The sequence below is a fragment of the Aristolochia californica genome, unplaced genomic scaffold (genome assembly GCF_029961685.1).
Source record: "Aristolochia californica isolate CCGP_79_NKW_82.1479 unplaced genomic scaffold, dmAriCali1.0.hap1 SCAF_3, whole genome shotgun sequence".
NCBI lineage: Eukaryota > Viridiplantae > Streptophyta > Magnoliopsida > Piperales > Aristolochiaceae > Aristolochia > Aristolochia californica.
In genome coordinates, this window is record NW_027181992.1 from 811,021 (window position 1) to 878,130 (window position 67,110).

The 67,110-nt window shown below is 38.8% G+C and overlaps 9 protein-coding genes and 1 long non-coding RNA gene across 13 annotated transcripts; 6 read left to right on the forward strand and 4 right to left on the reverse strand.

Annotated features, from left to right (window-relative positions):
• Nucleotides 1-4,423: 4,423 nt before the first annotated feature.
• Nucleotides 4,424-7,781, forward strand: LOC137960343 (uncharacterized). The gene is made up of 3 exons (XR_011114143.1): nt 4,424-4,455; nt 4,757-4,932; nt 7,486-7,781. It is a non-coding gene; the product is annotated as an uncharacterized lncRNA (long non-coding RNA).
• Nucleotides 7,782-11,930: 4,149 nt separating this feature from the next.
• Nucleotides 11,931-13,786, forward strand: LOC137958734 (transcription factor MYB60). The gene is made up of 3 exons (XM_068805832.1): nt 11,931-12,142; nt 12,491-12,620; nt 12,879-13,786. The coding sequence occupies exons 1-3, from the start codon at nt 12,010-12,012 to the stop codon at nt 13,531-13,533; spliced, it is 918 nt and encodes a 305-aa protein (XP_068661933.1). The 5' UTR covers nt 11,931-12,009; the 3' UTR covers nt 13,534-13,786.
• A 9,388-nt stretch (nt 13,787-23,174) lies between these two features.
• LOC137959697 (uncharacterized) lies at nt 23,175-25,535 on the reverse strand. Its single transcript, XM_068807025.1, has one exon. The coding sequence runs from the start codon at nt 25,098-25,100 to the stop codon at nt 23,322-23,324; it is 1,779 nt and encodes a 592-aa protein (XP_068663126.1). The 5' UTR covers nt 25,101-25,535; the 3' UTR covers nt 23,175-23,321.
• Nucleotides 25,536-26,416: 881 nt separating this feature from the next.
• LOC137958727 (S-sulfo-L-cysteine synthase (O-acetyl-L-serine-dependent), chloroplastic) lies at nt 26,417-30,465 on the reverse strand. 2 transcript variants are annotated; one of them, XM_068805823.1, is made up of 10 exons: nt 30,273-30,465; nt 28,679-28,788; nt 28,529-28,586; nt 28,133-28,396; nt 27,892-28,029; nt 27,419-27,470; nt 27,299-27,348; nt 27,124-27,183; nt 26,846-26,926; nt 26,417-26,747 (listed from the first exon to the last, which is right to left on the reverse strand). In XM_068805823.1, exons 2-10 carry the CDS (start codon nt 28,768-28,770, stop codon nt 26,667-26,669), a joined length of 876 nt encoding a protein of 291 aa, XP_068661924.1. In that variant the 5' UTR covers nt 28,771-28,788; nt 30,273-30,465; the 3' UTR covers nt 26,417-26,666. The 2 variants fall into 2 exon arrangements, with proteins under 2 accessions (XP_068661924.1, XP_068661923.1); XM_068805822.1 differs by lacking the exon at nt 27,124-27,183 and having other exon boundaries at nt 30,273-30,352.
• A 700-nt stretch (nt 30,466-31,165) lies between these two features.
• On the reverse strand, nt 31,166-34,948 carry LOC137958885 (NADH--cytochrome b5 reductase 1). Its single transcript, XM_068806080.1, has 9 exons — nt 34,406-34,948; nt 33,418-33,559; nt 33,190-33,280; nt 33,025-33,102; nt 32,404-32,484; nt 32,047-32,136; nt 31,819-31,884; nt 31,595-31,681; nt 31,166-31,501 (listed from the first exon to the last, which is right to left on the reverse strand). The coding sequence occupies exons 1-9, from the start codon at nt 34,509-34,511 to the stop codon at nt 31,409-31,411; spliced, it is 834 nt and encodes a 277-aa protein (XP_068662181.1). The 5' UTR covers nt 34,512-34,948; the 3' UTR covers nt 31,166-31,408.
• A 2,962-nt stretch (nt 34,949-37,910) lies between these two features.
• On the reverse strand, nt 37,911-38,315 carry LOC137958517 (mini zinc finger protein 2-like). Its single transcript, XM_068805574.1, has one exon. It carries the CDS (start codon nt 38,313-38,315, stop codon nt 37,911-37,913), a length of 405 nt encoding a protein of 134 aa, XP_068661675.1.
• Nucleotides 38,316-44,919: 6,604 nt separating this feature from the next.
• On the forward strand, nt 44,920-48,924 carry LOC137959254 (probable arabinosyltransferase ARAD1). Of its 2 annotated transcripts, XM_068806638.1 has the most exons (3): nt 44,920-45,061; nt 45,767-46,713; nt 48,100-48,924. In XM_068806638.1, the coding sequence occupies exons 2-3, from the start codon at nt 45,784-45,786 to the stop codon at nt 48,646-48,648; spliced, it is 1,479 nt and encodes a 492-aa protein (XP_068662739.1). In that variant the 5' UTR covers nt 44,920-45,061; nt 45,767-45,783; the 3' UTR covers nt 48,649-48,924. The 2 variants fall into 2 exon arrangements, with proteins under 2 accessions (XP_068662739.1, XP_068662738.1); XM_068806637.1 differs by having other exon boundaries at nt 44,920-46,713.
• Nucleotides 48,925-51,211: 2,287 nt separating this feature from the next.
• Nucleotides 51,212-54,034, forward strand: LOC137959275 (DNA repair protein XRCC4). Its single transcript, XM_068806665.1, has 5 exons — nt 51,212-51,433; nt 51,540-51,682; nt 51,936-52,064; nt 53,147-53,269; nt 53,668-54,034. Exons 1-5 carry the CDS (start codon nt 51,289-51,291, stop codon nt 53,911-53,913), a joined length of 786 nt encoding a protein of 261 aa, XP_068662766.1. The 5' UTR covers nt 51,212-51,288; the 3' UTR covers nt 53,914-54,034.
• A 216-nt stretch (nt 54,035-54,250) lies between these two features.
• Nucleotides 54,251-60,544, forward strand: LOC137959274 (flowering locus K homology domain-like). 2 transcript variants are annotated; one of them, XM_068806663.1, is made up of 7 exons: nt 54,251-54,469; nt 55,571-55,863; nt 58,598-58,844; nt 59,193-59,341; nt 59,444-59,731; nt 59,823-60,017; nt 60,168-60,544. In XM_068806663.1, exons 2-7 carry the CDS (start codon nt 55,582-55,584, stop codon nt 60,345-60,347), a joined length of 1,341 nt encoding a protein of 446 aa, XP_068662764.1. In that variant the 5' UTR covers nt 54,251-54,469; nt 55,571-55,581; the 3' UTR covers nt 60,348-60,544. The 2 variants fall into 2 exon arrangements, with proteins under 2 accessions (XP_068662764.1, XP_068662765.1); XM_068806664.1 differs by lacking the exon at nt 54,251-54,469 and adding an exon at nt 57,346-57,505 and having other exon boundaries at nt 55,793-55,863.
• Nucleotides 60,545-62,172: 1,628 nt separating this feature from the next.
• Nucleotides 62,173-63,878, forward strand: LOC137959828 (presenilin-like protein At1g08700). The gene has a single exon (XM_068807204.1). It carries the CDS (start codon nt 62,249-62,251, stop codon nt 63,536-63,538), a length of 1,290 nt encoding a protein of 429 aa, XP_068663305.1. The 5' UTR covers nt 62,173-62,248; the 3' UTR covers nt 63,539-63,878.
• The last annotated feature ends 3,232 nt before the right edge of the window (nt 63,879-67,110 follow it).

A 67,110-nucleotide genomic window follows, 5' to 3' on the forward strand; every position in this document is an offset into this window, starting at 1 on the left:
TAGTTGAAAGACCAATATGAACATCTTTTTCAGTATAGGGTCTGAAAGATCAAAGAGTGCTGAGATTGGATCTTGATGCAGGTCAAGAAGAAGGAATATATGCTTGGGTTACTGCAAATTATGCTCGTGGAACATTAGGAGGTGATCCTTGTGACACCACAGGGATAATTGAACTTGATGGGGCTTCTGCACAGGTTCTATTCATTCTTTGTACCTTTCATTTGTGAAGGTGCTGTTTAAAAACCTACCTGTATTTGAGTTACTTTTTGCCTCCAGTTTGGTTCTAGATAGTACTATTTTCAGAATTATGATTGAGACCAGGTGCTAGGTTTATTTATTAGGAATGATAAATATTTACGACAAACAGAGAAAAAATCAACAATAAGCGATTAAGAGGAGCACTGTTCGGTATAACAACTCTCTTTCCCTGCAGGTTGTTATGGTTAGAATATGAATGTACATATGGTGTTTCTAGTAGGAGGTCTTGTGTTTGAGCCTCACTAAGCCTGGTTGAAACCCAGTGTAATAGAATAATCCAAAAACAAAACAAAATTTTTGAGATGAGCGAAAATGTCTCCTAATTTATCTTTAGACCAAAATTTTTCATAAATATCATTGTAACTTTGCAATATATTCACACCTTATTTAAAAAAAAAACATTTAATAATGTGGCAGTCAACTTTTGCATGTTTATGTGCTATAAGTTGCAGCTATTGAGAAAAATACTTTGTCAATGTCCCGGTTGAATGTGCTTAGTTGATGGTGTGCCTTTTGTTGTGGATATCCACATTACCAATGGTTGGTTACTATGGTGAACAACTTCTCTCGGGCACATCCATGCAAAGTTCTGAAATGTCCATGTTCACTACAGGAGATAGGGAGTTTCAATGTGTTTTGTGGGTTAAGGATCCAAGTACAAAATGGCCTCTTTCAAAAAATTGGGTTGCTTTGGTTGGAATATGTTTTGGACTGATTTTTAGGTCTGTTGGTGGGTAAGAAAGTTCACCAGTATATAGTTGTAGATGTGTTCCACTTCTCAACTTGTTCTTTAAGAGTGAGAGTTGTTGTTTGTGGGAGAATAGTCCTATATAGTTTGAATTTGAAACTTCAGCTAGTCATTTTGGGAGAAACTGGCTGAACTTTAACATTATATCAAAGCCTACCGAAGCCCATGATGTTTTTTATGTGGCCTTTGTGTTCATTCCTTAGTCAGTAGCTGTACATGTGCTCCATATTCTGAGTTGGTTGTTTGAGAGTGACAATTATTGTGCATGGGATAGTGGTCTCATATTGATTTGGGCTTGAAAAGGTTCTATACTTATTATTTGGGAAGAGGTCTCCTAACTCCACCTTGTCATTTTGGGAGGAACCAGCCCAGCTCTACCAAGGTTGATCCCATATGTTGGTTTGGTTGTGTCAAGGGTTAGACTTGAGCCTTTACACCCTCAGGCATGGGCTTGGTTTGACCATTGACCTGGTCAACTTCAAAGCATTGGTTCCACTCCTGATATCCATAGAACCCACACTATTAAAGTGAGCCATATGGTGCAATAGAACTATGCGTTTTGCTTCCAGAGTCTTATCATTTCTAGTTTTTGTGTGTTTCGTAATCCCCATCCTTATATATTCTCAGGAAACTTCTGAAACAATAGGACATATAGTTAGCTCTAAAAAATTTGAGACCATGTAATTCTTGCTTGATAAGAGTGTCACTTAATATATGACTAAGCTATTACTTGTATATGCTGGTTACATTGGTTCCAAAAGAGCCATCTCCAATCGTTCTCGATCGGTCAAACTGGCTGGAATTTCATACAATTTATACAGTCAAAGCATCCTAAACTTTGGTCAGGTGATCCTGCCGTTCTCTGTGTTTCTTTCATATATTTTGATATGCGAAATTGTTGTTTCTCTATATTTAATAGGTGGCTTGTTGGTGGATATAAAGATCTTTCATTTTGTGGTTGGGCATGTTGTCTTATGGTAGAGGAGAAAGTTGTTGTGGGAACATGGTCTTACATTAGTTTAGATTTGAAAATTCTCTATAATAGTTAGTAGGGAAGAGGTCACCTAACTTTGGACTAACTATGCTGGAAGGAACAGAACCAACTTCAACTTGGGATCAGAGTGAATCTAAGCTTGTTTATTTTTCTGTACCGTCCATATTTGTATGTTCTCCCCATATAAGTCAGGTTACTTGTTTAGGTCTAGATGTGAGGGAGAGTGTGTCGGTAAAAGGTCCCACTTTTTTTTTTTTTTTTTGTGGCTGTACATGTTTACCATGTCTCAGGGTAGTTGTCTGAGAATTAGAGAAATTATGGGAAAATTTCTATTATTAGTTTGAGCTTGGAAAATGCCTGTACTTGTTTGTTGGAAAGAAGCTTGCTTGTTCCAGTTAGTCATTGTGAAAGAACCAACTTTAACGACGATGTAGTTCTTACTATTTTTGTTTCAGTACCCATTGTTCTGATTAAATAGTAGAGGCATTCTTGTTTATCTTTATACGTATAGTAATTAGTGTCTTCTGAACACACTATCTAGTAGGTTCAGCTTCTCCAAAGGAAGTTGAAGTGGATTCCAAACCCAGCTGCTTGAGCAAACTTTGTTGTAAGTCTCTGTCAGCCTCTCTTCACCAGCAGAGAGAGGACAAGAATCTGAGGAATACGAATGCATTGTTAAAACCTTCTAGCTGCAAATAATTTTTTCCTGAATGAGTTGGGCATCGATTTTGTGTTTTTGGTCAATCTTTTCACTAGCTTTTTGTGTAGATGAACTAGCAAAAAATTTACTGTGGAATATATTGTGCTTGGATGATTAGCATGTGCTAACTATATTAAATAGGCTTGGATTATGTAGCCATTTTTTAATATTGTTTCCTCCACTCTTCTTTTGTATCCTTCTTTCTTCTCCTACCAGCTGATGTTCTTCTTGCAAATTATCTGGTCTTCCTAATATGCTTAAAAGAATGAATCTCTAAATCACCTCATTTCTGTCTGATCATCCGAGAAGTTAAGTTTACTAGCATGGATTCAATAGAAAGTGAACCTTGGTGGATCTTATCTCCTGGCCTGTTGTAAGGTTGTGTAGTTTAAGACTTCAATAAATAGCTTCTATATTTGTGGGACGCTTGTTGTGCTAGTTGTGTGTTGGTTTTTGTCTTGATGTTTTTCTTTTATTTTATTTGAAAAGATATTTGCTAGTGGAATTTACAACATATCACCTATTTCATTGGGTTGTAAAGGATGCTGTATGGAAAGCATTGCATAAGAAACATAATGCCAGATTGTTGACATCATGTAAGGTTTAATTTTAATATTTTATTTGTTCATATTTTATACTTTCTGATGTTCACTGTGCCAACGTGAACTAGAGCTTTGTTATATTTGCTCCTTGGTTTCGATTTAATTTATCTTGTAACATTCACTGAAGTTTCTCTAAAGGTGATATTTTATTTACTTGATGATGGTGACAGAATGTTCCCTTGTCAACATCTTTTTCCCCTTAATATGTTTTTTTTTTGTGGAATATGATGTATACGAAGGTGTTGATGGTGACAAATGTGTATGCACAAAAGACTTTCGACCGCTGTTGGTCCAGTCTCTATTGACGGTGATCTTGAGGACAAAACAGAGGCTAAATGCTGGTATACATGGAGATGATGGTTTTACATATGATGTTGTTACCAATCCGATACCAAATTCAGCATTCAAATTAGCAAGTCTAGTGAAAAGGGATTGGGCAATGAAAAACATGTAGATGAATCATATTCTTGGGCCATCTGATTGCATTAAGTCACTCTAGTGATTAAGGAGGGGAAGAAGGTCTTGAACCCGGTAGGTAAAGAAAGAAGTATCAGCTTCTGGTCAGTCTTTTACACTTAAAGCCCTAGAGAACTTGCAAATGTTTATGGCTAGATTGCTCTGCATTATCTGCAACACATGTCCCGGTAACCATGTGATTGCCATCCAGGTTGATCTCTTTGACCATATGAGCATGCCATTACTGTGAAGGGGAAAGGCGCTTGCATGTGGGAGTTGTGAAATTACGAACTTGGGGATATCCATAAGTGTTCCTTGAAAGGGCAAAAGAAGAGGATCCAGTTATGTTCGAGCAATGAATTTCTGAAGATTGCTGGTGCTGAGTTCATTTTTAGCAATCTTACCAGAGGCAGGGGTTATCATTTGCCACTTGGCTATAGGAGTAGGGATTGAAGTTTAACCCACAAACATAGCTTTACTCTTGTACATGAAAAAATTCATAGAAATTATGATCACATTTGGGAAGAGAAAGTATGGTGAAGCCAGTAATGGTTATTGGGTTGTTAGTTGCGGCAATTTTACACTGATATTCTTGGATGTGGAAGTGAACCTTGGTTCTGGCAATTGCATGATTTTGGTCTTTTAATTAATGGAGTATTGGAAATGCGTTGCTAATGTTGAAACTTTGACATTTAAGGTGTGTATGGTTATTTGTAGTTTGGACTTTTAGAGTATTCTGCTTAGATTTTGATGTGTTGCCACTCCAAACAAAGGAGGCACTTTTTCTTTTTCATAGTTTATCTCTAAAGATACTAATGAGAGTAGCTGTTCAAGTATATATTTGATACCATTGTGAAATCCTTTGCAGGAATCAGTTCCATTTATTTATTTAAGTTAATATGTTTACAAGTGATATGCATTTGATTTAAAGTAGAACATTCGCCTGTCTGACTTCATATCATAATTGAGCATTAAATTCATCTTTGCTAAATATGCAGCGACAACTTCTATCCAGGATATCAGAACGAATCCTTGCATCCCTAAAGGATATTATCAAGTATCAAATGCAGCAATCTCACTAAATGCAAGTGAGGGGAAACTCCAGGAGTTCTATGTGGGGGGAAATTTTTCTGCATGCAGAGCTGAAGCTTTAGTTTCCCTGCAAAAAGAGGAGGTAATCATGTGGTCTCTAGGGAGCCCATTTTGGTTTTTTTTTATCCTTTTGATGGCTGTCAATTCAAGAAGTGCATTTACAATCTTTGGGTTTCTATTTCTTCTTCAACCTTCCAAAATGAAGTTGAATTTTGTGAACCATGTTTTCATATGCTTCAATCATATTTTCCAAGTACTATCTAGGAAAGTTTTGACATTACAGTTCTTTAGATATCTCATTCTAAATATCCTTGGTAAGGCATATTCAATCCTGTTTATGATAACATATTATATATAATTGGTGTCTTATGTTTTGATAAAAGCTTTAAATCACAAAATTATTCTAGTATTATGGAAGCATTTCCATATTTTGGCAGTGGTGCTGCACATAGGTACAATTGGTGGGACCTAAATTGGTAATGGAGGTTACGAAATTTGTTTGCCTGAAGGTTGAAACACAGGTAGAGATGTCTGACTCTTTTGTATGATAGATACTATTTGGTGTAGGCTTACTTCAAGTTGTTGCTGGAATGAATAAGTTGTCTATTTCTATCTGGCACAACTTTCTGTGAAGGGCTTAGAAAGAGAAAAACACGCAAGGATTTCATTTATTGAAAGAGAACAAAAGGAATAACAAAGACCCAGGCCCAGCTCTCTGCGACTCTTAACTAGAGAAAATTGATGGTCTGTTTCTGCAATGACTATCTAGGAGCCAAAGCCAAAAGTGAGTTGGCTCCCCCCCTCCCTCTCGCCATCTAAAATTAAATTTTGATAGCAGCTCCCTAGACAGCATCCGCCATGAGGGACCACTATGGGGCTACTCTTTTATCCTTCTATGGCCATTTGCGCATCGCTAGCTCAAATAAAGCAGAAGTCCATGCCCTCCCAGGTACTTCTCTCTCCTGGTGATTGTCAAGGGTGACTCCAAGTTGGGTGATTTCTTGGGCGAAAGGTGACAAGCAGGTGCTTTGATCATGAATTTTTTCAAATTGAGGCCTTAGGCTCTGGTTATCTATCATCTGGTCTCATGTCCCCATGAAGCGAGCTGGGTTGGTGACCATTTCTCAAGGATGGGTTACCCAACAAATCTTAGTGACCATTACTAATCTCCCCTGTATTTTATAATTTTGCTTTTCATGTTGGAATGTTTGGCTGTGCTGGTCTCTTGCCAGCCCCCTTTGTTCTTTTGCTCTTTTAATAAAATTTGCCCTTTCTAGAAAAAGGAATAAAAAGATTATTTTTTGAAGACAAAGGAAGCTAATATTTAATATATGAGATATGAGCAGGGTGTGACCCACACCTATGCCAACGTTTATAGCTGAAAGCAGCCTGTGCCAACAAAAGATGAATTCAGAAGCCGTAGATAATAAAAGCTATTGAGGCAAAGTTTCTATTGTGAGGTATTCTTAAGCTTGACCTTCCAGGTTTTATGATTCACAATATGCTTCTTAAGCATTTCAAAATTGTGAGGCAAAGATGAATTCAGAGATGATAGATCAAAAAAAAAAATCACATTATCTTTGTGGGTTGACTGAGTCAACTCACAAAACCCGCTTTGATACCATATTGAATTTCTAAAAAAGAGAAAAAACTCATTGACTTGATGTTAACTGAGTACAATGAGCCTCTATTTATAATAGAGGAAACAAATATAATCCAATTACAATTAAACTACCTTTTACCCAGTTACATCCAAAGTCAAATACTTAATGATAAGTCCTAAAACAATTAAACAACTGAACATAAATATAATACTAACATAACTAAAACACGTTTAAATGAGACTCTTCTGTGAGACCTCCTCATGTGAGACTCATGTAAGACTCCACCATATTAATTCTGGCTCTGTGAGACTTTTTACTGGAAAAGTCATGTAAGACTCTTCTATACCTATTTTTCAAACTGTTGAGAGAGTAATTGAGGTTGAAAACATGAAAGACAACTTGCAACTGTTGGTCATAACTGGTATATGGCATCTACTTGTGAGGAAGAAATGTAAAATTGTCAGCAACAAGCGAAATAAAAAAAAGTACTAGGCCCTACATGTACCAATTTTCAAATGCTTTGAGGTCCTTTATGGCTGCTTCTTGCCCCTAGCAGTAATGATGTAGTTGGGCTGTAATCAATGTGTCTTCTTTGCCTATTGTAAGTTGCTGCAATTTTGGTCCTCTATTGCATCTTTATTGTGGTCTTTGTTTGAAGATAGATCATATTATGTATCCACCACCTCTCTTTCTGAACTTTAGCCAAGATATTAAACTATATTACTAAATCAAGCTCAATGTTGAGCCTATGGTACTTTGCTCATACTTAATATAGTGTGCTACGAAGAACTATGTACATAGCCTGACCATGTAGGACGACCTCTTAGGATGATTGTAGTTATTTAATTAAGAGGCATGGCAAAATCAGCAATACTGCTCAAGTAGCTTCTGATCACTTGGGTTTCTGAATGCAGAATGCTGAGGTTGTATATGATATTGAAGTTTGATTCTACTTTCTCTTGCTTTCAGAGATCAAGTTACCTTATTTGCCATTCTATTCAGTACAGATCCTAAAAAAATTGTGGTTTCAGGATTGGATTTGCAAATCATACTGTGGGCCTTCCTTTGGACTGGACAATAGGAGTCTTCATCCTTCAAACAGTGGTGGAGCCTGAACCTGTGGCAGACACCCTGGCTGGCATTGTAGGAGATGACTCTGTCACATATCTTTCATTATTTGCTATTCTCTTCCTTGCAATTGTTGCTGCATTTTACAAATCAAACTGGCGTAAACCATAGTTGAAGACAGTGTATGACTTGGAGAAAGGTCACTACATTGTAACCCGTGTACCCAGGTAATTTTTCTTAAGAGGATTTGTAAATTATTTTCTGTAGAGTACAGAGACCTTTCAAAATCAAGGAAAAAAAACCGGGTTGGAGAAAAAATTGAAATTTTGCAAGCTGTTGATGTAACAGACACATGGTATGATTTATATTTAGATAAAACCATTGGTATCATGAACTTTCAGCATATTTAATTGCACTGAATAATTGCCCACAAGGACGGGCACCTGGTGGGTCACTGTTGACACTGTAGTGATTCTGATGTAAAGTGAACAATTTGGTTCTATTGAAGGTGACTAAGAGTTGGATTCTGGTCTCTGGAAATGGGTAGCTGTGAGGCCATTAAACGTATTGGTTTGCCAAAAATGGCAATGGGTTCTTCAGGGTTCAAATAGAAATAAAGAGCTAAATATGCCAGAAGGCATGGAGGAGGTCTCTCGTCTTCAAGCGACCGAAGCCCCAGCGATGAACTTTAAATACTTGAAGCTTCAACCGTTTTTCCAACTTCATTTTGTTTGTTGCAGTGGCTTCGCTTCTCTTCTTCCTGCTGGCGCTCACCCACGGTGGCAAAGAATCGGTGACCGTTTGATGTGGCGAACGTGTTTGTGGTCTGCTTAGAGTCTGCGTAGGTAAATTGTGGCTCTCGTGCTTTTTGGCTTCTTGGGACACAACGCAGCAGTACGGTCGAAGGTTTTTAACAGAGCCAGGGTTCGGCTACATGTACTCTGAAATTTCAGTCCCCAGTCACTCCTACCCATTATTGCTGACAGATAGGAATCAAGAAACCACAGTCCACTTGCAGTTTTAGAAATCCAGCTTAATATTCCGTCTCACGACCGGGCATTTTTCTGGGTTCTATTTCTACCAGCAGACGAACAGTTTCGAATTCAGATTTTTTTGCCTGGACAATTTGACGGGTCTTTAGCTTCACCCCAGTACACTAACATGTGGGCTGTACTTCGTGTTCAAGAAAACAACAAAACGGGACGTTAGTCAAAGTAAGAAAACAACGATACTCGACATCGAGACCCTAATGTTGGCGAAATGTAGTTATCCAGCGAAACTGTCCTGTCTCACACCCAATCTAAAACCTGTTTACGTTGTCTATTTGCAAGTTTGATACTGTCTGCAAATGATTGAGAGATTGCATGCGACGTAAACAAGTGCCTGCTCTTCGTAATACGGTTTCGATAAAGAGAAGAACTGTAACCGGGATTGCGGTGATGAATTTAGTGAGACGACGGACATTTATTTCTTCCCCCAAAGTCTTGGATCACGATGGACCCTTCAGCTGTCCCCTTTGAGACACAGTTGGGGATCTGCTTATTATGGAAATCTAATGAATGGTCCACTAATTCTTCACATTTGCTTCGCTAAGTCTAAATCAGGGGAGTATCGCATTGGTTTTTTATCTTTCCAGAGAGCCTCTGTAGGTGTGAAAGGAGACTCCGCCTTGCCGACATCTGGGAATTCGTCAACAACGCCGTGCATTTCGATTCATAACACAACGGGATGGAATCGTCAATTCGTCGGCCGAAGAGGGAGGCGCTTTCGTTGTAGATAAATGGCGGAGGAACCACAGCTTCAAAAACTTCGAGGCAGTCGTGGTTTAAACTCTGCACGCTCATTCCCAACGGTTCCGGAAATTAATTTAGGCGGTACGGTCAACAAACAGTTCGTAGCCTTTGCGGCTCGCAACCAAGTATTCAGAAGAGAATTAAAAATATCATCATCTGCAGCTAACGAACTTACATTACGGGGGTCATTCATATTTGCTGCTGTCTGGTTCGCTTTAACTGCAACCTGTACTAATCCAGGAAGAGTACAGTAGGGGGGGAGGTCGTTAGGAGAGGAGGCAGATAGACCGAGGGAGGAGAAAATAGAAGAAAAACATTAAAGACCTCGCCGTGCAGTTAGTTTCAGCAGCAGAAGCTCCAACAATGGGTTAGCAGCCGTTGCTGGTTTGCTTCAAGAGATTATCGTAGCTTTGGAGACGGAGCAATTAGACTGATTTTGTCCGATTACATTCTGGATCTAGAGGACGGGCTATTCGTCATCTTTATGGGCCTTCGTGGGGAAATGTCAATGAACCCAAGTACCTGTAGTTGGAATGGTACGTACTGACAAACCCACTGGTGCGATGTCGTTTGCGATCGGCCCACCAGAGACACGTTCACGAATATTCCCCATTCCCATTTCCGATGCGGAAGGGTTATGTGCTGCTCCTTTCCTTTCGTTCTTCCTTGATCCCCAATCCTAATCTCGATTTTTTTGTTTCTGGTGACACGTCGCTTCACTTCTCTTCGCTCGACCACACCACGTGGCAATTCCTCAGTACGTCATATTCCATCAAATTGCGTGACGGATTTACCCCGAGAGTGTATGGGCTCCACTCCGAGATCAACGTGTATGGTCGCAGCGAAGCGGACGTGGCGGCTCCGTGGCAATTAAACCTCTGGAGGACCACCAGATTGTGGTGGTATTACTCCATTTTTTAACATAATTATTGATACAAGTAAAAAAAAAAACGAGATTATAGACCACAAGACCGAGTAGTACAGTTTTTCGATCTGTAGCCATCTTGGATCAGGGTTTTTTGGGGACCACCTCACGGTCAAGGACGGATAGGATCTTTCCGTCTTGAGACAGCTTCGAATGGGGACCGATCTAACAGGTGGACCCCACAAGAGTAGTAATGAATAGTAAGACTTACACCCTAGCTTCTGCGAGCCAAGACCTAGTAGCTGAGAAAACCAAAGTGAGAAGGGAGGTGCTTCCCCTCAAATTATGCCTTTTCTTCTGCACTTGAAAGGGATTGAAGTAATCTTCTTCAAGTGCAGAAAAAAATGGGATTTTTATTCGGAGATATTTTTTTTTGTGGTCCTAGAGTGAACAGTGTAAGAATCAATTGCTGTATATATTCGTAGATGGGGTAACGAAGGTGACAGTGCTATACCTGTATGATCACTTCAGTGACCATGAAAATTCATACAAACCAAAAAAATTCTCTCAAGTGATAGGACAGAAAATCAAGTAAAATTGTCAGCCTGTGTTGAATCTAAGTAGTCATAATAAATATAACTGTTAAACTGCAAGCCCAGCCTTAGCATCTGCTTGAAAAGATTGTCAAATCCATGGATGAATTTTATCGTATATCTAAAAAAACCGAAGACAGCGAGTTTTTGAAAGGTCTTGTCTATCTCATATTAGGTTTAGATGGACCAAGGATTCCTGCCAAGTACCATCTACCTACAATCCGCGGAAACAAAACAAAAAAAAAAAAAAACAGTTCTAGCTAGTAAGAAGGTCGAATTAAACAACATTCGTCCCTTCTTTCTTTTGTTTTTACGAGAAATCAGAAGAGGGTTTTCCAGTTACAGGGAGCAAACAGTATAGATCATAAATACATCTTGGCCATTTTATCTGTCCGATCGAGTCATTGAAGGTTTTGGATGATGGCTCATTTACATGCAAGGAAAGTGCAGTGATTGCTACATTTATTGGTCCAAGTAATGTCATCCTCATCATCTACTGAAATGCAAGGGGTGAAAGTAGAAAACGGAGAGATGACGTGATTGGCATGGAGGTACTTGCAGAAGCACAAGACGAAATGAAACAGTAAAAGAAAACCGCGGCATCCTACGTGAATCCAATCTAGTAGTATCGTGTCAGGTAAAACTCGGAGAATTTCTACTCTGGGCATTATAGCTTGCGAGGGTGGTTTTGTACTTTCAAATGCCGTGCGTTTTCAGTTTGGTCGTTTAGGGTTTCTTCTGCTGCTTAGCTTTCTGGGTTTAAGCTGAAAAATATTACAGGGAAGATCGACTTATGACTTACTTTTTCACTGCTCACTTCGCAGGGAGAGATGAAAATGAGAATGACCCAGGATTAATGTTTTACAGCTGGGACGAGGGAGGTAAGGGGGGAGCGGACAGATACGAGATGACTGTAGCTTTCCTACCTTTTCGGGAAGAACTGATGATTCATGTGAGTGCAGAGCAGAAAGAGAGAAGAAGGAAATTCAGCTACTCCAGCTGACTTCTTTGTGCAATTTGACTATTTCCCAAAGGTGAAAAAAGTTTATAGTGAATCAGCGAGGTAGATCATCGGTTAGAAAGCAGCTTTTCGGCAAGTCATGTTGTATATAAAGACTCACATGTGAAAGACTCTTTGTCAAAAGCCGGGGGGTGGGGGTGGGGGGGGAGAAGAAAGAAGATACAGAAGAAGAGGAGAAGCGACAGAGAGAGAGAGAAGGAGAGTGGAAAAGAACCATGGGGAGACCTCCTTGCTGTGATAAGGTGGGAATAAAGAAAGGACCTTGGACTCCTGAAGAAGATATAATCTTGGTATCTTACATCCAAGAACATGGACCTGGGAATTGGAGATCAGTGCCAACAAATACAGGTAAACCAGCTAGCCAGAAGAAAGAAATGCAGTCGAAGCTGAGAGTTTCACTCAATTTGTTCTTGTTCGTCTTCTTCTCTCTTGATTTTCTCTTGTTTTTTAATCGTCGCAGATGGGTACCCATGACTGCATCGATTTTTCCCATCTGGCTTTTATGTTTCTTTCTTCCATTTCCATCGAATTCAGTGATTTCAACATCCATCTTTGTTTTATCTAGAATTCATCATCTATCTACTCAGGAAGGCAGTTGCATGAACTTCCGAAAAGGATATTTTTTTCTTTTTCCTTTCTCTTTCCACCCCTCAATTTTTTTATGTGTTCGATAGGAGAATTAACCCATTCTTTCAGGTCTGATGAGGTGCAGCAAAAGTTGCAGACTTAGATGGACGAATTACCTCAGACCAGGAATCAAGAGAGGGAACTTCACCCCACATGAAGAAGGGATGATAATCCATCTCCAAGCTTTGCTTGGTAACAGGTAGAGTTTGTAATTTGATAAGTGTTTCAGTTTCTCATATACACCTCAACATCTCGATATGCTTCCACCTGCAAATTAATCACTTGTTTCTTCTTTCAACCTTAATTCCATAGATGAAAATATAGTCAATCTCCATCCTGATTACACCGGAGCTAGGAGGAAAATCTCCGGGAGTCCAATTCAGAATTTCTTCGCGTTTTCCTTAATTATCTTCAAGCTTCTTGTAATTAATGTACTTTTTTCTCTGATTTTACACAGATGGGCAGCGATAGCGTCCTACCTTCCTCAAAGAACGGACAATGATATAAAAAACTACTGGAACACCCACTTGAAGAAAAAAATCAAGAAGTTCCAAATGGGTTTGGACAGCCACATAACATCTGATTCAAACGGTTCTCCAGTCACAAGGAATTCAGAGATCTCCAGCAGCCACTCCTCACTTGTGGGGCTAAACCAAGGCTGCTCCACTTATGCGTCAAGCACAGAAAACATTTCAAGACTCTTGGAAGGGTGGATGAGAAATTCACCCAAGGCCGGTCTGAAATTTCCATCTCAAGGGACGCAACAACAAGACCAAGGGAACAGTAATGCAGGTCCCGCAAGTTCTTTCCAGTGCAACCAAGCCAAATCCGAGCAAGAGAGCTGTGACATGATCTCCCATGAAGATCTCGAGTCTCTTTTTTCGTTTGACAACAACATGGCCTGGGGGAAGTCTTCTTCTAACTCTACACTTCATGGATCTCGGACAACAGTAGCTGAGAGGTTTAATTCCATGAACGAAACCAAGGTGAAATCAGAAAATCAACCCCCATTTTCGTTCCTTGAGAAATGGCTGTTGGACGAAGCAGCTAACGGGCAGGTGGAGGAACTCATGGGTATCTCTGCAGATTGCTGCTCGGCGACAATCTTTTGACAGTCTCCACCGAGATCGTCTTCCGGGGAAGAAAGAGAGAAAAATACAAAACAAAAAAACATAGAAATCTGGTCGATCAAGCTATCTGATGAGCCAGTTCTCTTCCTTTAATTTTACTTTCTTTTCCTCTTCTTCTTTTTTTTTTCTCTTTTTCTTCTCCAGGGTTCTTAAGCAAACAAATCTTTTCGCCAAATGTAAGATTTGAACAAATGCTTCTGTGAAATAAATCCACCTTTTCTCTCCTGCTTTCCCATTGGGAATAACGTCAGTCATTGCCTTGAAAAAACATTATCTCTCGCATCCATGAATACATTGTGCTAACGGTACTCATTTCTCAGTAAATTGATTGTCAGAGACGAGGCCAGATTCCGGCATTTCTGCATGCACTCAAGTATACGGATTATAAAGACAGAGAGAGAAAGATAAACATAAATATATTTTCCATTAAATGTAACCCTGGATTAGTTTTTTTTTTTTTTTTTTCTTGAGTGACTCTACATCCATTACACCGTATATGAGTCAGACGGAGGTAGACACGAACCCTAAAGATTTTACCATACGAATCCGACACCCCGTATTAAACAAAATTTAAGGCTCTCATTTATTAGCTACTTCTAACGGGCCAAATCATGAGTACTAAATAACTACTGCCAGCTCTACGAAATGAAACTCAAAGGAAGTAGTCCCACATGGAATGTGGATCAGTCTCTGTGGTTTAGGGTTTGATAGAGAGAGGAGTATACCCATTAGAGAAATACTAAGTGTTTTCACGCAGAAATCCTGGAAGTAAAGGGGGGAAAAGTGGCACCTTAATTTGGGGTCTTTTTTAATCGAAGGAAAGCTGTAGAAGGGAGTGGCATGTGATCTTTGAACCTTTGGGGGTGTGAGTGAGGGAACTCGAAGTGGTGATTGCATGGGTTAGCCATGCAAGACTGTTAAAAGGACATAAAGGGGGGAAAGGTGAGAGGGGGATAGGAGTAACGCCATGCCCACTTCAGGTGGGGGCCTTAATAAAAAGAGATAAGAAGGCATGTGAGCTTACCAAAAAGTGGAAAAAAAGAGAGGAAGAGGTTTGTCTAAATATGAGAATATTGGGTGGGAAAAGTGATGGCTTTGTTCAATTGCTTAGGCTTCATTTCTTGACCATATATATTATCATCATGCATGGTTCATATTATAATCCCTCTCTTGTCTTCTTTTAGCTTCGTTGCTCCCTCAGAGATTGTTTCCTCTGATGAACCCATTCTTGCTCCCTTTGGCAAAGTGAACCCACCACCCTTTTATTTCCATTTTATTTAGGACTGTAGCTCAATTTAATTGTTTCCATCGATCTCAGGGTTAGGTTGAGAAGCCCCTTTGCTCATTCACATCTGCATGACCCAACTTGGCTTTCAAAAAAAACCTTTTGGTTTATTTCTTGCTCCCAAGTCCCACCTGTACATTTGAAGCTTCTGAACTTTAAATCCCTTTGTTATAAGCTGAGTTATTAGTCACAATCTGGCATTAAACAATTATAAGATGGACAACACACGGCCTCCTTCTTCCTCAGACGCATGACAGTCATGACTCCTTATCTCAATTTCTCTCTCTCGCTTTCTGAGTCTCATATATCAGACCCTAATTGCGGCATTACCTCTCTGATCAGTCTTTAGTAGTCGTACAAGCCCAGAACCCTAATTTTCTCCCACACAGTGCCATAGTTGTGAAAACTACCAAACATCTGAAGATGCTCTGGTTAAAAGACTCTCCTGGTGAGGACGCTCAGGCATTTAAAAGTGCCCTCACCTATACTAGACGAGGCCGATAAAACCCTAGTTATTACACTCCACCAAGCTATTTAATCCAGAATGTCTATATTTGAACTCCATGGAAAAGACACGATTACTACGTCCTTTTTTTTGAGTTTACTGTCAGTTTCAGTGGCCTTAAAAGTCAGCTTAAATGACTGGGCCATCACTGCGAAAAAACCTTACCAACTCCTTGTAACATATGGTTCCAAATTCAAAAGAAGGTGGCGCTTTGCTAGATTGGTGGCGACCCACATCAAAGACCTCTCGGTAAGCATCTGCGCATACTGACAAGAACCAGGTCTCTGTTGAAAGCTTGGAGACAGCCTTTCCATTTTTAAACCCCAGATAAAGAAAAACAAAAGAAGGGTGGGGCTACTGGAGGAATCTTCATCTTGAAAAGATTTCTTTTCGATTTTTGTTGTTCTTTTAGCTGATTGTGTTCAACAGAATCAAGCAGCAGCAAGCTTTTTCTGGAGAAATCCACAATAAATACGTAGTGGAAGAATATTCCTGGGATTGCAACTCTGGGAATACTTGCAGAAAGAAGAATTGAGATAGTATACTATAAATCCCACTACTTTGCGGAAGAATGCAAACAAGCAAAGCTTGGGAAGTCGTTTTCTTAATTTATATATGTACTTGATTATTTGGCTATTTTTTTTTCTTTTCAGATATAACTGAACAAGGAATTTTGAATAATCCACCAATGCTTGATTTTCTTTCAGTTTAAATGTCGGCATACCGATCTTGAGGGGAAGAGAGAGAGTTATAGAGAAAGAAAGAGTTTGAGGGAAAAAAAAAATCAAGGAAGAAAACCTTTCCTGCATTAAAAATCTTCTTCAAAAAATATGCTGAAATTTAGTTTCTGCAACACTAATTTGTCTGAAAAGCAAAAAGGTCAGTGGCCTGTTCCAGAAGGAATTTCCTTTCAGCATCCGAATTCGTCCCAAGCATAAACCCATTTCCCTCACTCAACTACCAGCAAATATTACATTTTCTACTCTATAGATTACTTGCAAGTTAGAACAAAACGCTTTATCAATGAAGGGAAATTCTTTCATGCCTGCAAATACTGCTGCTAATCACTTCCTCCTCCTCCTCCTCTTCTTCTGTCCATTACTCGGAAAAAATATCAAAGGGGGAAAGGGTGTGAGCCATTACTTGGCAAATACCCGCTCAAGGTGGCCATGCATGCCCATGAATTGAAGTCATCTCCTTATTATATAATTAGTGGCTCTCATCGTCACCGACGTCCACCTCCATTAAATGACGATAAAGGCTCCGACTAAATTGCTTTCCATCTCACCCAGCTGGGCTCCATCTTCACCTATCAAACGAGTGGAGGGTGCTCAAGTTCCAGCATGAATCATATGCGTAATCTGTTGTGTGAAGACTGAAGCACGCGGTGCAAATTCCAACTGAAGGTAAGATCAAGCTTCCGTAGAATTAACTTGAAACTGTGTTAAAGTTAGTTTTTTTTTTCTTCCAAACAATGAACACAATATCTTTTTAATCATTCATGTCAGAGTAGTGTTCTGAACGTGATTGCTTCTGGTTTCCTCTTGCGGAAGAAACGGAAAGCCAAATAATCGGTGCATTCAAGTGATGGCAACACGATTCACAAATCACCGGTCATATTTCATCTGCCCTCTTAATTTTGAATATCTTTTAAAATATTTGTTCCCTGCCGACGTATTGGTACATGAGGACTTGTACAAGAAATAGAGAAGTCGGAGCTGATAATTCCACGGTTCTCAAGCATAATAAATTAAAGTTTGCTCTCGGGCCCCAGTCACTCCCTTTTATAATCTTCCAGTCCTTTCCTTTTATTGTTCTTTATGACCCCCTATTTAATAGCATTGACGGAAGAGAGAAGTAATCTGTGAAAAAAACCAATGTCACTGATTCGTTTACTTGTGTTTTTTTACTAGAAAGAAAGACAGAAAGCATCAGAACAATTTATTCAGAATTCAATCCTGAACCAGATCCTTCAATGTTGAATCCCACTATCACTCCTCTCTCATCACTTCCTCAAAACCCAAAGAAGATACATATCCGAAGAAGACTTCTATTCTCCAGTTGTAATTATTTAACGCGATGAAGATTATTATTATGCAATGCCATAAACCCTTTTACACAAATAATCCTTGTTTTAAGTTGTGTTGGTGTCAATAGAAAATCGCAAAAGAAAGGTTTTACTAAATACTTTGGCATTTGTCTTGTCTTAAAAAGTTGATTTATTTTCTAATATGCAACAGCCATAGACAGATCAGGCATAGTTGACAACCGATTTTGGCGAGTTTGTACGTTAGATAGCCAAAATGAATGAGGTCTCCAAGGTGGAATGGCAGCACCAAGCCCTCAAAAAGACCATCTAATGGCAACACCACCCTCACATGGCCCAAAAATACAGTCAACGCTGTAGCAATCGGTGCGCGTGGGAGTCCACAAGCTGGGCACATGGAATTTGACCCATTTGAATTTGAATAATATGTGATTTGCCTTGCTTATATGGTAAATTCTTATTGGCTCATATATTATAGGGCATAAGGGTTGCATATCTTTGATTTGCTTTATTTATCTTGAAATCCACGCAAAGAATACCTCATTTCCGTCATACCTCCTTTCTCTCCATTTTGGTTTGATTTTCCCTTGAAACGAAGGCTTACTAGTTTACTTTTCACCCAAAGTAAGCTAGGCCGCATGTTGAAGCTTTAGGATCGAATCCTAACCCGCTATAGTGGTGTGACAACTAGTATCAGAGTATAATCGTTTCAGCCATGGCTTCCTTGGAACTGATGTTAGAAATTATTCCAAACAAAGGTAAGAATAAAGTCTCCAAAACTGAATCTTATTTAACTTCTTTGAGTCTAGGCTCGAGAAGGTAGAGTGCCAATGCTCGAGTTGGGAGAAGAATATAAAGAAAGTGTGGACATCTGAGAACATAACCTTGAAGTGGTTCAAGGGCTAGAGGATGATGTACATGCCGCCATTGCAGTTCTAAAGACAAATACTCTCAATGATATTGACGAGATGCAAACGAAGTTGGAAAAAATGCGGACGAGAATGATGATTCTTGAATGAACCGTTCTAAATGGGGAAAAGGTTTATACACGAATGAATATCAAGGTTCTTGAGCTTAAACCGTACAGGGGCGTATGAGATCCGAAGGCGAATGAGAACTTATTATGGCAAGTCGAGTAATACTTCAAAGCTTCAAATCTCATTAATGAGGAAACAAAGGTTAGTATCGCATATGTATTTCTCATTGATGATGCTATTTTGTGGTGGAGAAGAAGACTTGGTGATGCCGAGATTGGAAAAAAGTTGATTGACACTTGAAAAGTTTTCAAGCATGAATTGAAGTGTCATTACTTTCCCGAAGTTGTCGATTACCTAGCTCAAGAGGAATTGTATGCATTGAAGCAAAAAGGGACGTTCAGTGAGTACATTTAGTCCTTTACCTCTTTAATGTTAAGAATTCTAATATGATCGATGATGATCAATTATTTTATTTTTTTGTGGAACTTTATCCTTGGGTTGAACAAGAGTTGAGGAGTTGGGAGGTGAAGACGTTTGCAACCACTTTAGGCATCGCAAAAATATTGACAAAATTTGAGAGAAAATCTGATGATAATGCCACCACATCTATGGATAGAAATAGGAACAATGAGAACCATAAGAAGAAGTCTTCTTGGAGACTGACTTCTAAGAAAGACAAAGGGAACCATAAAAATGGAGAAAAGAAAAAAAACTACACGAAAAAAGTAATCCTACAAATCGAAAGATTACTTGTTTCATTTATGAAGAAGAACACTTGGTGAAGGATAAAAATAAGTTTTTAAATGTTATCAAAGTGAATGATGGAGGTGACGATCAACATGTTGAAGAATGTCGGGTTGGTTCGTTGATTTTGCTTAGCTCAATCCAAGAAATGGTTGAGAAATCGCTAAGGCCTAACATGATTTTTCTTGATATGTTGCTAAATGATGGCAAGGTGAAAGCTCTTGTTGATTCGAGAGCAACCCACAACTTTATCTCGGATGAGGACGCTAGACTATTACACTCAAGGTGGGAAGTGCCATACAGTCGAATAAAGACTGTCAAATCTGAGGCTAAAGTCGTATTTGGGGTGGCCAAGCATGTTCGTGTCATCGTGAGAAAGTGGGTTGGCTTTTTGAATTTCATTTTGGACGATTTTAATGTAATGTTTGGGGTGGATTTCCTTAGGTAAAAGTAAAGGCCTTTGTAATGCCTTATATGGGAATGATAGAGATTACAAATGAGGAAGGACCTTGTGTAATTTTCGCTGTAAGGGGAAAGTTGTCATGGTTTCAACCCTCCAACTTAAGAAGGGTCTTAAGGGTGGAGGGTACAACCTTCTTGTTTTGTTAGCATGTGACGAATATGGTCTAAAAAAATAACTCACACATTTTCCCTCCTCACCCCAACTCATACAAATTACCAATGTTCTATCCACATACACTTTACCCAACTCTCTCATATTCTCCATCCATCACAATTGCTCCATCTCCTCCCCAAACAAATCTTCTCCACTTCCACCACTACAACCATGAAACAAACCACCAAACTATGCACCACCAAGCTACTCTTACAGCCACCCACCCTCGTGATGATCCCCACCCTATTCTTTCCAAGAACCATACCACACATTACCTTCCTATCTCCAAATTCAACTCAACTTATCTCACTTTCCAAATGTAGACCCTAACCCGCCCCAACCAATCAAACCTCACTCACACCAACAAAAGCTTCACCCTCATGCACCACATATGTATCACCCACCATCCCATTCAACACAACCACCCACTATTGTCAAAGACCAAAATATTTGCACTCTAAAAGAAGCTTGGTTGCACCAAGATTTGGCTCCCAAGCTCAACAAGCACCAACTCAACATACAACAAGAGCATAAGCAAAATGAGCTTAACAAGAAATATACAACGTGGGAGATTGAAGACAAGTTCTTACAACGCTTTCATAGTACTTCAACCTTGAAAACAAGGTTGATCTTCCAAGAAGGATGGCATGATAAAACCCAAATTTATGTAAAACATGCATATACCAAGCTAGGGGACGGGTACAAATTATAATTTTGGGGGCATTTATTTTTACAAAGTCTAAGGGGCGCTACCTAAAGGGTAAATGTGGAAATTTTTATTTGTTTTTCATAAAATCTAGGGTACGCTACTTTGTTCACATTAAGATGAATTCCTTGTATGTTTCTTCAAGTTTTAACCTTGAGGACAAGGTTGATACTCGAGATGGGTGGAATGATAGAGACCCAAAATTACCCCCAACAAAGAAAAGAGAAGAAGATGAAACAAAGAAGAATAAGAAAAGAAGAAGAAAGAAAAAATAAAAAGTGGCACCATCCAAAAATTAGAAAGTGGTGCCACATCCTAGAAAATAGGAGTGCAAGGATAAAAAATAAATTTACCCCTCAAAGGGTTAGTCAAAGCCGGAGTCAAACTTACCTCTTTTGAAGAAGATGGAATCTTATTAAAATAGAAAGAATATTTCCTTTGATTGATGTAATCTTTTAAATTCATAAATGTCTCTTAGAATGATATAATATCTCAATCTCCTAGGATTTCTCATTAAATTATGTAATTAAGGAACCCTAATTGATGGAGGAGTTTCCCACATAATGTATAAGAAAAAATATAAATAGGGGTGTTAGCTGAAAGAAGAATCAATCAAACCTTTTTCAAATCTCCCTTTCCCCTCTCAAATTGGTGTCTAGCACCTCCCCTCTCTTTCACCTCTCTTCTTCTCTCTTTCCTTCAAGATCTTTCTCTATCTCCCTCTCTTCCTCTAGTTCTCTCTTCTTCACTTGCTCTTACTCTAACCCTCTTAACCTTTCTTTTTCAATTCTTCTCACTTTTAAAAAAGACTAGAAGCTCTCACAATTAGGGTTCTTATTAGTGTGCGATGCGCTACCAACCCAAGGCACGCACGCGCAGGCACCAGCTGGTTGGCTGGCTAGCTGAGTGGTAGTTTTGACTCAAATTCAAAATTTGAGTTTCTCCTAATAAAGACACATGAAGTTTGACCCCTTAGAATTTGAATAATATGGGATTTGCATTGTTTATGTGGCAAATTTTCATTGGCTTATGTATTATAGGGGATAAGGGTAGATTATCCTTGATTTGTCTATAGATAAGTCTTATAAACTTGATGTATTCATCTTGAAATTCGTACAAATACCATATTTCTATCAGAGCTCTTTTCTCTCCATTTTAGTTTGATTTTCCTTTGAAACGAAGGTTTACTGGTTTCAAAACCTTGTTAGTTTGATAGAGATCACCATCGTTAATGTTAATGTCATGGAGATTTTGTCTGCAAATTACATCCATGACTTACAAAGTTCAGAAGGCATTCACTCTCCATCTTCTAGAATTTGAGCAAGTGAGCAGATGAACCTGAATTTGAACTTATTCTAGTTCTGCTAATTATGAGAAACCTAACTTCAGCTGGCTACATAAATGTCATGCTCTGGTGTGTAAGTGGCATAGTTTTACCCACTGAACATGTATTAGATGTGGGGATTTCTCATTAATGAGTGATAAAACATTGAAAGGGATTTGTTTTGAATTATTGACATCGAGGGGTCTAGACATTCAATTACTCCTTTATAGGTTACACCATTTTGGAAATGGAGTTGGTATTTTTTTGATCTCCAAGTAGGACCCTATCTAAAACCATTCTAGACTCTTCTTTCCTAATAAATGATGCCACATATATGGATGTTAATGGGTTAGGACCATGTGCTAAAACAAAAATATCTTATCTTATTCAAATTCAGTGGTTTTGTACAAGAGATTTTACTTATCTATGTGAATAGGTCTCATTCGTAAGATTAATTACTAGTAAAATGGACTAGTAAATCCTTCTCAAACTCTCCATTTGTCAGCATCTTGAAGTTTTAGAAAAAGTATTGGGACTTTTTTAAAGGCTTGACTACATGCCGTTACTCGTAGGTCAAGAACCATGAGCATGCAACTCTTTTCTTGCTGTTTTCCTTCACCAAACTCTTGCTTACTGTGCACTGAATTATTTTCATAAAGGCTATTTCAGATAGAACCCTAGCACTGCTCCAAAAGACAAGAAAAAGAAAAAAAATATATATATATAGCGATGCTACGAGACAGGACAAAGAGTAAACTAGGGATGCCACAAAACTACAGAGCTTCATCAAGGATTTATGCTTGGTAGAAGATGATACGAATTCAGAGATTTTGTCTATAATCCAGTGACGACAGCTAAATCTTCTACTTATCTGAGACTTGATTTGCAGTAAAATCTTGTATTTGATGAGATAAGCCTCCAGAGATTCCTCTTGCTCTTGCCTGAAGATGAACTGGTTAACCCACGTTTCTGTAGCGGCAGGCTTCAGCAGTGAATTTGCTGGTAGCAGCAACACTCTTTTGTTTTTTGTCTCTAAATTTTTAAGTTTGTAATTGAATTCTCAACAATGAAAGTATTTCAGTCTTTATCTACATTCTTTATGTACTCAGTGATCAAAACTATACGATATACAGAACGAAGAGGGATAGACTAACAAACTACCAAAAATATATAGAAAATTAACATATATCACTGCATCCTCTGTTTGGTTTAAGAGAAATGAGAAAGAAAAAGAAAATGTGAAAGACAAACACTTTCAGGAATCCAGTCAGTATACTAGTTTTTTCCCCTCATCTCCTTCCATGGATTAAAAATGAACCAGAGGACGATAAAAGATTTTGTTTTCCATTTTTTCCTACAGCAGGTCATGATAAAGCATAACATGCAGCATAGCAGATTGAACAAGAGTGAAGCCAGATAAATCAAGTTTGGAATGCAATTACTGTATACAGGACAGAAAATACAAGAAAGGAAAATGCTTATCAGGATTAGTCAGAACTGAATATTATAAAAATTACAGTACCCATCAAATTTCTAGGCCGCTAAGACAAAGAAGATAAATTTGCATCAGAGCTTCTCACTGATCCTTACCATAAAAGGAGTAACATTATTTGTGTGCAATACAATCCATGAAGACTCGAACAACTCATGAAAATACTCAACTCCAATTTCCTCCGCCGCTGACCTAAATGCAGCTCCAAACGAATTCCCTTGAATCGCACCAAGTCTTGGTTTCCCACAAACACCAACCAGCAGAAATTTATTGGGCTCCTGAGCCAAGCAAGCACATATCAAAGGCTTCATCCTTGCACCCTTTTCTCTCAATGCATCCATCAAGAAATAACAGAATTTGGTTAAGGCTTGAGGGTAGCCCAAAAACTTGGTGTCAACTGTATCTTCAAGCATGACCCACCTAAATTTTCTGCCACTTCTGATAAAACCCGCTTTTGTGATCGCTGAACTTCCCTGTCTAAGTACTGCCCTCTGCACTTGAATTGCACTTTGCATTCCTCTTCTCAACTTATCAAGATTATTCAGAGAAAGAGCTGAATAAGCTAACCAAAACTGTTCAGCTGCGGGTTCATCGCTTGATTCTACAGATGATTCAAGCAAAGATGTGACCCCATAAACTACATCTGCCGCTGAAACCTTTGAACTGTACCCATGGTGCCTCAAAAAACTTCTGTAATAAAATTCTGTCAACCCATACTCAGGTAAGAATCTTTCAAACTCATCCTTCATTTTCTGCTTTACCTCAATGCTCATGTATTGAAACTTCTGTTGGCAATCTTGAAGAGCAAACCCCATTCGGGCCAATAGAAGTTTCAATTTTTTCAAGCCATTATCACTCCAGGTCTTTAATTTGGTCGCAATATAAGAGGAGCAGAGCATAGAGTCAAACAGATTCCACTCACGTAAAAGCATGAGCCTGGGTTCATCCTCATAAGCAATCCTGGATGAATCAGGAGCTCGAATTTTGGTACCATCTTTAAGAGTTACAGTAGTAATTGCATCTAAATTGCCAGAACTGTTGATGTGTTGCTCAAGCTCCATTACTCCATCTTGGTACCTCTCGTTCGTTAGTCTCTCGTGAACAAACTGATCAGTGAGAGAAACACAAGCTAACCATAATAACTCGTTAGTGTTTTTCCTCAGAGAGTGGGCTAAATCGTACATCAAATACCCCGATGGCCTCCCATGGAAAGTGCCGACTTTGTAATAAAGGGATTTAAGCTTCTGGTAAGCATTTGGGTCACTAGGATCCACCTCAAATTCATTTGATACCCGTCTCCGCTTCCGGGGACCACCATTTTCATCTTCACTATCACTCTCACTGTCTTCACTATCAGAGTTCCCATCCATCTCGTCATCACTGTTCAGATCTGACTCATTTGACAAAGCGACAAAATCAAAATCATAATGCAGATCAGCGTGTTGCTCATCCTCATGGGTATAAAGAACGACTACTTGTTTGTTCTTATCACTGAGGTTATGGAGATGGATGGGACGATGGCTATCAACAACAAAAACACGAGCCGCTTGACCAAGATTCAAAACTCTGCGTAGATCTCGATGGGAACCCCAATTTATGAGAAGAATAGAGACGGACTGGTCAGAGGATCGAAGAGCAGGCCCAACAAAATTTTCGATTTCACTAAACGAGGACACAGGGTAGCAGGAATACAAGATGGAGTCAGAAGACAAGATGTGAGTTATGGTTTTCAGGGCACAGAGTGAATCAACATCAGAGGTTGAGGGAAAAATCAATAAAGGCGAAGAAGACGAAGCTGGCACTGCTTCGCGTATTCGAGCATAGAAGGATTGCACTCTCTCCTCCCTCACCATAATTCTTCCAGTCGATGCAAAATTGTGGAAGATGATAAACTCTTTTGGGGAGAAAATGCAACAAACATTGTCAATCTAAAGCTTACCCAATTTCCAAATCCTGCCTTATATCGTTCTAAATCTGATCAGAACCCCCCTCCATTTCTCCTATTTTCTCTAGGGAAAATCAGAATTGAATGTCTAAAGAACCAACAGGACAAAATTCTCGTATTATCACCTAACTTGTTAAAAGAAATTGAAATACTCATATATACCGAAACATTTAGTAGCGATATTCTTACGAGGAAGAGCTCAAAACCTTGATCCGAAGAAGGAAAGGTGGAAGCTATCTGGGCAATTGACTTTCGGGACACCGCTTCCTCTTTTTTCTCCCGCCATCGGAGACCTGGCTTGATTCTAGAGGGGAAAGAGAAAGAGAGGGGGGAAAGAGAAAGAGAGAGGGGAAACGCAGTTGCAACGAAACTGAATAAAAAGTATTTCGAGTTTTGAATGGCTATGAAATTCAAATTTTCGAGCAACCGCGAAATGCTAGGCGGCAAAGTGGTGGCGGCTCGATTTCATGGATTGGGGATCATGTGAAACCTACAATACCATTTCGCTACTTCATCATTTTCCAAATGACGCTCTTATCCTGCGACTCCAACTCGGGCTCGTACTTCAGTGAGTTAGTTGATCTAAGAGGCCGAGGCCGGACTCACCCAGTATAGAGACTCGGAGTCATCTTCCCGTACGAGTTTTTATGGGTCTCAAGACGGCCCCAAGTTCAGGTCGGAGAACCTTCACTGAGGACGAAGCTCAGTAGCTATCTCAGAGTTGAAATCTGCATAAATTTATCGTCGTTAAATTTGTATTTAACATGCAAAAGATTTTGGCATAATTAAAAATGAATTTTTTGAGCTTAAAATGTAGAAAACCATAACCTCTACCTGGTATTTACATATCTTGGTTAAGAATAGAAAAAAATTGCCCACGTACTTGTATTTCTTTTTAAACAAAATAAACAATGAATATTCGTAAAGGAGACGTCCAAGGGGATGAGGAATAATGCTGCCCCGTTGTCTGGTCCATCTTTGCTTTAAAAGTGGTGTTATGGCCAGAGAAAAGTTTATCAAAAAAATTCAACAAGGCCAGCACCTCTTCCAAAGTAAGTTTCAAAAGCAATTTTTTTCTCAAACTGGAGACGAAAAGATTGCTAATTGCGTTGGACGAAGAACAATCCTTCAAAAATGAAAAGCTTCTTGGGTGTTCATCCAGTTTTCTCCAAGAGAACATCCACATGTAAGCCGTTTTCAAAGCAAGGAACCAAAGGCACCTCATTAAAATAAATAATAATAAATAGATAAGGTAAAGGGAAGTTGCCATCCTCAACTACCATCAAATGAAGTTAAATCCTACCTTAAAAAAATGAAGCTCTTGCACTCTTTTAAAAAAAATGCAAATAGCAGAGAATGTACATACAACAGGAATTTTTAAGATCTCTATTCCCCATTGCCTCTTCTTCAACAAGCAGAGCCCGTTTAGAGTCTGGTGAATACTTTATCCCCTAGGATGGTGTTCCTCATCTCATCACATTTTTTGAACTTCGTCGTGAATTGAACGAAAAAGAACTGTAGGAATATATCTCTCGCCAAAACTAGGAAAGATGACCTACAAATCCAAGACCCATTGCATACCACAAACAATCAATAGATAACCTACAAATCCACATGCATCAATTATCACAAAAAATCACATAATTTGCTTACCCCAACAAGCTTTCCTGCATTCTCAGGCCTTTTTGCTACGGCAATGGCGGCAGCAGCAGCACCACCTGATGAAATACCAACCTGCAGAAATATATACTTTTTTTAGAGCAATGCAGAGATATATACTTTTAATCTATATCAGCAAGAAATAGAGCGGTCTAGATAACCTATCTAAAATAGCTAACTAGAAGATAATAAGTGCCAATAAATGGAAGACTTCTATGGTATTCCCATCCGAAGTTTCACTTAGAGAGAGAGAGAGAACAGTCTCCACTTACGAGCAAACCTTCCTGCAATGCCAATTTCCTAGCCATTTCAACGGCTTCACTGTTTGTAATCTATGAGTACATGAAAAAAGAACATAAAACTCACTTAAGGAAAAAAGAAAGAGCAGCAGTCATTTTTCAACAGGACCTCTTATCCCCGGTTAAATAACTTATGTACGTTCCTCACCTTCATGACTTCATCAAGCAACTTGACATCCAAAATGCTTGGCACATAACCTGCAGTAAAGTCCTAAACACCGTCATCACAGAGGAGAGAGAGAAGAGATATAGAGAGAGAGAGAGTCACCTGGATTATCTCCAGAAATTATGCTAGTCTCAGCTGCTTCTACGCCAACTACCTAGGCAAAAGTAACTGGTGAAGATAGTAAACATAAAACTAGTAAATGGGAAAATGGAAAATATGCATAATATACTATAGAAGGCAAAGTTAAAAATATTAGAAGCTTTTCTGCAACTCAAAAAGCACAATTTTTTCAAACAGTTATTAGCCACTGACATAAAGACGGTTCTAATTTTCTGCAAATCTCTCATTCCATGCTTATGGTGAATGAAGAGGCTCTAACATGGTGCATCAATCTGGTTTATGCTTTTTGCTAGGTTGAAATGTTAAAGAGCTCCAAATGAAATAAAAATTAGTCTGACTTGGCTTATTCAGTCATTGACCTAGATGAATCAAGCTAAATGTCATCAAGGTCATTGTCCCAATTACAAATCCTTATATTGTTTCATGGATTGGTCAAAAAGAGGAGAGCTTCAAACCTTAATATCTTTGTTCATCATCTTCAGATATCGCCCAGTGCCAGTGATGGTCCCACCAGTCCCAATTGCCGCAACAAGTATGTCGATACTACCAACAGTATCCTCCCAAATTTCTGGGCCTGTAGTTTCAAAGTGAATCTGTAATTCATGCAAGGAAATTATGAATTAAATGAAAAGGAAGTCTTTAATGACAAAACATTATTAACAGAAAAGAGTAAGGTGTTCATTTGAGATTTGCAACCTTTGTGTTAGCCAGATTATCAAATTGTTGAAACATGTAAGCATCCGGGGTCCTTCTGACTATTTCTTCAGCTTTATCGACTGCACCTTTTATTCCTTTAGCTGGGTCAGTCAAAACAACTTCAGCTCCCAATGCACGTAGAAGAACCCGTCTCTCCACATTTATATATGCTGGCATTGTCAGTATAAGCTTGTATCTTTTCGCAGCAGCAACAAAAGCAATTCCCACTCCTGTATTCCCAGTAGTGGGTTCGACTAAAGTGCTCTGAATGAGTTCAGAGAAAAATACTAAAATTACTAATAATGGAAAAGATTAAATCTCCACTTGATGTATATGAACTTTAAGGAGAATATCATTATATTTTATTTCATTCATTGTGGCATAAAAAATGCTGACCTTTCCAGGAGTAATTGCTCCACTTTCTTCAGCCTCATATATCATACTGTATCCAATTCTACAGACATCCAACAATCAAATTGTAAAGGATACGGCTTACACAAAGCAAAACTAAAGCTGCATAAAAACACAATGAACATGAAAACCAACCTATCTTTAACACTTCGGCAAGGTTCCATAGATTCCAGCTTGGCAGCAACATTAGCCACACAACCTTCCACGACCTTGTTTAGATATATCATTGGTGTTTTTCCAATCAACTACAGTCCAAATAAAAGAGAAAAATAAGAAGTAGATTGAAGCCTTCCTGGTTCTAGTAGACTCACTATATCAAGCTAAAACTGTCTCAGGAAAAACAATGGGGACCCTATTGTGATTGAAGGAGTGTATTGTAGTGCCTCCATTTCAAAACTTCAAGGAATGGACATTAGAGAAGCAAGAACATAAAATTGTCTAACTTGACAGTAGGTCAGTTGCTACAAGTGCTAGTTTTTTTTTTTTTATCTATCTTCTGCTTCCTCAAAGACTATTGGCTTTTAGTGATACTGCTGTAATATTATGTCAACTAACTTTGTTAGCTAAGCAACTTATAATATTGAATAAACTTTGTTTGGAGGATTCTTTCCCTTAAGTAGTCGGGTCATCAATTTCAGACCTGTACCAGCATTTTTCACTGGGAGGATTTCCATCACGGCTTAAATTCATCTTGCAAGAGGGAATGCAGTTTCAACTCCAAGATAATCTAGGAAATAGGGATAAGTAGATTGTCGCAAGTCAATCAAGCATTCTAACAAGTCCACTGTGTTTCAACTTCTTGTACAAGGAAGACTTCCTTCTTCTCATTAAAAGCATTTCCACAGAGAGAATCTTCCTTAACCTCTGAAATTCATCCTCTGAGTGGGAAGACACTCTAACTCCAAAATAAGATGGGGATCTAAGGATCAGTAGATTGTGGCTAGTCAGGTGCTACAACATTCAGCAGTTTGCTTGCTTGCTTTCAGCTTCTTGTCTAAAGATGACTTCCTTCTGACACAAAGTAGATATATAGTTCCTTCTATCCATCAAAAGAAACACTATTGGGAGCATCTTCCTTTCAACGCAAGCATAAACTAAATATTCCTTACCCCTAAATTGCCAAGAGTCCTTGATCCCCCATTATGGAGGCCCTACGTTGAAGAAAGGAGAGAAGATTTCTAAAGCAAGTTTCAAACAGTTATGCTAACACAGAAAGCATCCACAAATGCAAAAGTGAAACATATTCGCCAACAGATTAAAATAATTCATGCAGAATTCGTGTTAATAGCATGTACATAATCAGATCTTTCATTATCCATGATCCAAGAAATCCTAGCACCAAGAAAACAACGTCGAGGCAACTTCCAATTAGACAAATTATCTGCTGATACTCGTTTATATTTCATTGACGTACATATATTTATCTGAAAATGTTCTTCCTAGTCCGCTTAAAAGCAAAAGGACCCATCGTAGGTGGATGAATTGCGGCCAATCTTTTGGAACTCATCAACTACTGTCTAAAAATAAACAAATGTAACTTCATATGGGGATACATAAGCTAAATTAGTGTTATACGAAAGAAAAACAGTAAACCATCATAGTGAAAAACAGTCATTTTGGCAAACATAACCGCAGTAGGAAACTAAATCATCAAAATGCGCTCGACAACCCTTCAGCCAGAAAGGTGGAAAAGTGGAATATTTAATAAAATAAGAATCAAATGACCGACCTGGGTGACGTCCTCGGCAATGTTGACGGTCTCTACCTCTTCCCTGGTCTGGAAGGCGATGGCTTTTACAGAAATTGAGAAACGTGTCAAACTAGAAGTACCACGTATAGCGAGACGGTTTGGATGTTTGCAAGAAAGGAAGCGAGAGTTGAGAGATGGAGAGGAAAAAGAGACGGGAAGAAGAAGAGAGACCGCCATTGCAGAGGTTTATTGAAGGTTTTAGCTGAGGATGCGAGCTATATTATCCGTTTAGCCTGTATAGTGACAGGGGCAATGTATATTTACCTAATTGCCCCACTGCAGTAAAACATTCAACTATTTCAGTATGTATCTTCAGATACGGTCTCAAAAGTGGTGGAACAGAAACTTGAGACAACTGAGACAAGGGTGACTTCTCTCCTGTAAACCATCTAGCTTAAAAAATATTTTGAACAGCATGAAAAAGAATTTGTGCAAAAAAACAGAAATTTTACCACTCTTCTCTTACCCAACAAGGTTTTTCCCTTTAGAGAAGAAGAACAGTTGAAACAATTTTCTGCAAAACCAAGCATTAATTCCTATTAACCTATTAGCCCTACAGCAAGTTTGGGTTTTATTGCAGTATTACTCCATTGACCGCTCAACCGCTTTTAAACTACATGTCTTCCTGGGTATTCTGGGTTTTCTTTGGCTAGCTACCGTTCAAAAATTTGATGCGGTGCGTTCTGCTGGTAAGATTCCATTCTTCGACTCTGGATTAGGTTCCTTTTTTTGGTTGAAGAAACCTGTTTTAGAAGATTTTACTATCCTTCATTAACGAAGTGATTTTCATACTTCAGGCCTTTCATTTTAGAATTTGTATTTTTAACTCGTATTCAAGATATTCATTACCAAATTCAAGTCGGCACAACAACTTCAGGTGATTTTACTCGATCGGATCCAGATTAGAATTACTTCTATTCTCAGTTCTCACCTGTTTTATTGTTTATGAGCTGCAAACTACAAATTTGTAACGAGTAACAGCATCGGTTCCTTAGAAGCCTGTCTTGGACCTCTCTTGAAAGCCAGGATAAATTATTACAACACGGAAACAAAACTAAAGCATTTTTAAGGTCCAAAGCCTGTGCAGGCGGTGAAATTTTTGGGGAAAAAAATGCTTAAAACTGAAACTGCATCTCCTTTGTGTAGCCAAGTTCATCAAGATGTCCTTGCATAGCCTTGTTCATGGGTGGAGGTCCACACCTCAGAATCTGCCAAAGCAGAATTAAAAGTTCAGCGCGAGTTGGGAGAAAATGGAACAATCAAGGGGAGATTTTGTTTGTTATTATGTCGCTCAAATTAACCTGGATGTCTGCAGCTGGAGGAGGGCAGTGAGCTTGAATCATTTCCTTTGAGACAAAACCAACTCCACCGTTCCATTCTTCAGGAGGCTGCCGAATATCCAAACAGTCAGTGGTAGAATGATTAAAACTCATTGAGTACCAAATTGAAGTTCCTAAAGAAAAAATGATATTATTAAATGCAAGTTGCCACTGACTACTAAAATTTTGGAAGAAAAGCAGAAAACCTGATTTAAAACATAGTAGACTTTGAAGCGATCAGGGTAATTGCTTGCTAAGCTGTCCAGCTCCTCCTGCAGAAACCCAGCTTGAGCAGTTGGCGATGACCCAATAAAATGAATAAATAAATAAAAAGATGCACCTGGGTCTTGTCTTACAGGTTCTTCAATATCGTTCTAGCTTGTTTTAGTCTAGGCCCTAGGAAATAAAATAAAATACATAAAAAACAACCCTACCTTCAGAAGAATATCTTCATATGTGACATTGGCATAGATGAGATACACCTTGGTCTTGTCTTGTGAATTCTCCAATATTGCTCTGGCGACCTGTAGCATGGACAAGGATAGAAATGGTAAAGTGTACGTCTTCTGAAATCTTCATGGGAGCGTGAATAACATTCTAATTATCATTCTAATTATCATTCTGATAAAAAAAAAAAGTGAAAGCAAATTAAAAGGGAACACAAGGAGAAAATAGATTTTTTTTTTATGAAAAGAAGAAGAAAATAGATTGATAACTACAACTTGAACATGACAGATAAAGCTTAGAAATCAGTTGAAAAATGGATATTTCAGGTCATCAGAGCAACTTACTTGGAACATGGGAGTAATACCAGATCCTCCAGCTAGCATCCCAAATGCCCTAACTTGGCCTACTTGATATTTGAAGCGACCCTGAAAGCGCATAATTAAACAGTACAAAAAATAAAATGCAATTTTCCAGTTACTATAGTCACTCCTTGTAAATTGCTTACACAGGCTAGCAACAGACTGCATCCCAACATGTTTTATTTCAACTATTGAAATTATTCATTATTGTTAGCATCTCATTCATCTCACTTAGTACTTAATTTCTTCCAGAAGTCCTGTTTCATTTCAAACAAACACCTCTAGAGTGGGAATACTAAAGTTGGCATTTCCTGGATCCATTAAAGTTCTCACCAGAATCACTTGCAAGTCTTTCTTCACCAAAAGAATGATCAACCAAATATAAAGAATGGCTGAAATAGAGGACCAGGACACCCCCTGTGTTGTATAAAGCTGATAATTTTGTTGCTAATTGACAATTCATTTCATGTAGATGCACATTTTCCCAGTATGTACATCAACATCTTGAATCAAAAGAATATCCAATAAAAATGATTTTTTTTAGAATCTCAAGCAATTTAATACAAATTATAAAGTATAAAAGGCTTAAGTAGGATGAGTGTGTACCTTAGGTCCCTTAACAGATAAATAGTCACCAACTTTCATCTCCCTGAAATGGTGGGACATTCTTCCTTGTGGGTACATCTGCAATAGAAAATTCGTAGCAAAGTTTGATGTCAGATCAATGGCATTGCCTCTTTGAAATTCTGTACAATGACTTGATGATTTTACCTTTATCACAAGTTCAAAGTATCCAACATCAGAATCCAAAGTAGTTGGTGTGTAAGGCTTAATAACTTCCTCACCGGTGCTATCCTTTCCCCTGTACAAAGAGATTTTAAGCACTTCAACAATGCCGTGATTATCGCTTCAAAAAACTATTATACAAGAAATTCCAAGCACAATATCAAATTTAAAATTGTTTTTTTCTGAGAAATAGAAGATGGTCAAAAACCAAACCTGCAACTCATGTGCTGCCCAATAGGAAGACCCAAAACTGATGTTGGAGAAGGAAGAGCAAACCGAAATTTGGCCACATTATGGCTAATCTGAGTTCGCGTCACAAGTTTGAAATCTTTGAAGTTGTCAGGATCCAAGGAACCTACATAAGTACAGTAAACATCATCTGCCCTGACCTCTAATTGTCATATAACTCATCTAACAATTGCTTTGACCCATTCTGTAAACTAAACTGCCAAAAATACAGTCTACTAACCTTCATTTCTTTAGTGTAAGGGGGAAAAAAATGTAAAAGGAGAAAACCGAACTAAGAATGAACAAGAAACAGATGAATTGGATACTGACAATATCCCGGTCACTGAGACACTCAAACCACAAGAGGAGAATAAATTGAAAACAAACAGAAATCAACTGCCAATCATCTAAAATTATTACGTTTATTGCATATTGCTAAAGTCAACTTTGTCAACCGTTTTCCTCGGCCTGTAAATACTTGCACGCTCTAACTATACAGGCTGCTTCACCAATCTTCCACATTTTAATGCTAAACAAACAGAAACCAACTGCCAATCGTCTAAGATTATTACGTTTCTTGCATACTGCTGCTAAAGTCAACTTTGTGGACCGTTTTCCTCAGCCTGTAAATGCTTGCACGCTCTAACTATACAGGCTGCTTCACCAATCTTCCACATTTTAATGCTAAAATTTTTAGAATTAGTAGTAGAAGAAGTTTCACTGATAAAGCCCATCCCTCTCAACGTCTAAAATGTCCACAAACCTGTAAAAAATAAAGACTTCTTCGATGATCTATAATTTAAAAATGGATTTTTTTACTCAAAAACTACTAGAAATAAAAAATAATAATAATAATAACTACTCAAATAAAGCAAAAGCGTAGATTAATCTTAGACTAAAATTCCAACAAAATCCACCGATGAAAACAACAAAATGATCCCATTAAGCAACAAGGGTGTGAGAACTGCCATACCTTTAGGCTTTTTACTCAGATAGAAGTACGCAGCGCCGGCGCCAATAGCGACGACGGCAACGGCTATACTAACTACCTCAATTCTGTGCGTTTGTAGGATGTCCATGGCAGAATCCCGCCTAACCGATTTACTTCAAAACAAAGGGGGGGAAAAAGACACACTGTGAACAGGGGCGCAGATGTAAAGAAAATAAAGGATCGAAGCCCCGTTTCCTCCAACTGGAATGCCGAGGCTCGAGAGCTCCAAGATGGTAGTTGGGAATAGCGCCACGAAGAGAGGAAAGACGGTATAAAGGGGAGCTGGGAATTGCGCCACCAAGAGTGGAAAGAAAGTATCCCTCGACCTACCGTCTTCGTTCCAACCTAAATCTCCAAAGAAGCAGCCAATACGAATTCCCACGGAAGACAGATTAACCTGCGGAGATGTCCACCAAAATTGGGAAAAGAAGCTTCCTTTTTAAGAATTTTACAACCTCACCCTCCGCGAGAGAGCAAGACAGAGGTGGTTCTCAAACTTCAAATACAGCGCCTGTATGATGATGGAGACAACATACAATATTTTTGAAGCATTCCCATGTAAGAGAAAGGTAATTTAGACGAAGAGGCTAAGTGCATTCCAGTAAATTCAGTCAAGCAGTTTGGCAGGACTGGCGAGAATCCAGATACCTTTCTTCGCCCGTGGGTTGGGACTTGAAGAAGAGGAACCTCCAGCACGTGGTTTGGCAGCTGACATAAATGTAGAGAAAATGTCATCTTGAAAAAGGAACCAAAGGCAGCCAATCGGCCTCTTTCTTCACGTAAACGATAACGCGAGGACTCCGTGGCCCAGGAACACAGATGAGACGGCGTAGGGACTTCGCGGGTCTTTCTTAAGAGTAGAATTCAGAAATTTCGTGTAAATTACACTTAGAAAGTAGGTCTTTTTTATGCAAGTTTAATGGTTAATTAAAAATAATTTGTTTTTAACCAAAGCAAGTTTCTTGATGGTTGAAGCCGGAGAGTTCAAAAGAATCCTTTTTTTAATTCTTGTTGGAGTGGTTGATCCAACAAATCTAATCACTTGATCGCCCATGAATGAAACTAAGCTTAGCTAAACGATTGGTTCGATACTGCTTCTTTCTGCTTAGATAAAACCATCTGGTAATTCATTTTCTCCTTGCCTGCTTTCTTTTATTTTCAAGTAGCTTTCCTCAACTTATAATCGCGTTCCAGAGAGTGCTCCAAAACAAACTCCTAGTTTCAGAACAACAAAAAATCATCAATGAGACTGGGCATGGAAGACGAATTACTAATTTTCAAGTACAAGAGATTCTAACTATCTTCAAGGGTTGGTCTGACCCCAGCTTGCATCTTCCTTGATGAAAATCTCTAGAATTTGGTCCAACTTTGATGGACTAATTTGTTGGATGAAGAAATGAATGGAATGGTCCATTTGCTGCTGCTCTCAGGCCATGGCCTGATCATGTTCATCGATGGTCCACACCCGGCAAGAGTTGAGAGCTCAGTCTCATGACACAAAAGGTACCCTGTCATTGTATCAGTGGGGAATTTCCTTCTCCATAACCATAGAATCTTCTTCAAGTCTCTTTCTCCCAACTAATTATCCACATGAATGTTGGATATCTAAAATATTGCCCAAACCTTTCTTCTTTTGGTAGCAAAATTGTTTGAAGCCTTTTATCTCTCTACCTCTCTTTTTTGTTACAGACAAATTAAGAGAAGCTGAAGGACTCGGCATCTCAGTGATTATGAACTTGTTCTTTGTTAAAGAAAAAGCAAAATGAGGACACAGATTGGTTGATTTTCTTTTCTTTTTCTTTTTTTCTCTCTCTCTCTTTTGATAACCCTCCGTCGGCCATTGCTTCCGTACTAAGTATCTCTCTTGAATGACCCGACCTTTATGGAGACCATGTGCTACAGAATTCAAGCCTCATAAAACAAATGATATTCACTTTAACAGAAATCGCCATTGGAAAAACTCGGAAGGCCTCACATGAGCAATTAAACGGCCAGAAAGCCGACGTGACTTAACTGTTTCCATCTCCTTTCCTCCCCCCGCCAACGTCACCGGTTCTTCCCTTCAAACCCCTCAACAGCTAAGAAGCTTGAGGATAGTTAAACTGTAAAAGAACTACTGATCAAATTCGGTGAAGAGTCTGAAAGCAAGTGGTTGAGGCAGAAGGTGACCACACCAAATCACATCAAATATCTTTTTTTCTTTTTTTCTGTTAGTGGAGGAGAAAAGATAAGAGAAGAAGAAAGCAAGAGAAGGAAATAGCTAGGGTGGCCCTTGAATCATCTAACCATGGAAGCAGTGATTGTAATGAATTAGCTACTGTCTGCAATGTCCGAGTTATGAACTAGCTCAAATCTCAAGAGATTAAAATCTATTTGGAAGAACTGCTCAAACCTTGCCACAGATGACTACTTAGAGAGGCATAAGAGTTGTTTTTTTTTTTGCACATTAGCCCTAGACAATCCACTGAATCAAATTAGATCATAACTGTTAACTAACCTTCATATTACACACCATGACTGAGATACCAGCATATATGTGTAGAGGATATTAAAAGTAAAGAGAAGAAATGATAATTTGTGTTTATAGTTTCAATGTCTGAAAACATTATCTTAACCTAACTACACATCATGACTGAGATACCATTTTCATCCAAGATTTAACAACACTCGCGAAGAGTTTTTGAGTTAAAAGGAAAAAGAAGAGCACAGTCTCGACCGCCCAAGTATGGTGAGAGATGATCTCTTCTCTTTAACTTCTTCAATGAGTATTATTCCTTGTTAAAAGCTCACGGCGTGACCAGATAATGGAGGAAAAGATTTCTACTTCAGTAGCTTGTCTTTTTTAAATGGAGGGCTTGCCACTATCCAAAACATAGTAATCTGACTAGAGCCTTTCATCAACCAGCTATAGCAGATGCTAATGAACATCATCTTATCCAAAACATTTGAAAAAATGAGGAAAGAAAATTTTTAAGTATACTATTTCCAGCCAAAGATCATTCCAGACAGATTAGATCTGTGTACAAGTCATTCCTAACTCGGCGGAGGAATCTTAATTCTCAACCACAATAGACAGCGAAAACCCACTTGATAGAAAAGGAAAAAAGAAAAGAAAAGGAAAGATATCTAATATCGGAGACAATTCAAAGGAAATCAATATGTTACAGAGGCAATATTTTCAAACCCTTAGTTCTCCTACTTGAACAGCTTCAGACTTTCAGTCCCTTGTTTCATTTCAATCGACTCGGACACCCTGTATAGACACGCAGATGGTAGCAAAGCATAAAACGAAGAAGAACAAAAGTAGACAGGACTCATTAGGAGAAGAAAAAAGACTTTAAAAAAAAAAAAAAAACCATTGGTGAGATGCTTGGGTAAATCTATCCATCAAACATCCAGTCTGCAATCAATCGAAGGCAAGAGAGGGAAGGAAGCTAGAGGAAGACGGTCAAACAAATACGCAGTTGATCAGCTACCATGAATTACGTCATGACCGACTGGTCGAAATAGACGAACAGTCGCAGATTGAGTCAATCTCCACCTCCCTCTTATGAAAGTTCCTGTGGCAACTGCAAGCAGCACACTGGAGGGCAGCACTGGTGCCTTCCTCCCCGGAGGCCATGAATTCTCTGCATCCATCAACCGCGTAGCCACCGATGTTGGCGGCGTGGTTCTTCCTGCACTCTCTGTATCTCACCCCTCTCTCCTTCTTCCCCACCGATCCATTAGCGACTTTCTTGGGGTCTTCGTGGGGCCTCATATTGGTGTTCCCACCGTGATCGCTGTCCGGGGCTTTCCCTCCTTGCTGCTGCTCTTCCGCTCCAGAGCTCGAATTGTTCTTCGACCTTCTGTTGAACTGGGAAGAGAGATGGATGGAAGACGAAGATGGCATCGATGAGAAACAAATCCAAATACCAACTAACCCTCTCGTTTCTTCTCCTCCAAGGGTAGATTTATACAAGCAGAATTTATTTATTTTTTAAAAAAGGCCGGGTTTAAATGTTTCTTTTTCCATCTCCTTACCTTTTTCTTCACGTCAGGTTATTAACATGGTAAAAAAAAAGCCGTCACCGTTTACGTGATATTCTCTATTATCTATTCTCAATTTCCACGTTCACACGTTCACAGTGAATCATATCTCGGGTCCCGATGCTCACGATCTCGTTACGTAAAGCAGACTGGTAGAGGTAGGGTCCCCTTTTTCATCGCAACCGTTTAAAATATGATCGGGGGACGGAGCTGGACAAGGAATACACCACACGTTGATCTATAAATACTGAGGCTACATATATTTAAATGAAATCAGTGGATGTCCACGTAAGTGATGAGGCCCACCCAAGATTGCAATAAAAAAACTAAAACCAAAATACTAAATTAAATATGGCCGACAAGCGACCATGTAATGGGCCTCCTAAATCATGACTCATGTGTCTCCTCCGATCGCATTGAAGCTCATCAATTTCTGTGTGGGACCTTTTCCGTTAAAGAGAGAATGCCAACCGTAGATTTTCCGGGCCCCACGTCCACCACCAATGTGCTGGCGGCTGGAATTGTGTAGTTAGATTGTAAAGTGCCGTGGAGAGATTACAGTTTCAACTTCTCGGCGCGATATGATGATATGTTTTGTTCAGTAAAAATAAACCTCTCTCTCTCTCTCTCTCTCTCTCCTTGCATGGATTTTCTTCTTCCATGGAATCGAATCAACGTAGGAATGGATTCCGTGAAAGAGCACTGGGGCCCACAGGGAAGATGCTTACCGCCCGTTGATTATTAAAATATAAAAATAAAAAATGATGGCTTGCTTTTGACTTGGTCGGAAGCGGGTACTCGGATCCTTTCATTTCAGTTTCCGGTACGCCGAAAGTGGAAACACCCATAAAATTAAATCATATTCCTCTTTTATTCTCAATTACCTTTTATACCCCGCTTCATTAATAAATTCACACGTTTACCTCGTGGCGCTATTGGCGGGTGCGACAATTAACCAGCCCAAACACATAAATATTGAAAATGGTTGGTTTACAAGTAAATAATTAATTAACACGACCTCACTCGTTAGGTGGCCCCGAAGAACAACGGTTTGTAAAAAACAGTCGTTATATTGAGGATGGTGAGGGGCATGCAACAACAAGTGGTTAACCTAACGCAACAAACAAGTGTGAGAATAACTGTAGTGTGACTAATGATCTAACCTCACTGCCTTCATCATTTAAATAATTATTTCTTTATTTATTTTAATTTTTTTACTTAAAAATACAAAATTTTCTCCATTTTTTATTTCTTTATCATAAATCATTAGAAATTAAAATTTAAAAATTATTTTTTATTGAATAAATATTACCTTTAACAAAGAGTAAAAAACAAAAAAGCATGATCCATGATTTCATATGTCAAATGATTAATTCCATGATCTTATGCCATCTTTTATAGGGCATAAAATTTTCCAAGTATCAAAGGATCCACTTAGAGGTTCCAGGGCATGTCAGTTCCCATCAACAGTGGTGGAGATCATGCCAAATGTCACGTGTACAGTGGGCCCAGACGGATAATCATATTGGGAGCCTCAAATCAGTTGGTTTAGCCCTCAAGCATGACCATCAAAGGGACAATTTTTTGGGGAAAAAAACACGTACTAGTTCATGTAATGATTGACCATCAAAGGCCAATTTCAAAAGTCCCCCCTTTCAAATCCCAACCTACCAAGAGCAAAAGACGGAAAAAAATAAAAAAATGGTGGGCCCCTGTCCCTGGTGTGTGCACTGCCCTTCCCCACCTCGTCCCCACTTTCAAAGCTCGACAAGATGGCCACAGTTTCCCCAACTTTCCTCGCGCTCTTATCGGATTCTGCGAAGAAAATTATAATATATGGATAATAACGTGATTAAAATATTTTTATTTGTTATAATAAATAATAGCAGAGAAAGAAGAAAAATTGGCCATTGTGGGTGAACCCATGTGGATCAAGAGAATTCAAAACGTGATTAGATATCTCTTTTGACTTTAAAGACAAGTGTAAAGGTAAAAAGAAGGCAAACGATCTGTTAATAGGGAATCCTTGTTTTGTTCTTTCTTTTCTTCAGTTTTTTTCAATCAAGGAAGGAGGTGACCCTTGAAACATGACAGAGAGGTGTTAGGATTGAGTCATTTCCAGATTATAATTTTTGAGAGAGATCTTCAACAGCTTACAGATCAGATCTCTTTGGTCCTAAAACCAACTGAGTTAGAAGGAGAGAGAGTAACCCAGAGGTGGTGGTTAAGGGGTGGAATTTCTGTGCATAGGAAGGACCCAAAAGGGTGATTAAGGTAATGGAAGCCTTTTGGTTTCGTTAAGGTGATAAAGGAGGAGGCTTTCCTGCAGAAGACATGAGTTGATGTGGTGGTGGCCAATGTCTAAGGAAGTGGATGATTCGTGCTGCTCAACAACCCTACCCTACCCAGTGGTATTTTAATTCAGTGTTTGGAATATGGCTTTAGGAAGGGTGCAAGGAAAAGCATCTTGCTGGCTGGAAATCCGAGCTCTACCCATTGAAAATTCTAGGTGTCAGTTGCAATGTTTCAGGAGCATTACCGGAGCACCGAGGCCATCTATGGAGAGTCTGCACTAAATATTCTCAAAGTTTGCCCGTTTATGGGTTCTTAGTTGACCATCTTTCAGTGCATTTTAATATCGGGCTGAAATTTAACCGAGTACTGAGTAGAGAGAGGTGCTCTCAAGATGCATGGATTACTTCGTACTAATTTACATAAAAAAAGACAGACTAGGAGACGAAGCATCACTGCTAAAAGTAGATTCTGAACTGTTTACTTTCTCTCTCTTCTTAACATTTATACCTTTTAATTAAACTGATATGGTTGATGAGAATGAAAAGGAATAAATGTGGGAATGGAAAAGAAGAGAATATTTTTTAGCCAATAGGGGAGGGTGGTAACTGGAGTAAACAGATGCTTAGGGGAGGAAAGACCTGTGATTCCTCGAGTTTGCTCTTCTGGGCATGTAGTCTGACCACAAAGAATAAAAATGCTTTTTTGAACCTGACTCTTCCTTTTGTCTCTCATCTGGGTTTTCATAGTCTCCCTTTTCTACTCATTTGAGGTTTTAAATGAAGAATTTGTAATAGATTTGACAGTATCTAACCATGGAAATCTTATTTAAAAGGTTAAACTCATAATTTAATTAACTGTCATTAACTTGCAAATATATTCAAGTGACAAGGCGACTAGAGTGACTTGGTCTACATGGAATATCTCATCATCAAGAAGGCTGAAGACTACTTCATGAATAGTACCAAAGTAGCATTCATCTGATTTAAAACCACGGAAGAATTATTTCGATTCTCTTTATCTTTCCAACAGTGGAAGAAATCATCAACAGTTTTGGATTAATTATCTCAAGGATTTGATTGACAATATCAGCTCAACTGATTAATAGTAAAACATCTTCATGTTCTATTAGAAAAATCCAAACACTAACATGCCTCATTACTGACTTAAAGACTTAATAATAGTCATTGTAGTGACAACTGACAAGTCATGTTTAACAACTAATATCTGGTGGGTCCTTCTCCTTCAACCTCTCAAGCTTAATATTATCCACAATGGTTCAAAATCAAATAAAATACATGTTCTTTTAACTCCAACTCCAAAATAGTTGGGATAAGGCTTTAAAGGCTATGAGAGTACTCTTTATTTTGACTAAACATCCTCTTAAGAAGGAGTCTATGAGTCAACTTAGGCAATCAACCACCACTGTAAAGGCGGAATTGATGGAGTCTTTAGTATCATTATTAGAGGCTTTCTTGCCTTAAACACCTGCAATTATTAAAAGAAGCACTAAGCAGAAGAATGGAGAAGATGAATTATCTGCTAGCCGAAGTGATGAAAGGTGGCATGAATAAGAGCACCTGTACCAACCGAGGATTGATTTGATGACAAGGAAAAAAAAACAAAGGCCATCTACTGATAAAAGGGACGGCAAGCTTTATCATATGGACCTAAAAGTTGATAGTGAAATTATGTTCAACGACCACGCTGGTGATTGTCATCTGATTTCGTTCTATTAGGGACTGGAGATGACAGGGAAAATCTAATCAAACCCTTTTTTGTCTTCAAGCCACGTTCCATGTCTTTACTGCTTTAAAGTTTTAATCCTCTTCTCTCCCGCGGAAAAAAGAAAAAGTGGGATGATTTCAGTACTCCTCCCCTTGTGCAAATTTCTGGGTACTTTACCTCGCTTTCATGGGTACAAGTACAGGGATGGCCCAGTGAAGAATGACGGCAAAATCAGCTGCCGAGTACGAGAGGGGGCCTTTGCTCGTTATTCTTTGTGCGACGCATAATGTCATCTTCTTCGGTTTTCATCGAGTCATCAGCTGAGCTAAGCTTCCACAAGTGCTTCTTTGATCAACTGTGCTGGGTTGGACTCGTGGATTAGAACAATCAACCCAAATCCCACTAGGGCAAAAGGCCGTGTGGGAACCCAAACCTTCTTCCTCTTCCACAAGCTGACCACAGCGGAGTTTCGTAGCGCTTCGGTGGGATTTACATTAGGTTCGGAATTCACTTTCACTGTTACAGTTGTTACTGTTTGATTGCTAAATTTGTATCTGTACGATTATTTTAAACAGATAGTGAAACAGGAGAATACTTGCTGGCAAAGCGACAGAAGAAGAAATCTCGATAACGCTCCGAAAGACAATAGACGAAGATCAGGTGGTGATACTGTTTCAGAATGAAAGAACAGAGCATGTTTATACGCTACACAAAGAGGCAAATGGGCCTCGACCAAGAGGCAAGGGCAGCTATTGTCGTTAATTACAATGTCACAAATCTTTAGATCCAGACAACAGCCGAACAGGAAATCTTTCATGAATTGAATCCATTTGACAAGTGAAGGATATGAACGCAAGAAACCCATTAAGGAATGCTGGACTTCCATTCATTACAACAGCCTGTCGACTTCTGCAGTTCTGTTTTGGTGCCTAGTAAGAACTGAGAAGGCAACCACAAATGGAGGGCCTGTCTTCACGTGCGTCGAGCGGAGCTCCGGTACAAGAAACCGTACATGGCTCAACTGTATGAACAGGACAGAGACGAAGGAGCGTCATGGACTGTAATTAATAGGGCAGAATGAAGGAGCCTCATGAACTCTTTAAGGAACAGGGGTAGAGATTAAGGCTTAAGGGCACTTGGGCCGCTTCTTTTGGTCTACCATTTCTTGTAGCAAGGGCAAACTTGCTTGTTACCGTAGAAGCCCGGGGGAACGCAGAGACACTTCCGGCAGCATTTTTGGTAGAAGAACATGCAAGGCTCGTGGTACTGTGTCTTGGAGCACCTTCTGCTACACTCGCCTGGGCACTCTACAAACTCCACAAGCACCCACAAGTTAAATCCCCATCAAACCTCTCAACTCCCATGCACCATTTTACACTATGCATGAATCTTAGCAGAATGCCCGGAGCAGAAAACTAGGGAAAAATGGAAACCTTGAAACTCTGCTTCGCATGCTTGTCATTCTCCAGTACCAACGAGAACTACACCCATTTTACCAACTATAATCAACAAAATGGACAATGCATTCGACAGAAGCAAAAAAGACAACAGAAGGGAAGCAGATGAAGAAAAGGAAAAAGAAAGAAGGCGCTTTCCGTTATAATCAGCAATCATAAGGAGAGAAAAGAATAAAACAGATATATTGGAGTTGTTCAAGCCGGCGTGAGGAACACACCTCGCAATCAGCCGTGGAAACCAAGTTAAGCATTAGAAAACCCAGTACCAGGACCTTGGCCATGCCTTCCCCCCACCAAGAGAAGCCTGAATTGCTGGTAATTAAGGCCCTGGCAGACTTAAATATCCTGAGAACCGCAGTGTTTGAGCGATCATTTTTCGACATTTGGTGATCTTCGACAAATGGACTTAAATTTAAACAGAGACAAACAGAAAGAGAGCGGCAGTATTGTACTGCATTCTGCCCACTGAGCAATTCACATTGCACGAATTCACCGTCTGCTCGGATCTCTGTTATTACGAGCTTGTTTTGATCGTCCAGGACTGTAGTCAACGTCTGCCACTGGGACATGAATTATTTTGATGAGTCTTAAAGAAGATCCTTTAATCATTGTGCACACTCACAACCGTTCATCTGACCAGCAATCAACGGCGTTCGGCTATGGGATATATAGGCTCAAATGGGTCAGATACCACAACTTTCAAAATGTCTAAGAACTTTTGGACCCATATTTACTGAAACTTTTATACGTGAAGTAATATGCTGTAAATAAAAAAAATTGAGAATAATTTTATTTTTTACGAAAATAATTAACTATTTTAATTTAAAATTTTAAAAATACTATTAATATTATTAAATAAATGTTATTAAATCCGACCGGGACATTTATTAAATTTCAGAAAACTACCTGTAGTTGAAGCAAGCTGTTTGTGCGACCGTCGGCAAGCCACAGCTCTCAGCTCTCGGCAAAACAAAAAAGGCGCATTAAAATAGGAAAAGAGCGCTGGAGGGAGAACGAGAGCTTAAAGCCCGCTTCCACAGAGCGCCCCGATTGCCGCGGTGATCGAAAATCCCAGCCCCCTCGCAGAAAGAACTTTCGATCCGTAATGCATTCTTCCGAGAAGGCCTCGACGGTAGGAGGCATCGTCATTGCAGATGTGCCCATGATTATCTTGTTGTTGATTCAACTACTGTTCTAGTTCTTTGTCATTTTTTCTTTCTTACCTTTTTGAGTTGGATTTTGTCAACGGGATTCCAGCATTTTCTCTTTTCGCTTCGTGGGTAGATTGTTTCAGGTCTTTGACGCTCGCTCACTTTCTCCGTTCCCCGTTCTCTACGCATTCTGGTTTCCTCTAGTTCTTTTTGTCATTTTTGGCAAAGCTGTTTTGTTCCGTTTTATTGAATTTTAGAAGTTGAGCTGTAGAGCGTTAAGGAATTTTCATTTTTTAAGATATTTTTAACCCTTTTTGGGATAAAAATGGGATTTGGTGACTGTTTTGGCTGATTGCTATGTATCATCTATTAGCAACTCTCGATCGTCTTAGCCAATCCGATGAAAGTTACTTCGTTCTGGAATAATTTTTTTTTCTTACTGACTAAAAAAATTGATTCTTGGGCAAAATTTATATTGCGAGAGCAGCTTTGAGTCATGTTTGCCCGGCGTTCTAATGCAACACTCATAAAATTGATGTTCTTGAGTTAAAATGGATAATTTTTGCTGTTCTTGTCATTCGTGTTTGTTTTCATTTATTCTTTGTGGCAGTTGAGATGTCATTACCGGACTTTTGGTCACCTAACATCCGCTTGCTTAGACTCTTTCCTATTGTATCAATTTTCAGCAACTATTTGGGTTGATATGTCAATCTTCGAGAGAACCTCACATCCCCTTGGACCTGTGTCCAGAAACTTTCTCTTCTGTTTAGTCACGATCACGATGTTCGTTGTCTCCTCTTTCTTCTTCTGCTTACATACCACCGTGCGGCCCAACTTCATTGATCACAACTTTTTACCTAGCTCGAAGCTAAATGCCGTCAGTGATAGATGGGGTGCTCCATTGCGTGATGAAAGCAAATTTGAGCAATCAATTGTAACTCTTTCCCCTCCTACGAGTCAACAGAGCAGGTCTGAAGTGCAGAATACTCAAAAATGCAACCCAGATACGGCTCTTCTAAAGGTTTACATGTATGACTTGCCCCCACAGTTCCATTTTGGACTTCTGCAGTGGGAAGACAAGGAGCAGAAAATATGGCCTAATATTCGTGGCAAATTGCCAGACTACCCTGGTGCGCTCAATCTCCAGCATAGCATAGAGTACTGGCTAACTTTGGATCTTTTATCATCAAGACTCCCTGATCGAAGTAGCCCTTGCACTGCTCTTAAAGTGGACAATTCCAGTGAGGCTGATGTGGTATTTGTGCCCTTCTTTTCATCTTTATGCTACAATAGGTTTGCTAAGGCAGCTCCCCATAAGAAGAGCCAAAACAAGTTACTGCAAGAAAAGTTAGTGGAGTATTTGATGGAACAAGAGGAATGGAAGAGAACAGGTGGACGGGATCATATAGTTTTGGCCCATCATCCTAATAGCATGCTGGATGCACGAATGTCTCTTTGGCCTGCCATTTTCATCCTTGCAGATTTTGGTAGGTATCCACCAAACATAGCCAATGTGGAAAAGGATGTAATTGCACCATACAAGCATATGATCAGAACCTTCGTAAATGACTCAGCTGGTTTTGATAGCCGTCCAACTTTGCTGTATTTCCAAGGAGCCATTTACCGGAAAGATGTAAGCACAGATATAAATTTGACTTCTTTACTGACTTCAATTTTAGTTGGTGGTTTTGTTTTGCGTCATGTTACATTCAAATGAGTTGATTTTGTTTTTCTTTTTAATCATTTTAACAGCAAAGTTATTCTTGTCTATCACTTACCACTGCATGTAATTTTTAAAAGTATTAGCTATTTATGACTTTTAAGAGCAGCAAACTATGTACTGAATCAGTAAATGTAAAATTGGAAATGTGGTCTCTTTCATTTCTTTCTTTTTACACCATTGGCTTACATCTTAGACCACTTTGGCAAAGGAGTAGTCAGTAATTCTGCTCATGGATTCCTCAACATTTTTCAAGAGTGTTCTTCATGATGCTTTTCCTGGAACTTCGTTTTGTTTAAAGCAGGCTTGTCATTTCCTGCATTGTATGAATGATGATTTCTAAGTGCAAGATGGTGTGATAAAACCAAGATGATGATGAGACAAAATATCAACTTTCACTTTCATTGAGCTGAGACTTAAAGTGGGGTCTACATTTAATTTGGATCGATGCTCTTTGAGTTCCTCCTCTTATCATGCTTTTTCCTAACTTGCATGTTTCATACATTCTTAGCTCTCTTAATCACTATAGAAGCCTTACTTCATAAGGTTGGTGTTGGGTTTTTCTCACTTGGTCATGACAGAACTAGGGATCCCAATTTGAGTGCTAGTAACTGTTTCAAATTAGAATGTCTCTCTTTTGCAAAGTGGTCAGTGAGACTGTTCATACACAAGTGATATGTGAGACGTTGGGTGTGATAAGGGATTCTCTTCCTTTTTCTTTATAGAGAGGTTGAAGGACTCTCTTTTTTGTTCTTTTCAGAGTAGTTAGAGGGGCACTCTTTATCTGATTTGATTCCCTCTTATAAATTTCATGTTCTTGCCCATATACACTTAGAATAGAAATTGCCTTAATGGCTGCTTGTGGCAATTGTTATCAGCTTGTTCTTCTAATGATGGGGCACCACTTTAAGTGGCCTTTATTCCACAAACCCTGTTGAGGGGCTTGTGAATAGATACGAGGTTTTTTCATGGGAGCAGAGTCATCAAATTGGACCTTTCACAAGGAGCTTGATCAGTTAGGTTCTTTCTCGGAGGCCCTGCTTGAACATGACCAATTAACAAGTAGTGATTGAGCGACCTTTTTGGTGGATACAGAAGGAGGATCCTCTGGTTCTTGCTAATGTTTAAAAGATGCATAATCCGTACTAGTTTATTTTTTCCTGTTTTGACAAGTGATGCTCATAGATGATATTTGAATTAAACCATCACTTGTGTGGAGCATCTACTTACCTTTTAAAGTAATTTTAATAAATCAACTTGCTTTTTTGCCTTAAAACACTGAATCTCATCTACTTCCAGGGTGGTGTTGTTCGGCAAGAGCTTTTCTACCTCCTCAAAGATGAAAAGGATGTGCATTTCTCCTTTGGAAGTGTTCGTCAAAATGGTGTTAGTGAAGCGAGTCATGGGATGCATGGCTCAAAGTTTTGCCTCAATATTGCTGGAGATACACCTTCGTCTAATCGGCTATTTGATGCTATCGTCAGCCACTGTGTTCCAGTCATAATTAGTGATGATATTGAACTTCCCTTTGAAGATGTTCTTGATTACTCTGAGTTCTGCATCTTCGTTCGCACATCAGATGCTGTCAAAGAAGGGTTCCTCACTAAATTGATTAGGAGTATTGGAAAAGAAGAGTGGACACGTATGTGGGAAAAATTGAAAGAGATTGAACACTACTTTGAATTTCAGTATCCCTCACAAGAGGACGATGCAGTTCAGATGATTTGGAAAGCAGTAGCCCGCAAGGTACCAATGGTTAAATTAAGGGTACACCAGATGAGGCGATATGCTCGGTATGGCATGGTGGAGGAGATGAATCCAAGGCTCTTGTCTGTAAAATTTTCTTGACGTGTAGCTCAAAATTTGAGCTTTGGACTGAATGTTGTATGTGGAGGAACAAAGGAAGGAATTGCACTGCTCGAAGATAGTTGTAAAATTTAAGCTCGATTCTTTCTGCAGTTTCTAGCTTTTGCTAAGAGACTAGCAATGTACATTTTGCAGGCTTAGAGGGTGAGGCAGACTCTGTATTCTCCACAGGGATTTTGTTGTTTAAACTGTAAACAAAAAGCCGTTTCATGAGAAACCCATTAGGTTTGGTTGTCTTCTTGATTTGCAGGGTTGCAACGGCTATTCTATTATTTCTTCTTCATCCATTTTTCATTATTTTCCACTCACCTTTTATTTACGCCATTTGCTTGTAAGAAATTCCCCTTTTATAAGATGTGAATAGGATCTACTGGTCCATGAACCTAGGGGTAGCATCGAGCCGAGCTGAGCCCAAACCTGTTTATGTTCGAGCCGAGCTTAATTTAAATATTTCGAACTCGAGCTCGAGCCAACTTCAGCCTCGAGCCTAAAATTGTTATCGAGCTCGAGCTCAATAATTTTAATTGAGCTTGAGCTTCAATATTCATTTAAAACTTTTTAAAAAATACATGTTTCGAGTTTAAGCTCGAATATATATTTATTTTTTTTAAAAAAAATACATGTCAAATAAATTGTATATAAAATTATGCATACATTTTACATAAAATTGGGCATGACCTCTACATAAAATTGGGCATGACTTCTACTTAAAATTGGGCATAAGTGTGACATCGAATCCAGCTGAGTTCGAACCTTCCTATGTTCGAGCCGAGTTTGATTTAAATATTTCGAACTCGAGCTTGAGTCGATCCTAGTCTCGAGCCTAAAATTGTAATTGAGCTTGAGCCTAATAATTGTAACCGAGTTCGAGCTCGAGCTCTTGCCGAGTTCGAGTTTAACCTACATTTAATACTCTACGTAAAATATATATCAAATAAATTATATATAAAATTATGTATACATTTTAAAAAAAGAATGATAGGGGAGGTTTGGGATTAAATCTCCGTAATGGATTAGAACGTACCAATATTATTTTTTTTTACCCCAAATATTGTCTAGCTTATTTTCTAATTTTTGAATCTGGCCATAAATTTACTATGACCTCCTTAGTACTCATGGTTGAAAATTTATATTCTAAGAAAAACTAGAAATATTTTTTCTAGGATAATTATTTCCAAAAAAAAATTAAATAAAATCCTATTATTATTAGTGACTTACTAGAAAATTACAAGAAATATTTTAAAATTTTCCTAGGAAAGTTAAATGGACATCTTATTGCCTCTTCTAGGGAAATAAATAAATATTAATAATCAATCTAATATATTACTATACTTAAAGATAAATTTTTAAACATGAGGCACTAATAGTCCCTATAAATGTATTTTTACTAAAAATTTATTTTCAATATTTATTGAAAAAAAACACTAATAGTCCCTAGAAACGTATTTTTACTAAAATGTCTTTTCAATTTCTTCAAGAGCCATGAGGAAGGGACAGTCGGAGTTTAAGAAAGAGTTTTTTTTCTTCACTTGATGATGATCTCTCATGTGCGAAATCGTCTTTGCTGAGGGAAGGGATCTAGCGGTGCCAGCAAGGACCTGTCATCTTTGATGACGGCTGCAATAGAGGCGGCGACAATGGAAACAAAGGCGGAAGCAGATGAGGGGAGGAATAAATTGAACCGAGCAGCGGCGAAGGCGGTCGACGAGTAGTTGTCAATGGCGACAGAGGCGGCCACTACAGCGAACGGAAGGGGCTCAGCGATGACGAGGGGAGGAAGAATTTTTCCCCCCTCGCTCTCGCTCCCGACTCTCGAGCCCGACTCATTAACTCAAATGAGCCTTATCCGGATCTCGAACTTACAGATAAATTGAATCAAATTGAGCCGGAACCTAGCCAAACTCGAGCCGTTCACGAATTGGCTTGGTTCGATGCCACCCCTAGATGGCCCGCTTTCACGGTTACACCTCATTTTGAAGAATTCTATCAGAATACACTATATCATTGCTTGTCCCCCCCTTTATGAGATAGAAGTTCTATATTGCAAAAATTACCAATTGAACTTTTTCTGACCTCAATTCAACTTGGAGATGTTAATGGAAATATTTTGAAAATATTGTAAATTTTGAAATAAAAAATATAATAATTTGGTAAATCAATGACATATCAATCAAGATATTGCTTTATGTTGGTTTCAGAAAATCAAGAAAAATATATCTTGATGTGATTAATATAAATTATAATAATAATAAATAAATCTTGATTTAAGGATTCATATTGTCTTATCTGTATAGGCAATAAACTTCGCGTAAAAATTCATTCTGGTTCAATTTTTTTTCTTTTTTCTTTTTACCCTGTGGATTTGATTCCTAAGACCGAAATTTCATTATTCATATAAATATACTCGTGTCATAGAATGTCACTAAAAAGGGTTCCCAATGAAACGAAGGTTGTTCTTGGCCCATAGAGCTACATACGTCTGACCCCCCCAATAAAGGGTCGGCAACCGTCTAGGCAAACCAGAACGTCAACTGCTCATTTTGGAAATTCGGGACGCAGAAGAGGCAGAGACACCTTGTTAGAAAGTTCGGAGCTTTGTAGTTGCGCAGCAGAAACACGGCCATGGATTCTGCCAGATACACCTGTCTGAGACTCGAGGTTCAAGAGAGTGAACGAGAAAAAGAAGTGATTTTCGTTAAGGGCACTTGGTTTGCTACCCATTTTAAACTTTCTATAACAGATGGTCTTCATGCGTGGACTTGCATTGGTAAGCTGAAGCATCAATTAATTTTCTGCTATAAATTTCGGAATCGATTCATCTTCTTCGTATCTGTTCTTCTTATTGGGTTTTCATGACTGGGAGCGGTGGACAGCACCGGAGTCAGAAGTTTCAGAGAGGGCAGAACAGTGGGATCAAGCAGTTTCGGAATATTTGGAAACAGCGGAGAGGTACTTGGGGTTTCAACAGCCTGGTTCCGTCTATCGCTTCGTTGATGCTGGGGATGGTCACAGAAGAGTCAGTTCGTTTTAATGTTTCTCATGGTGTTTCTTATATTTTGGAATATATGTTCGTAAAAAGAATTTTGTAGGGGAACTGCAACAATGTCTATTAGATCTCTGTTTTATAATCCTTCAAAATGACTTGAGCTGCAGCAATGCATCTTAAACATCTGTTGTAATGCTGCTTTCTAAACTTCTTCTATGTAATTCCGGTCACATGTTCGAAAACTTTTCCCTGCTAATGTTTTGGTCCTGATGTTTTATGGCAGCTATCATGGACATTTGAGAAGCAAGGAACAAAGCTAGAGTGGAGATGGAAATGCCAACCATCATCTAATAATAAGCAAACTACAGTTGAAATCCTTGATTTTCTAATGGATGCAAATATACGACTTAGTGTAAGATCACTTCTTCTTGTTACTTTTGGGTGCTCCTCCAACTTGTTTGCATGACTGTTGTTTCGATATGAATAATTCTTCTGCAGCTATGATCTTTGTGCTTTGGGTTCAATGATTAGCCATTTATGGGATTGAGCATCTTGGCAACTTAACCCTGTTCAGTCTCGGAGAGAAAACTGACTCTTGATCGAAGCCAAATCCAATCTGAGACATAATGAGACTTTCTTCCTCATTCCAGGAGCTTAAAAATCCAGATGTCACTATATAATTCATTCTTTATTCTACCCCATCCCAGGAGCTTAAAAATCCAGATTTCACTATATAATTCCTTCTTTTGTCTTTTCTAGTTTTGCTGATAAATTGACCAGTTCAATCCACCATCTCTCCTTATCATGACCAAGTGCTGTAAAACCTTTAAGCAAAAGCAGTTAGTTCCCTTGATAAAGAACCTCCCTATTTATTAAGGTCTCTGTATCCTTAGTGGAGATCATTAGAACCTTCCGATTTATTAATTTCTCTATATCCTCATCAGAGACCATTTGTTATCTTAAAAGTTTGCATGTCCTGCCACCAACTTGGAGGACTTGTATGATGTCAAGTGTGATTATATTATGGATACTAACATGTGACAAAACTATTTGCTGTAATACATGGTATTGACCAACTCTGGAGGCTACAAGCCCCCCTAGAAGTCTTGAAAATGTGCATACTTCTTTATTGTGAGTTTTCCTAATTTCATGGTTGCCCTGGTTGTGTTGCTTCATGCATTCCAGTAATTATGGGTCACTCTTATGAGCAAAAATAATTTCTCATTGAAAAATAGGCTTTATTAGTAAACTTTTGAGTATTTTGACAGTTTTTTTCTTTTTTTTACTCTCTATATTTTAGTCGCTAATCCTATTGTGACTTTATGCATATTAGGTACTTTCATTTGTATGATATTAATAGACTTGAACTTATGGGTTTTTTATCTCATTATTGTTCGACAAGAAGAATAAAAAGAAGAAGAAAAAAAGAGAATTTTATGGACCTGAAAGATTTTTTACTGTGATGGTCTTTACCTTTCATCAATGTTCCTGTAGGAAGAAGTTGTTAGGAAGACACAATCATTTGAAAGGTTGAAGGTGGAAGCTGAGAAGTGCCTGACCCAGAGTGAGAAGTTGAAGACTGAGAAGGCTGAATTTGAATCTGCCGTATATGCAAAGGTGAGTATGATGTCCTCGTCCTGACTTTTTGAATATGTTTACATGAGAAAGCAACAAAGTGATTCAATGTGTTGTCTCTCATAACTGTAAAAGCACCTAGTTCAACTTGCAAGTTCTCTTCCACCAACACTTTTTTTAACTCAAAGAAACCAGTTCCTGAACTGGCAATCTTGTTGGTCATCAATAACTCAACTATACGTGGTATTGAGGTCATTTCCCACTTGAATGCTATTCTCCGGATTTCCCATTGGCTTAGTTCTTCAAGTCTTTCTCCATTCAGTGAGAACTGGATGGCTATTGTTCAGGCATATGCAATTTGAGCAAAGTGGGTTCCTTTTTTTTTTTTGTCTACTCGCTCTAAGAATTTTTATCTAATTCTGTTTCTTCTGTATCTTTAGTTTGTTGCTGTATTGAATTCGAAAAAAGCAAAATTACGAGAGCTGAGGGACAGGCTTCAGAAGCAAGAAATTACAACAGGGAAGACACCTGAAGAGGAGGATGATTCCACTGATAAAACCGAGTCCTACCATGAAGGAAGTGATGATGGAGAAAGTAAGGAAGCGCAGGCAGAAAATCTTGCAGGCACTTCATCAAGTGTTTCTACAAGCAAGTTAAAGGGTCAAAAGAGAAAAGCCCGCCCGTAGGTGTTTTCTGTGTATGCTGCAACATGTTCTAACTGTCTTGTATAAATCTTTGTACGAAGATTTTACCTTGTAAAAGAAGGTATGCTGAAATTCAATCCCAAAAAGCTGGAATTAGGGCGAATCAGAAGGGAATTGCCAAAACAAAAGGAACAATTGGTATTCAACCTGTCATGGCGCAAATTCATGGTTTTTCTCCTGGGTCCAATGAGCCGAGGGGATCTTAACATTTTTCCTATGGCCCACTATTCCCGAAGCAGGCTGAACGGAACCTAATGGACTTACTAATGGGCTAAGCCCATCATTTCAGTAGGCTGTAGAATGGATCTAAGTTTGAATCGAATCTCCATTTGAAGGCAGGGGCGATTTCGTCAATTAGCATAAGCAAATTGCAGTCTTCCTCAAATTCCATTACCACGTCATCGTAGCCACCTCGCTCCAAATCCTGTAACCCCTAATATCTCCCCTCCCCAGCTTTCTCCCAATCTCTCTATCGGCTCGAATTTTACCCTAGCTTCTCCGCCATTATATCTGCAAATAGAGGAGCGCAACAACGCGTGTAAGTAAACATTCCTTTTTGGTCGAAATTATTTGATTGGAACTGATATCGATTTTATCTTTTTTGTTTTTTTTTTTCCCGTTAGAAGGTTATGTATTTTGAGCTCGATGTTGGAAAATACGAGAGCATTTTTTCCCCTTCTTCAGTTTTTTCTTGCTGTTTTCCCTCTACCTAGTTGAAGCTACCGTCGGTTGGCTTTGTTCTTTTCCTTTTGCTCGATTTGGGTCTTTTTCTTTTATTTGTGACGTTATTTTTTTCTATTGCGAGACGCGGGGTAATGCAATTGTTGCTTCGGAGGGGTTGCACTGTTTTCAGTTTTTTGCAGCTGGGCTTAGGGACATCGGCAGTGTTTTCTCTGGTTGTATTTGAGACCTTGTGTGAAAACTTATCTAGGTTTTTGGCGTTTGGTTTTAACTGATTGGTTTTTTGTTTTTTTTATATTTTTCTTTCATTGCGAAATTGTTGTATTTCTTGTCCCGATTGAATAATTGGCCGAAAGAGAAATGAGCTACTGTTCTTTGTTTAGCTGCATTTCTTTTTGGTAGATGTCTTCTCTTCACTACTTATTGGTAATTGATGTATCTGAAATGTCATTTTTTAAGTATCGGAAAATATACCTTTTTTTTTCTTTGACTCTAAAACATAAAATTTGTTCCACTGTTCCTTATATTTTTCATTATTAAGTGGTTTCACAGTTTCTTTCAAAGTGTGTTATATTTTATTGTTCGTTCAGAATGCTAGTAGTGAGCAAGGTACTTTTGATCCCACTCGCTGGAATTTGAAAATGTATGGTTGGCAATGGTTGTGTAGGTTCTTTGATTACTTCTCTGATGCTTTCTACTTACCGTTTTCTTCTTCTAAATTTTGTCCAATCCCTGAAAGTTGCATTTCACTGAAGAACTTTTACGTCTTTGATTCATTTCATAAATTGCTAAAATAATTTAGCTATGCATGTTTTCTACTTTTAAAATTATGATTTATTTTGTTGGGCAACAGAAGTGCCTCAAATTTACTTTCTGTCTTTTCGAATGCAAACAACTTACAGTGACTGGAATCTGTTCATAATGTTAAGACTGATGTCTTGGGTTGGTTGGTGTTCAGTATAATACAGTATGGCTGCTCCAGCAGAAACCATTGGAGAGCCTGATACAACAGAAGTTCCTGTAAGTACTCCTACCCAACAAAAACGTAACCGTGAAGATGATGTGGGAGGTGGAGCTGGTGAAAAGAGGTGGCCAGGATGGCCTGGGGAATCTGTTTTCCGTATTTTGGTTCCTTCTCAAAAGGTTGGTGGTCTTATCGGTCGCAAAGGGGAGTTCATAAAAAAAATGTGTGAAGAGTCAAGGGCACGTATTAAGATTCTTGATGGCCCCCCTGGTGCACCTGAAAGAGTTGTAAGTTTTTGTATCTGCCTTTGAGTTACTTGTTTAGTGCTGGTGAAGTTAATGTAATATATTGTCAGATAAGTAGTTCTATGTGCTGATATTATGGTGGAAGCCTGTTATTCTCTGAGCTGTGCCGTGTGAGTGTTAAAAGTTGGGAAATATAATAGTTGTTGGCAACTTATAGTTTCCAGCATCATTTCAAAAAAAATAAAAAAATAATTGATCCTCCTGATCTATACTAGTAGTTTGATTCCAGGTTTTCATAATTATACATGTAACAAACAATAGGTGCAGCATGTCTTCTGACCAAGTAGAATTGAAATGCATGTTGGTTGCTGTTTCCTTGAGTATTGAGTGTTTGGCTTATGTGGTGTTATATGAGCTGCTTTGCATCCAAATGCTGTTATTACAGGTGGCTATTGTGTAGATTTTTCTGATATAGACATTACTGAATTAGAGCTATAGTGGAATAGAAATGTCAATGTTTTATGTCTCACATATTGGTCACCAGACACTAGAGTTTGCAGGTTTGGATGCGTTTTAATCTGGATTAAATAAATCCATTCTAACATATGACTAAATTTGAAGGTCATGTATTATTTATATTGGAGCTGCATTGACAGGATATAAGATACTTCATGGCACCATTTTATGGGTATCAAAATTTAAACAGATTGCAGTTAATTTTCTATTTTAATAACTAATACAGAGGTACTTGTAAGTTATACAGCTTTATATCAGTTATGCTTCTAATCCATGATGGGTTGCTCTATCCTTTGGTTGATCTAATTGGCCCTCTTGGTGAAGCATGATGAGAACCGTCCACTTGGGGGTTCAAGTACACAAACATATGCATACACGTGTTGCCAATGTTCCAAGATTGCCTAATTGATGTAGTTTATTTAGGTTCTAATCCATGACGAGATCCTTTATTTGGCCAGTTAGGGTTAGTATGTCTCTTTTTTATCAACTTCTTGGAGAAACAATATGTTCCATTAACAAGAGAACCTACTGGCTCATTTCTTTGTCTGAGTGATATGCAGTATCATTTTCATATAGAATCTGAGAGTGAAAGAGGATGAAAGAGAGCTAACTGAATAAGTGATGCATATATCTTACTCAAGTAAACTGTTCTACAGTTGTCTTGGACAGGCTGTCTATACGAACCATGAAGTAGGGCATCTTTTGGATGCATTTAAAATTTTGTTGCTTTCACAAAACAATTCTTTTCAGGTAAACATGACCTGTTGCTTGTGATGATGAGATAGAGGCTATTACAATTGTATCTGCAACCTGATTCGTGAAAAATATGATACACCATCAATTCCTTAACAAATTCTCAGACAAGAAGTTAGTTAACAGAAATGTCATAGTGTTTTCTCCTCTCTTAGTCCAATATTTTATTAGGTATAAATCATAAAAACATTGCCTCAAGTAAAGGAATTTAATAGGATGCCCTTACATCCCAATAACCACAATGAGTGTGTGCAGGTTTAAGGCTACAATATCTGTCATCTCAGTAACTCGAAAATAGAGGAACCGTTGACCCAGATTGCAGTGATCAGTCAAGAAAGTTGATCTCATTAAGCACTCTCAGATATAGCACTTTGGATGAGCATCTATGCCAAGAAGCTGGTCTGCTATTTCTCGGGTAAATTCAGAACTTGGTTGACTGATATTTTGGGACATGGCCAACTTCCTAGGATATCTGGTCTGAACTAACTTAAGAAAATGATAGAAAAAGGCTCCCATTACTGGATAAACTGAAATTTGAAAACATGCAGGTGCTTCTTTTCTTTTTTCTTTTTAATAAATGGTTATTAAAATTTGAAAAAACTTAATACTTCTAGGTACTGAGGCAAAGTTAAAATGTTGTAGTTGTGAAAGCGAAGTCTTTTAGAGATCTTACCTTTAGAGGAATATTACCTAATTTATTTGTTCCATATTTTATTTTTTGTAACGGCAACAAGAAATAAATTATATAGGTCTGGTCTGGTCTTTTTTTTTTTTTTTCAATTTTTACCACTTGACAATGAAATTATTCTGTATGTTTGTGCATGTGCATACTTACAGTCAGTAGGCTTCAACTGTATTTGTACTCGCTGCTTGTTTGTTATCTTTGTAGTTTTCATCAATTCATTTCAAGCCTTTCAGATCTGAATCAATTCATCTACACTCTGCATTTTCTCTTTTCATCATTTTCTGTAATTCTTCTTTATTTGTTGGTTTTTTCTTCCTTTTCTTCTTGCATCTCACTCTTTCTTTTTTTCCATTGCCTGAAGTTAAAAAGATCATAGGTTGTGGTTGTTGACTTGGAGTTGTATTACCTTTAAGATAAAAATGTATTTTGCAGTAGATCTTGTCAGAGGAATAAGTATCCTCATTGTGCAGTTACTTCTGAAGACTATTTTGATGTTGGGCTGTTAAAATTGTCATTTTATCTGATGACATGATATCTGAATCTTTTAGATGCCTATGAAACATGTTCTAATCTAGAATAAAACATGAGGTACTCCAGATCCAGTTTAGCATCAGCATTTCACCTGAAGCTTGTAGTAGAGGGGGGATTTTTTGTCTTATGTACAACTTCTGTAGGCTTATGTATTTTACTCAGATAAAGTATAATTTAAAATAAAAAAATTAGATATAGTCTCAGATTCTTGCTATACTGTTTTTCAAAAAAAAATTATTATTTGCTTTAATTATTTCTATTTTGCCGCTCACAAATTTTCTATGACAAAAGGTGATGATTTCTGCAAAGGAAGAACAGGAGGCTTCAACCCCCCCTGCCATGGAAGGCCTCTTACGAGTCCACAAACGTACTGTGGATGGTTTAGATGGTGAGACTACTCCATTGAGTGGTGGTGGTTTAGTCTCTACTCGGCTCTTAGTTGCTGCATCACAGGCAGGGAGTCTCATCGGGAGACAGGGGGCAACCATCAAATCCATTCAAGAAGGCTCAAATTGCATTGTGCGAGTTCTTGGAACAGGTGAGGATTTTAGAAGTCCATCTTCTTTGCTTTCTTCTTCTTTGGTGAAGATAATCAAATTAGTTTCTGTGCATAATTTTTTGTTTTTAGCATCTGCTCTTGCACTATCATTTGCTATCTACTTATGTTAAATCTGTTAGATGGATCACGATTTGATTTTCTGTTTGCTAGATTGTTATCTTGATTTATGATGGTATTTTCTGTCTACAACACCATTTATAGTGCTCTGAAATGAAGAGATCTTCTTGCAGATGGGCTTACTCTTTGTTTTGTTTTCTGTCTTTATCATCTTTGAATATATTGAATTCAGTGGCCCTAATTTTGGAGGTTTTATAATTGTTTCTGCAGAAGATCTACCTGCTTTTGCTCTGCAGGATGACCGACTTGTTGAGATACAAGGGGAACCGGAAGGACTGCATAAAGCTGTAGAACTAATTGCGACTCACTTGAGGAAATTTTTAGTTGATCGAAGTGTACTTCCACTCTTTGAAATGCATGTAAGTCTTTTCCTTGCAAAGAAAATGACATTTGATATATCCTCATTTTTTATTTAAGGTCATGAATTCAGATTATTGTCTAATAAAGTAATACTGTTGTAGATGTCAATGCCACCACAGCATTCACAAATGGAGCCACCTCCAAATATGCAACCTCACCAGCCTTGGGGCCACCCTCCAGGTCCCCCAAACCCTGCTGCTACTATATATGGGAACAACTCTCACTTCATGCCTCCTCGGCCCCACGATAGTTATTTCCCACCTTCAGATTATCCTCCTTTGGATAAACAGCCCCATCAAGGTTTATCCATGTATGGGAGGGAGCCTCCACCCATGGGAGCACATGCTTCAGCAAATGTGCCCCCTTCATCACAATCAATGATATCACAGGTTATTAGCTTACTCGGGTTATAAGATTAATATTTTATTTTGAATTTTAGTCAGATTAATTTGTTATTTACATAAGATGCTAGTTTCTCAGGTGACACAAAACATGCAAATTCCATTAGCTTATGCTGATGCGGTTATTGGAACTGCGGGTGCAAGTATCAGTTATATTCGTCGTGCCAGTGGGGCAACAATCACAATTCAAGAGACACGGGGTGTACCTGGTGAAATGACTGTCGAAATTAATGGATCTTCAACGCAAGTCCAAACTGCACAGCAGTTGATACAGGCAATTCTTGAACTTTATTTTTCCTTTATTGGGATTCTTTTGAAGCTTTGTGTTTTTTGGTGCAATAATTGGCTTATAGCTGATAGGTGGCCATTGGTCATTTGAAGTGTCTTAGGTTGCCTTGTAAACATTACCCAATTTTTGGTGCAGAATTTCATGGCAGAAGCTGCAGGAACACAGCATCCACCAAGCTCAATTGACCCGGGATATAATTCCTCTTACCAATCTCATGGCTCAATGTATTCATCTCCTCCTAGCACAGGTCATGCGGCGCACACTGGCACCGGAGGGGGTTATGGTTCAGTTTACGGCACCAACTATGGGTTCTAGGCATACATGAGGACCTGAAGGTTTAACCAATTTGGTAGTGCTAATTTTAATGTGGACTGACGTCTTTAAAGATCCAAAGAATTTTGCAGACGCAGTTGTGACTCTTGTATTGAAAGGCGTGTCAAAAAACGAATTCAGGCTGACATTGTTCCTGTACATTAGGCAACTTTGTGATTTAATAATCTGTAGTTCCTATTTTTTAGACTTGCATGCTTTAAATTTTCGTTACTGTCGTCGTATTCTCTCTTTAATCTGATGAGTTGTATGCGGGAGAAGCCTGTTGGATTGAACTTGCATTTTGCGTTCAGTCTCTCAGCTCTCCCTAGAATATTTGTAGTACGACCTGCAATTTTCATCCTCCATTCCATAAGCAGCATTTTCTACAGTTTGGTGAAAGCCAGTCGTGTTTACTCTCCGTTTTTTTAAAAAAGTCTCATTTTCGTTTTTGTAGAGAGTATTTCTCCCTCTCGTTATTCTCTGTTGGAATTTGTATTTGTATCGACCGGGCCATCCTTGTATAAAGATCCGTGGGGTTGCTTTTCTAAGAGGTTCGAGCCTTTTAGCCCAATGGTTTCAACATGGTATCAGAGTAGGTTGGTCCCGAGTTCGAGTCCCGCTCCCACTGAATTTGTCCTGGGTTTTTCCAGGAGTTTGTCCCGGGTTTTTCCGGTGAATTTGTCCACGGGTTTTCCCGTGCGGGGGAGTGTTTGAATTTGTATTTGTATCGACCGGGCCATCCTTGTATAAAGATCCGTGGGGTTGCTTTCCTAAAAGGTTCGAGCCTTTTAGCCCAATGGTTTTAACATTCTCTTTTTAATTTCGGTTGGCTGTCTTTCTTTGTTACTTTTAGTCTAGCCAACTCTATTCCTGACCAAACACCCTCTATTTTGTGTGAATTTGTTACTGTACCTCCTTCGGTTGGCAGCGTGTGCACTCCATTCCTGTTTGAGGCAAATAAAAATACGACGAAAGCCATTCCTCCTCGATTACCAAAACTCTGAGTGGGTGGCCAGTCTCTCTTCTTGTACAATTTCTTCGGTCCATTGAATCATGGCTATACCAGAGAAGATGCATCCAATAAAGAGAGAACAGTCTCTCTTCTTGTACAATTTCTTCGGTCCATTGAATCATGGCTATACCAGAGAAGATGCATCCAATAAAGAGAGAACATGAAAACCAAACCTGTGCTTTTCCAAAAGCAGGTCATTGTCTGTCTATTCTTTAACGCTAGGAGAGCTCTATATGGTCATCATTCACAATTAAAAGCGATACCATTCCATCTCTCATATTTCAGACACTAAAGGTGAAAGCATGAGTACAACGCAAGGGGAAACGTTAAGACGCGATCTCAGACCTCATTTCCTTTTATAACTGTAACCGTGTCGATTATGTTCAAGACCTGACGCGTGTTGAGCATCTCCCTCTAGCTTATTTATTTGCATTTATAACCACAAATTAGCATAGTTACTGTATCTTGGGCTAAGCTTCCACTAATATTTAAGTCTCTGTAGGTAGGGATGCGGCGGGGCCGAGCAGTAGTACAACGCTCAGCAAGCCACTGGTGGCGGGCCCTCTCGCCCAAAAATATAATTTAATATCATGTGGAACAATGTACAACGAATGATCAGATCAAATTATCTATTTTATACGTACGTCGACCTGCGGTAAATCTATTAACATTACTATGTGGGACTAAAAGAGGGACAGTAGCAACTCTGTTTTTTCCGAACACTTACATTGAGTAACGACATTCCTCATGTTCCGATTCCTCACTCAGCAGCACTCGCCCACGTCCAAATAGGAACTCGCAACAAAAAGCGTCTCACTTCACCATCTGGTGTCTCCCTTCCCAGGCCTCCCCGGAGAAGAGAACTGAGACTGAGAAATCGCATTCTTTGGTGATGGAAGGCAGTGTCTTGGAATCTTTGGGGTTCGAGATCATCGGTGTCATGTCGCCCGTCTCCATCTGCATGCTCCTTGTCGTTCTCATAGTCTCCGCTGTGCCTCCCGATGGTGGAACCCCCCTCCGCACTGCCGCCACTCTCCTCTACCTCGAAGAGACGACCGACTCCCCTGGCCAGAAACTCCAGGGTGCCCTTCTTAATGCCGCTGCCTTTATCGTTCTCATGGCCCTAGTCACTTTCCTCCTCGTTCTCCTCTACTACTATCGGTTCACCCATTTCCTCAAATACTACATGAACTTCTCTGCCTTCTTCGTTTTTTCCTCCATGGGCGGGCCCATCTTCTTCTCCCTTCTACGGCGTTTCTCCATTCCCCTTGATTCCCTCACATCCTTTCTCCTCCTCTTCAATTTCACCATCGTAGGGGTCTTGTCTATTTTCTCGCAGGCTGTGCCCATTATCGTCCGACAGACATACATGGTCTCCTTAGGGATTATCGTCGCCGCGTGGTTCACTAAACTCCCTGAATGGAGTACCTGGGTTCTTCTAATGGCTCTCGCAGTTTACGATCTTGTTGCTGTGCTCGCCCCCGGTGGACCGCTCAAGCTTCTTGTAGAGCTCGCTTCTAGCCGTGACGAAGAACTCCCTGCTCTCATCTATGAAGCGCGCCCCACGGTTTCCAACACGCCCGCTGTAGTCGGTCTTTTGGTTGCTATGGCGGAGACTGATTCGCGATCCGTGGAGCTACAGCCAGTTTCGGGCAATTCCCGCGTTTATTCTGATGACTCTACTATCGAGATAGAAGAGGAACAAGATACGGAGAGGTCGCCTTTGGTTGGAAATTCCCGCGTTATCAGACAGACCTATCATCCGGATTCTTCTGCAAATGTCGTCTTGGAGCAGCAGAATCGCATTTCTGGCTCTTTAAGCAACGCCGAGAGGGAAGACGTGGACCAAGAGTTGTCACCGCTTGTTACGAATCCACGGAATCGAAGGGGAGGTGGCGTTGAAATTGAAATGACAAAAGGTATTAAACTGGGTCTTGGAGATTTCGTGTTCTATGGTGTCTTAGTGGGTCGAGCTGCAATGTATGATTTAATGACCGTGTATGCTTGTTATCTTGCCATTATATCTGGACTCGGGTGCACTCTTATTTTGCTTTCAGTGTACCGGCGGGCTTTGCCTGCTCTTCCCATCTCCATTGCATTAGGTGTGATGTTCTATTTTTTGACAAGGTTGTTAATGGAACCTTTTGTTGTTGGCACCTCAACCAACTTATTGATGTTCTAATGTTTTTTCTTGCATTTGTTCTCATTTTGAGACGGATTGTTGTAAAAGAAATGTCAGATACTTTAATGATACCGTTGCATGTTATTGCATGGTGAGTTTGTTTTCCTTCATTCCTTTTGCTACTTTTGGATTAAATTTACTGAAAGTGGTGGTCTGTTTTTTATTTTGTGCCAATTTATAGATGGAAGTAAAGTATTTTAGATCTTTGGTCAATGGTCATAAATCAAAATGCTGAGTTGTCAAATGTAAGACATCTAATTTTAATTGGGTAAAGAAATGAAATCATTGTCATGACGTAAACGATTTATAAAGAGGGGAAGGAGAGGTGTGCACTCAAGGATCACAAGGACACTAGAAAATACACACTCAATCTGTTATAAATATGCATTCAGCAATCTTGAAATACATATTTCTCTGAAGATTATTTTTAGCTTTTGATGGAGAAATCAATAGGCTTGACATAAATATATGAACCTCTACCTCAGGTGTGTAAGAAGTATCGGTCACATGTTGATGTCCTGTCATATTTTATTGATGATCAGGACAAAGATAGGCTACTCCTATGCTTTTGGAATTTAGGAAGTAGGTAATTTTGCTAGTTGTGGTGATATGAATGTTCAAGATAAACTGAGATGTGGAATGTTTCAAGATAAGGTAATTAGTTTTAACTATTGAGATTTCCATTTCCTTGATGACTGTGACATCGTGTGGAGGCGGTGATGACATTGAGAGTACTTTTGAGTTGATGAACTGAAAGTTTCAAGAAGAAAGTCTTGTTGCACTTGTTGACAAAAAAAAAAAAGATCAATCAAGTGGTTTTTCCACAGATTTGCTTTATGGCTGTGTATAAAGTTTTGAGTTAACTGACATCTTTAACTGAAATCACCGTTAATCACAACTCCTAAAACTTTCTTCAATAAAGACAGGAAGCCCTAATATTTTAAAGTTCAAACTCCAATCTTCAATGACATTCTGAAGCAAAAGGAAAAAAAAAAATCTCAATGTCTTTGTTAGGCTTTTCATGGTGACAGTTTTCCAGGTAGATTGTGCTTTAACAAAGCTGTATTCATCAATCTGATAGACACTGCATATGATGTTACCTCTCAGATTGACATTACTTGGACTCACATTCCTTTTGAAGCCAATTTAGCTGGCTGATTCTTTAGTGCAAGATGGATTCTCTTGGTTGTTAAAAAATAGTCGCACATGGATCAATATATGCAAAGATCTTGGGTTTATTAGGTAAGAAAGAGGCTTTCTAACTTGGTTAGTCATTTTTGGATGGGCCTTGGACCCAACTTCTCGTGGTATCAAAGCAGGTACTCATATGTGGGTTTCCACCCAAATTGTCCATATGTAGAGCCACAAAAGAGGACCTACATGTGAGTGAGAGTGTTAAAGAATAGTTTCACATGGATTACTGAGTACAAAAATCTTGGGTTTAGTTGGGAAAGAAATTTTCTAATTTGGCTAGTAATTTTGGGATGGGCCTTGAACTCAATTTCACATTGGTAACACCTTGTTGTCAGGGATTCAATCCCTCTCACCTCAAACTATCCTTTGACTTCATGATTGTCTTTTTCATGTTTATGCATCTTTTATTATTCTTGATATTTTTCTTTTTAGTGTTTTTATTTCTTTTCTCCTTGTTCCTCCCGATTTGATGCAGTCCCTTGTATCTTCTTTCAATCAATTATTCTTTTTTGCTGGCTTTAGAAAATGCTGAGATACATATGGTACGGAAACTGACAGAAACAAATTACGTTGACTGTAAGGAAAGAATTTGAATGGGAGTTTTAGTATTATGTATGTGATATGAGGTTTAATTGAAAGTACATGTGGTTAAGATGGTGTGCTTAAAAATTCTCAGCAAAATGGAAATGATAATCTCTTGGGGTTATACTATAGCCAATATGGTACAAAGATAATTATACTTATCTGTAAATGAACTCAGAATCATTCTTAGGGGTTGGACAGGATCAGCCTTGTCTGTCCCCACATGAATCAGGGGGATCATGCTACTGCCTGTGAATGTGATTGGTCTGGAGCACAGAATGCTGCTTTGTTCTTTGTAGCAAATCCAAACCCAAAGAAGTTCCTTAATTTATCAAAAGAAAAAGTAGCCTTAAAAGCTCAAATGCAGTTCGTTTTCTTTTTTTTTTTTTTTTTTTTTTTTGCCCCCATGCTGCAGAATGACCCTGTAGCCACATCTTATTAGCCCCCAAACCAATGATCTATCTTAATGCAAGTCAAAAGTGAACACTAAGTGAACTTTTGAATATAAGAGTAGATCTCTGAACAACCAAGAAAGAGTGGATTCATCATTAAATGACATAAGGAATTTCTGATTTGTCATAAAACTTGAGACCTGGTTTTGTACTTAGTAAAGATATTGACTGGTAAATATTCTCAAAGATCTGGCTGACATACGTTGAAACTGGACAAAGAGCCTTAAACTGTCTATGAAGATCTCTCAGTTCCGAGATCTACAAATTTGGCAGCAGATGTGCTTGCTATGAAGGGAGCGTCTCCTACAATCTCTGGTTGTTAAGGATTTGTTCCTTCTTCCTTTGTAATTTTTTTCTTGTTAATATAAATACATCTTTATAAAAAAAAGAGCTCTCAGTTCTGGATTCAAACACTTGCCATAGTTTGAGTTTGCACAGTAAAATCTCCGTAGAGAGCTCTGTAGAAGGAATTAGGTTTTTACTCCTACTGTAGATGGCAAGGCCACAGACATGGAGCAGCAAAAGTCATTGCTACTCGATGGCTTATAAGGATTTATTACAAGAAGATGGTGTGATCCTTGAACTAATGTGTGATGAGTATGTCCTGGCTTGAAGATTGTCATTGAACTTGCATTTAACTACTCAATAAAGTGAAGGGTCAAGTAGATCAAGAGGAGACCTCGAGGAAGACTCTGATTAATCAATTTCCTGTGAGCCTATTGATCTTCTCCAACCACTACATATGGTAATCAGTTTTGATCTATTTGACAGTTATTTTTATTCATTGTATACGTCAAGTTATTTTCTTCCATATTACTTCATTTTTTACATCTTTTTTTTTTCAAATTGGGTTTTATTGGAGCTTTTACTGATGAGCACCACAGTATAATGGACAGAGGAAGTGCTAACATTTGCCAATTATTGTTGGGGTCATGGGGCCTCTTCAAACTTCTAAACTGAGCTGGTGGAAATTCTTGAGACCATTGTTACTCTTTCCCTTCTGTATTGCTGTTACACTTAGGTGATTATTAAAAAGATATGTTCTTGCTCTGATTTGTTAGGTTAAAGGAGTTTTCATTTCTTTCTTGGCTGGAGTTGTCTGCACTTAATTCTGTTGGGGTATTGGTTGACAGGTTACCTCTTTCTCTCTCTCTCTCTTGATTGCTTCAAAGATTTTTAAGCATTGCAACGTCTCATTAGATTAGGTGAGACTATCATCCATGCTTAGTTTATGAGCTATTCCATGACAGGACACCCTATGGATTGGTTTGGTGGTCCTTGCTAGAGAATTTTGACATTTTCTTTCTTGTAGGGCATGAGATGATATTTCTTGCTGTATCAATT

Bases quoted from the DNA above. Each gene is read 5' to 3' on its own strand.
- LOC137958734 (XM_068805832.1), top strand. From the start codon at position 12,010: ATGGGGAGACCTCCTTGCTGTGATAAGGTGGGAATAAAGAAAGGACCT. The intron at 12,143-12,490 runs GTAAACCAGCTA...CCATTCTTTCAG, and splicing joins ATCAGTGCCAACAAATACAG to GTCTGATGAGGTGCAGCAAA. The intron at 12,621-12,878 runs GTAGAGTTTGTA...GATTTTACACAG, and splicing joins CAAGCTTTGCTTGGTAACAG to ATGGGCAGCGATAGCGTCCT.
- LOC137959697 (XM_068807025.1), bottom strand. From the start codon at position 25,100: ATGGTGAGGGAGGAGAGAGTGCAATCCTTCTATGCTCGAATACGCGAA.
- LOC137958727 (XM_068805823.1), bottom strand. From the start codon at position 28,770: ATGATATATCTAAACAAGGTCGTGGAAGGTTGTGTGGCTAATGTTGCT. The intron at 28,587-28,678 runs GTTGGTTTTCAT...GGATGTCTGTAG, and splicing joins TGCCGAAGTGTTAAAGATAG to AATTGGATACAGTATGATAT. The intron at 27,184-27,298 runs GTGAGGAACGTA...ATGTACTCATAG, and splicing joins TGCTTGATGAAGTCATGAAG to ATTACAAACAGTGAAGCCGT.
- LOC137958885 (XM_068806080.1), bottom strand. From the start codon at position 34,511: ATGGACATCCTACAAACGCACAGAATTGAGGTAGTTAGTATAGCCGTT. The intron at 31,885-32,046 runs GTAGGGTTGTTT...GGGTTTCTGCAG, and splicing joins ATGAAGATATTCTTCTGAAG to GAGGAGCTGGACAGCTTAGC. The intron at 31,502-31,594 runs GTTAATTTGAGC...CTGCTTTGGCAG, and splicing joins CTCCAGCTGCAGACATCCAG to ATTCTGAGGTGTGGACCTCC.
- LOC137958517 (XM_068805574.1), bottom strand. From the start codon at position 38,315: ATGCCATCTTCGTCTTCCATCCATCTCTCTTCCCAGTTCAACAGAAGG.
- LOC137959254 (XM_068806637.1), top strand. From the start codon at position 45,784: ATGTCAATCTTCGAGAGAACCTCACATCCCCTTGGACCTGTGTCCAGA. The intron at 46,714-48,099 runs GTAAGCACAGAT...ATCTACTTCCAG, and splicing joins GAGCCATTTACCGGAAAGAT to GGTGGTGTTGTTCGGCAAGA.
- LOC137959275 (XM_068806665.1), top strand. From the start codon at position 51,289: ATGGATTCTGCCAGATACACCTGTCTGAGACTCGAGGTTCAAGAGAGT. The intron at 52,065-53,146 runs GTAAGATCACTT...ATGTTCCTGTAG, and splicing joins ATGCAAATATACGACTTAGT to GAAGAAGTTGTTAGGAAGAC. The intron at 53,270-53,667 runs GTGAGTATGATG...CTGTATCTTTAG, and splicing joins AATCTGCCGTATATGCAAAG to TTTGTTGCTGTATTGAATTC.
- LOC137959274 (XM_068806663.1), top strand. From the start codon at position 55,582: ATGGCTGCTCCAGCAGAAACCATTGGAGAGCCTGATACAACAGAAGTT. The intron at 58,845-59,192 runs GTGAGGATTTTA...TTGTTTCTGCAG, and splicing joins TGTGCGAGTTCTTGGAACAG to AAGATCTACCTGCTTTTGCT. The intron at 59,342-59,443 runs GTAAGTCTTTTC...ATACTGTTGTAG, and splicing joins TTCCACTCTTTGAAATGCAT to ATGTCAATGCCACCACAGCA.
- LOC137959828 (XM_068807204.1), top strand. From the start codon at position 62,249: ATGGAAGGCAGTGTCTTGGAATCTTTGGGGTTCGAGATCATCGGTGTC.